Source organism: Capsicum annuum, chromosome 4 (genome assembly GCF_002878395.1).
Source record: "Capsicum annuum cultivar UCD-10X-F1 chromosome 4, UCD10Xv1.1, whole genome shotgun sequence".
NCBI lineage: Eukaryota > Viridiplantae > Streptophyta > Magnoliopsida > Solanales > Solanaceae > Capsicum > Capsicum annuum.
The window spans coordinates 68,503,889-68,575,977 of NC_061114.1; positions in this window are offsets into that span (position 1 = coordinate 68,503,889).

Here is a 72,089-nt window from a genome sequence, read left to right on the forward strand (position 1 = left end):
TTACCAACGATATGTGGATCGTAAAAAACAGACACCCGAATGACGAGTTATGAGCATTCCGATCGAACTGTGAATAGTAGTGAACAATAAAACGTGCAGGAAAAAGTACTGAGGCCTAGTGTATTTTTCTCCAACTTTAAATGATCATAACTCCTTGTACATAATGATCTAGGTGATCTACTATATATCAACAGAAAGATCTGCGAGTCCTCTTTCTAATGAAATTGGTTTCATCCAATTTTTCTCTTGCAGAAAAAAGGTATGGTCTATCTACTTCAGCCTATCAAAATTGAATTTTTAGGTCAACTTCAAACGATCATAACTCCTCGTACACAATGATCTGGGTGAGATACTATATATCAATAGAAATATATGAGAGTTCTCTTTTAAATGAAATTATTCTCATCCAATTTATATATTGGAGTAAGACGTTATGGTTGATCTACTTCAGACTATCAAAACAGTCTACAAGGACAGATTCGAGAATTATTTAATTTTTAGGGGCGTTTTGGTCATTCCCCCTCACCTAAAATTCATCAAAACCCTATATCAAAGCCTGTTAGAACTATTATATGTTATATTTCAACAAATTCCCTCAAAAAGAAAACCCTAAGCTCCTACATCCAACTTCAAGAACCTCCAAAGTTCACCATTAATTCTGGAAATTTATTCTAGATTCCAAGTTCCTAGTTCAAGAACTCCAAGAACCATCATTCAAAGGCAGGATTAATATCTCAAAAGCGAGTATCGATCTAAAGTTCATCATTTAAGGTATGTGGGGTTTTTCAACAAGAACTCTCTTTCGTTCTTGAGCCCAAAATTAATTTTCTTTACAAAGGCATGATTTTTATTTGATTTTTACGAATTTGAAGCATGAACTCATATCTTATGATGATTATTATGAAATCTTGATGTTTATAATTTTGAAAGATGAATTTACACGTGTGGAGATATAAAGCATGAATCTTGAATGATATTTGTCATGATTTTGATATTTGGGTCATGAATCCCCATTGAAAATTGTGTTTTTTTGAGAAAGTGTGTGTTATAAGCACGTTGATGTTGAATATTTGAGATATTTTAAATGATTTGATCTTTTGGTCTTAATGGAGTTGTTTTGAACTCGAGTGTGAAAGAAATCCACAACGTGGTTGATTTTGATAGATGGGAAGCATAATGGCTCCCGATGTATACTTATATATTACTGAAATTGTTTTGTTGTGGATTGTCTTTGAAATGATCTAAGCTAAGTCTGGGAGAAATTTTTAGCACCGAGTGGGAAGTATAAAGCGACCTTACTTCCCTAGAACTATGTGCCCCCATAGGAGCGAGCCTGGGACTGATTTATATAGTGATCACTAGTTTGTGTGGATTTGATATCGATAGTCATACTCCAATGACAAGGATAGGACAGCTCTCCCCAAATTAGGTTGTAGTTGGACTCTATGTAGCTCACATAGTTTGTCAGTTGTAGGATCTCCCAGTGTTTGTGTGTTTGGTAAAGTGATTTGAAAGTGGAATTGTGAAAGTTATTCTTTCGAAAGATTTAAATGATATTTACATTATGAGAATTGATATTCTTGATGAACTGAAAGTGATTGACAAATTATATGATGACTCACATGTGTTATTGTACTTATTTCATCCTCTCATGATTATAATGATTTTTTTCAGGATATGTGAGTCTTTCATACATCCTGCATATTTCTTATAAATATTTATGATGATGATGTTTATACAACTGCATACACCCCCATATATTCGGTTCCTTTCCATGGTACCGACCCACATCCGAAGATGTGGGCTGCATTTTCTCAGAATGTAGGTTCAGGTGCTCATTTCTAGGTTCGACAGTGATTCTTCGGGCACGCTGTTCTTCATCCTCTGTTGGTTTGAGTCCTCACGTTCCGAGGATGTGATGTCTGATGTTGGTTTCATGGAATTGTTTTCATTTGATAACTGAGTATCAGTCAGTTGGGGCATGTCTCAATGGTTTGCTGGTTTTATTGATTTTCTTAGAGGCTTGTCAGACTAGTATAGATGTTGGGAGTTGACTAATAAGTCGTATTTTGTTATCTTTCTTAAATTCTTTTATTCTTGGATGATTATTATTCTGTTGTATTTGAGGGTTATTTATGGAAACCCTATTGATTTGTGTTTAACTAAATGAAAATTGCTCAAAGGGTTAGCTTGGGGCTACTCGTAGCCTCAAGCACTGTGTCACGCTCTGGGACCCATTTTTTTGGGGCGTTACACATACTAAGACTCAATTTATTCTCCAAATCTTTTTGAAATGACTGCCAAAAGAGCGATGACAACTGAGCCCCACTGTCAGATATGATAGAAATAGGAGCCTCATGCAACTCTACAATTTCCTTAATAAACAACTTCGCATAATCCTCTACAAAATATTTGTCCTCACTGGCAAAAAGTGAGTAGACTTAGTGATCCTATCCACGGTGACCCAAATCAAATCAAATTGATTATGAAACTAAGACATAAAAAAATTTGTATTGATCACTTCCCACTTCCGCACAGGCAACTCAATTTCTTGATATAATCTCTTGGGCCTTAAGTGCTCAACTTTCACTTGTTGGCACACCATGCACTTAGCAACAAATCTAGCCAAATCCCACTTCATATTGGTCCACCAATAAATCTCCTTAAGGTCATGATACATTTTTATCGAACCAGGATGAATAGCATAATGCAACTTATGAGCCTCGGCCAGGATCTTGTCTCGCAACTTATCCACATCAGGGACGAATAATCTTCCTTGGTACCGCAAGGTACCATCACCACTAACCTCAAAGGCCATCACTTTCTGCCTACCTACATCACTCTTGAGTTTCACCAAGATAGTATCTAATAGTTGCTTCTCTTTCACCTCAATACAAAGAGATGACTTTTCCACCTCCTAAATAATCACACCACCATCTTCCTAGTCTAAGAGAAAAAATCCAAGGTTAGATAGACGGTGAACATCTCTCACTAATTCTCACTTCTCCTTGTCTGTATGAGCTAGACTCCCTATGGATAACCTGCTAAGAGCATCAGCAACTATGTTAGCTTTACCTATATGGTAGTGAAGACTCATGCCATAATCCTTAAGCAGCTTAAGCAATCTCATTTGCCTAAGGTTAATCTCTTTCTGGCTAAACACATACTTCAGGCTATTATGATTTGAAAAGATATCCACATGCACTCCATATAGATAGTGATGCCAGATTTTCAATGCGAACAGCACAGCTAATAACTCTAAGTTATGAGTTGGATAATTCTTCTCATATACCGTCAACTGTCTAGAGGCATAAGATATCACCTTGCTAGTTGCATCAAAATACAACCAAGCCCTACATGGGATGCATCGAATAGACCATAAAACCATCAGTGCCTTTAGTCAAGGTCAAGATCAAACCCAAATTCATCTTATCCTTCAGCTTCTCAAAACTACCTCACAAGTATCAAACCACAAGAACTTTACCTTCTTCGGAGTTAACTTGGTCAATGGGGCTACTATAGTCGAAAAAATCTTCACAAATCTCCTGTAGTAACCAGTTAACCCCAAGAAGATCTGAATATCGATTGGAGTCATAGGTCTAGGTGACCTCTTAACAACTACAACTATCTATGGATCCACCATAATCCCTTTACTGGATATGACATAACCCAGAAAAGTGACAGCGTTCAACCAAAATTCAGATTTCAAAATTTGCCATTCAACTGTTGATCTTTCAGGGTCTGCAACATAATGCGGATGTAATCAGTGTGATTCACCTCACTCTTTGAGTATACAAAAATATTGTCTATGAATACAATAAAGAACAAATCCAAAAACTGCACAGGACTCTATTCATTAAGTCCATGAATGTCGTCGGGGAATTAGTCAAAACAAAAGACATAACCAAGACCTCAAAATGTCCATATCAGGTATGGAAGACAGTCTTAGGGATATCCTCCTTCCTAATCTTTAACTAATGATACCTGGACTAAAGATCAATCTTGAAGAAGAACTTAGCACCCTGAAGCTGATCAAATAAATCATATATCCTTGGAAGAGGGTATTTATTCTTTATCATTACCTTATTCAATTATCGATAATCAATACACATCTGAAGGGACCCATCCTTTTTACGCACGAACAATATCAGTGCACCCCATAAAGACACTGGGATGGATGAAACCCTTGTCCTAAAGATCCTTTAATTGATCCTTAATCTCCTTTAACTTAGTTATAGCCATTTTGTATGGAGGAATAGAGATAAGAATAGTGCCTGGAATAAGATCAATCCCAAAATCAACCTCCCTATCAGGAGCGACACCAAGAAGTTCATCAGGGAAAACCTCAGGAAATTCTTTCACCACCGGGATAGAATATAAAGAAGGACCCTCTGATTTATAATCTTTAACCCAGACTAGATGGTAGAGACACCCCATGGTGATTAATCTCCAAGCTCTAATATATGATATGAACCTTCTCTTAGGATTTAGGGAACCACATTCCTACTCAATAACTGGATCATTAGGGAAATTAAAGATGACAAGTCTAGAGAAGCATAGCACGAGTGCAACAAATCCATCCCTAATATGACATCAAAATTAACTATATCTAATTTATATAGATTTATCAAAGTCTCCTGACCATCCACAGATACCACACAACTCCTATAGACTCTTATAGAAATAATAGAGTCATCCACCTGGGTAGAAATATAAAATAGGTTTGAAATACACTCGAGACCGAAACTAAAATGCATAGCTATAAATAGGGTCACATAAAAAAAAGTAGACCCCGGATCAAGTAAATAATACACATCATGGGAAAAGAGTTTCAACATACTATAATGACATCAGGTGATTCCTCAAACTCCTGGAGAGTAGTAAGAGGATAGAGTCAATTCCTACCAGTACCGGAGCCAGATGGTGCACCCTTTTATGCCGGAGTTGAAGAAGAGGCAACCAAAATCTTATTTCACTTGGAAGAAACCTTGTCCATACAACAGTTTCTAATAATATACCCTGGATGACAACCATTGAAGAACTTGTCCCTTTCGTCATCTCAAAAACCCTAATATAGTCGACCACAAAATTTGTAGGGAGGATATGATGGAGATGATTAGGCCTCACTAGCCTGAGATTGGGCACTATCTGCCCTATAATTGTTACCACCCTAAAAATGTCTATCACTAGATGGTTTTGGGTAAAGAGTACTAGCCGTTAAGTAGGACTCACAATTTCCCACTTTTTTGGACCACTTTCCACTATCCCTGCCACTCTGTTGTTGACCTCTACCTTATTGTGAATGCCAGAATTTCTTGCTCTGTCTTTCCCCAATTTCAACCTACTTCCTCTTCTCTTCCTCAACCTGTTGCATATATAATCAGCCTAGAGATGTCTATGTCCTTGTACAAGGCATCCTTAAACTCTAAAATCAAGTCTCGAGACAACCCGAAAGCAAACTTCCTTATTCTACCCCTCATGCTAGAAACCAAATCAAAAGCATACCGATATAACTGGTGAAACTTCAAGGCATACTCATTGATTGACATTTGTCCTTGCTTTGGATTAATAAACTCTTCTACCTTCACCTTCCTCGGCTTTTGAGGAAAGATGCGGTCCAGGAAAAATATTAGAAAAATCATTCCACAGGGTTAACTCAATATCGTCACCCCTTGACTGGTCTCATTCCTCATACAACTGATAAGCTACATCTTTAGAATTGGTAGGCAGCAAACTCCACGCCATCCACATTAGTGGCATACATCACACATAAGATATTTTCCATCTCATCAAGGAAACTTTAAGGATACTCTTTGACCTTGACACGAGTAAAGGTTAGAGGGTTTAACCTCATAAATTGTCCAATACTTGAGGCCTCAGAAGATGGAGTGGCAAAAGCACCACATTTAGAATAAGAAGCTACTAACTGAGCCAACTTATAATATATTGACGAAATTCAACATTCATCACATCGACCTGAGGAGCTAGAGAAAGACTGGAGAGGACCGATGGAACTCTAAAAGGGCAATCAAGCATTAGACCTCTAGATCGAGTTTGGACCCCATAATCCATACATGTCTAATCAATGTTGTCCTCATATGGGAGAGAAGGTTTTAAGTGAACTTTAGATCATCTAGGAGTCATGATCTAAAACACGAGCAAGAGGGAATTAGAGAAGATTTTAGGAACTTAGACTCTACAGATCAAAAATAAAACATAAGAAATAGAAATATTCCTAAATTCCTTGTAGCCTCTCCCTAATGAGTGTGTTGCATTACACACCCTTAAAGGAGACCCTACTCGATACAGCTTTATGGATACCCAATTGACCATGAACCTAGGCTCTGGTAATAATCTGACACAACCCAAACCAGGGCTAGTTATGTCTGGTATCTCAAGTCCAACCAGGATGAGAGACCACCCCCAATATCAAAACCATTAGCTTTCCTGCATGCCATATTGGATGAATTTTGAACATATAACAAGATAAGATAATATTAAATTAAAAAAATGATAATAAGTCTAAAATCAAAATCAAAATCCATAACTGATTAACCATTCAATACAAATCCTAATACCAATACTGATACTAATGCTAACACTAATATAGACACTGCCTATAGTAGTCTAACAAAGCCTCTAACTAGAATAAAATAACATCCAGTCCGGACATGCCCCTGGTCATAGCCAAAACTAAAACCAAAGAAATGAAAATGATATAAATAAGTCCATAGCATGAAATGGGGTCTTCTAGAGTATGGAAGCTCACCACTTTAGTTTGACTCAAAAGTTGTCTCTAAATCACCAAGTCATTGAGCAAGAGAAGTGAAAGTATGTCCAGTTCCTACATCGCGTATGGATACAACTCCCAAAGATAGTTAGCAGAGTAAACTCTACCATATAACTCAGGGATAAAGATTAAATAATACCATCAATTTAAAACCAAGTCAAAAAAACATATGTAATCACATATATACATATATATCGTGTCGAGATAGTGAACAAGGTTTAGCATGCATTTAAATCATTAACATAAGTTGTGTAGCTTTACCATCATAAGTCCACCCACAGGCTATATGGGTCCAGTATTACCCCCTAAATGGGCCCTAGTGTGTATAGTCGCACAAACCAGAGATATCATAGAAGGCTAGGGATTCCCATGTACCCTCCGCCCTTTATGATACATGTATACATTTATAGACTTAGGGGATTCCTATGTACCCCAAAGGCATAAGATTACTAATACCAACCCTCATGTCGGCAAACATAAGTTTTTAGTGTCTGTCTTTCGAACTCACACCTTCAAAGCTAGCTATTGCAACCCCTATTCTTGCCTAATTAGAACATTTAGTACATAAACAAACCACCAATTCCCAAAGTTAATTATTAAGGAATTATTAAGAGGTATCATCATAATGACTATAGCTTACAAGCAATACATTAGCCAATACTTAGGGGATTACCATGTACACTGTAGACTCCATAATTAAAATCACTTGGGGGATTCTCGTATACCCTTACAAGGTTTTCACTTTAATAATCACTTGGGGTATTCTCGTGTACCCCATAGGTTCTCAAAACCATCTTTAGCCACTTAAACATTTATACCATGCTTTAGTTTCAAGAAATAAGTCAAACCAAGCACTTTGGGGATTCCATTGTACCCCTAATTAAAATTCCCACTTTTTTCATAACTACTAACCAATTTCACAATATAGGGTTAGGGTCATAACCACTTCAAAAGTCAAAATTTCAGAGAAAGTCATCATTATCAAGTTCAGTGACCATACCTATGCACCGTACATGTTCAAAACCATATTTAAAATAAGAAAAACCATAATTAAACCATGGGAAAACATATATCAATAATAAGTATTAAAAAAATCCAACCTTGATTTCAAAACCATAACAATACCATGAAAGACATACATTAAAACATATCCATTAAGTTAAATAACAATGAGGGAGGAGTAACATGCCTGAAATACAAAGGAATTGGGAAGAGATTGAATTACCCAGATGACCACTTTCTTTAAAACCCTAGCCTATTCTTGAAAAGAGAGTTTGAGAGAGAATATAAGAGTGTTTTATTAGGGAATGATGTGATAATAAAGTCCCAAGCATGGTTTTTTTAGTTGTGGGAGTCCAAAGGACTATAGTGGGGAATGTTTAGAATGCCCTCATCTTAAAAGCTATAATAAAGATGTCCTTGGTTACGAGTCAGCCCACTGACTCATCATAGCATCATATGACTCATAGCCTTGAGTCGTATCCTAGATAATGAGTTGGACACCCATACATTTACCATCATATAAATTCATGATTCCACTCATAATCTGACAATGACTTATAAGGTCTAGTCGTAACCAACATACTACCCAAATAGGTTAGACATTGGACCACCTATAACTTTACCTCATGACTCATAACCTATCCTCACGGCTCCTAGTGAACCACTCGTACTCAGAGCAGAGTCAAGCCACTAAGTTACTGATTTGGTTAAGGATTTTCCTAATTACACATCATTATCCTTAATAACTCGCATCACCAAGTCATAACCAAGACAAAAAACCCAACCAACATCAACTATAAACCTTACAACTAGGGTCACATGACCCATCAATACACTGTATAACTTGTATGGTGAAGTCGTAATCAAGACAGTGAGCTCAAAGCTCAAGAAATTTCCAAGGGCTAAAATTTGAGGTGTTTCATGGTTGGACTGGGAACAATTCTAAAGCATGCAAGTAAAAAATTATCCTGGACTATGTAGCTTAACCATCATAAAAAAACACCTGCAGGCTATATGGGTTCAGCTCCCCCAGCTGAAAGGGTCTTAGTGCGTGTATACCGCATAAACTAAAGGTATCAAGGAAGACCAGGGAATGCCCCTCCAGGATTCAAATAAATATCAATAGTATGAACCATGCATATGGTCATAAAGCCAAACCCTCATGCTAGAAAATACGAGTTTCTAGTATCGGTCTTTCGGGAGCTCCACCTTTACGGCATAGCTGCATAAACCCCATTAAACCCAATTAAAATAAGTTTCACATAACCCATCCATTTAAACAAGGAATTGGCCACTAAGGCATACAATGGGTATTATCATTCCCTTGTATTTACAAGCTAATAATTATGCCATTACAATTCCATTAACTTGGGGGAATGCCTCAACCCCCTTTGTTCATTAACTCAGTGTGGGGGAAGCCATGACCCCTATTGGTCATTAAATCAAATTTTCTTCTTTAGTCTTTATGATATGCAATAGTTCAAAGGTATTTTCAATGTGTATATTCTCATGTTCAAAGAAAGTTTCACAAGACTGGGTTGATGTTATCACTAATTCAATTATCAAAGTCTAAATAATTGGGGGAATCCATGACCCCCTAATTTATTCACCATCCATGCACCCTATATGTTCAAAACCATCATAAAAGCCTGAAAAATTATATATAAACTATGGGATCATTATTTAAGAAAATAATCATTCAAAACCCTCAACTCACATTAGAAACCAACATTCAAAACCCCTTCAATAATAATATAAAGCACATGCTTTGACAAAATAAGATTTAAGGAAGAGTAACATGCCAGATATATCAAGAATTATGGAGAAAAAACAACCCTTGGAAGCTCTAATTGCCAATCTTTTTGAAACCCTAGGTGTTTTTGACTTGAGGAATTTGAGATAGAAAAGAGTGTGTTTGATTTTTGAAAGAATAAAAATAACCCATTTTGGTGTTTTAAGGACGTGGGATTTATTTAGGTAAAGAGGGAAATGCAAAGAAAGTCCCCACTCAAAAGTGCAGAAAAAAATGCCCAGTCATCATGGGTCACCTTACGACTCTTAAGGACACGTCATGAGTGATCACCATAACTTATGGTCAATATAGTAACCCAGGGACTTCTCACTGGGGACTCTCAGAGTCAGACCATATAACTCATAGTTGGACCTTAGGACTCGTAAGGTCCTAATTGTACTCTAGACATAAATATTTGGGCACCGCACTAGTTTGTATATGGAAGGTACTAAGACTCATACACTAACCTTGCAACTAACAGGGTCCTAGTCATAGTCTGAGCAGAAACATCCACCATCCTTTCTGGTCACCCTACGACTCGAGCCCTGTGAGTCGTAAGGAGACCTTATGACTGTGAGGTGAGTCATAGTAGTGAGCTCAAAACTAAGATATTTTATGGCCCAAAAATATAGGGTGTTATATACCAAAACTACTACAAATCCACACAAATGACAGTTGCGGCGAAATCCAAAATCCAAACACCCTGAATTCGAATTTTGAATTACTCATGCTAATAGTACGATTCTAGCTTAGTCCTTATCTAGTTTTTCATATTCAAATGAAATTCAAAAATTTCCCCTAAATTCTTTGTTCCTACATTGACAGAGCGCTTAAAATCAAGCCAAGATCCCTTTCTATAAATAAATACTCTTACTATTTTAGTAAAAGAAAAAAGGGAAAAGAAGGATTTAAGAGCGAAGAACTGCAAAGGTAAGAGTTTTTTCGCTCAAAGAAAAGTAATTTCAATTTCAATAAATTTGATAAAACTTATTTGATCTCAAATTTCTAGATTAAGAATTCTATTTCATTCTGACGATGGTAGAGAAATCGTGATGAAGAGCTCATAAGTTTTTTTGCTACCCCAAAAAGGGTAAACACCTTTCTCTTTTAGTTTTCTTTTGTCGTAATTATTTTTTTTGTTAGTGTCATAGTAGTAATGTTGCTGGGATTATTTGGTGTAGATGGATATGAAGTCCATAGGATTCGGGATGATTGATAGGCAATTGTTCTTGTTGTTTTGGTTTCGTCACCTTAATTTTTTTATTTTTGTAAAGAACCTTCTTGATGTTGTTTGCAAGCTTTAATTCGTTTTCTTTTAATGTGGTTTCATCTCCATTACTTTTCCTAGTCAAATGCCTTCTTTGATCAATTATTTTTTGTATTATTATTCCCTTGTATTGTCATTAACTTGACTGCGCATAGCACACATGTTGGGTTTGCTTTAAAAAAATTCATCTTAAATAGATCAAAAATCTCTCACTCGTGTTTGGTACATGTGGTGATAGCAGTGGTAGTTTAAGCCATAGTTTCCTCATGTTCTTTCTTTTTTAGTGTTGTGGTCAATAACTTGGCATTAGGTTGTGGTTGAAATTATAGTTTTGATTTGAAAATGTAGTGCATTATTAAGGTTGATTGAACTCGGGAATCTTTGAATTAGCTACTTTGTCTCTTTCTTGACATTTCTAGGCCTTGAAAATCCCTCTACCTTTCTCGATTATTCCTATTTGTGTGTCTCTCATCTGTCGGGTTGCTAGAATTGTTAAAAAATGTTTTGAATTCCATTGGGTCATAGTTAATTTTCCAGACATAATAGCATGCTCCCTTCCCTCTCTATAGATTTTATTTGTTTTGTTAAGATATCCAGTTGTTTGCTCCCATTTGATTATCAATCCTCTTATGTGTTTGATATAATCAATTTAATACAATGGAAGAAATATTGACAACCTATTTACAGTTTCCATCTTAGGCTTCATTTGGTCGTCTCATAAAGTTGTAGTTTTCTCATCTTGTGTGGAACATGCATTAATTTTTTTCAGCTTTGTGTTTCAACATGAACATCTAAGTTATAAAGATGTCTTGCTTGTTGTCCTATTTGGCTTTTAATTGAGATAGCTTTTTAAAATTAAGCCTACCTGACCATCCGGCTACCTTTTTCTCTTTAGAATTTAATCGATGATGTTGCTTTTTGGATTGATATTTAAGCTAATTTAAGAAAGCACTATTGTATTGTCTATTAACTTTATATGGTGTTTTGACTCTCAACCTCTTTCACTAATTCTCATATTTTTTGTTGCATGAACCCCTTATGGTTGAGTCCAATGGACTTCCCCCTTGCATTTCCTTCAAGTCCAACTCCATGTCAAAGTCTCTGAAAAGGCTGATATATGGCAGTATACATCGAGTATACAATGGAATACTCATGATATTTGGAGAAAAATAAGTCATATGAAGTTAATATATGGGTGGAGGACAAAAAGGATGTGTACACATGACAGAAAAACAGTCATATACACAATAGATATACAGAAACGCAGAAGAGAAAAGCAGTAATATACAGTCAATATACATTGCTGAAAATGGGCTAAAAGTCCAAGTCCAAAGCCAGATAAATTCAATTGGACCCAACAGCCCATTCTCTCATCCTTTTCTCTTTATTTGTAATATATCTACTACTTATTTGTAATTAATTTTAACTTAAATTTGGTTAAATCTAAATAAACTCTCCTGTCATTTGTTATTTATGTTTTTGTTTGTATTTTTTTCTTTATTATTTGTCACATAGCATATTTTGAAATTTATAAAAAATGAGATTTTTTTTATGTTTCCTCTCAATGAACCTTTGAGAATGAAAAATAGCATTCTATTTTGTTCATGTGTTAAATTAATTTTTTATGTTAAAATAATTCTATCAATTTAAAAATCACCTTTTCTTGTAAAACATAAAATAGCTTCATACCTTGTTCGAATTGATTTTTTTCCTTAAAGATAAAAGCTTTTGTTATCAATAATGATATTCAAATCACTTTCTTTACCTTTTGATTGAAAATAATTTATCCTTTCCTAAATTAATTAAAAAAAATTGGATGTAGTTTAGCGTTCCTTTTGAGGGAGATTTTTTCCTTATTTTAAATAAATAATTTTCTCTTATATAAAATGAAGGCTATATTTTCAAATAAATTTAAATTTCAGGATTTTAAAAAGTTAGCCACATTTTTTAAAATTGGTTAATTTTTTATAAATCAGTCAAAATGTCTTTTAGACAACCGTTTTTTAACAGACGCTCTTGAGTTCCTTAAAAACCTTCTCAAGGTGTTATTTGAATCCTTACCTAGTTTCTTTATTTCTTAAAAAATTAAGTGGTGACTTTGTATTTTTAAAAATAATTTTAATTTTTTCCTTTAAGTTTTTGAAATAGTTTAAAAGGTCAAAAATCAATGTTTTCCATCCCTCCGGGCGAAAAAAGGGTAAAACAAAAATTGTGACTTTGTTGGGGACTTTATTAAGATTCTAACCAAATTGTAGACTATTTTTTTACTTTACTTCATTAAACGTTGTGGTTTGATAATATCTTTTGATTATATATGTTATTCGCATTCATGTCATACTTCCTCATTTGATATATAAACTATTTGGGGTTTTGCAATTGTCGCGACCCCAATTGATTAATTCTAAAGGTAAATGTTGGAAATACGACAGTTTATTAGTACGTTAGGAGTCCAATGACTTTTTCTATTGTCAAACCCAGGTTGTCCACTTGGAATCTTGGTCAAAGCCCACTCTAGATATCCAGGATAGAGCCAAATCAAAACTTTTTTTAAGCATAAGCCTCGGACGACCCAATACCTGAGGGGGTATTGAGCCTATTAAAAAAACCTACCCTGCATCTTAATACCAATGTGGGTTGGATACCACCCTATAGCCTAACCCCTAGAGCACAATAAAAGCAAACAACGGAAGCCAAATAAAATATATATAATAAAGATAGATAAGTCTAATCAAGTTCTAAGAGACATAACACAATGACCAAAACATACTAAAATTGTCCACGAAAGCCTTTAAACCAAAAATACCAAACCAAGTTAGGACTTGCCCTCGACCATGAAAAAAGTGAATTCACAATTTCCAAAATTTGAAAAGAAACCTAATGAAATGGAAGGCTTTACAAAATATGGAGGTCCACCACTTTACAGCAACTCGACCAACGTACCTAGCACAACCTAAACTAGGGCCTAATCGTGACGAGTATCTTAAGACCACCATGGACGGGAGACCACCCTCTTAGCCCAACCTCAAGAGCAAAATAATAGCAATAAAGCAAAATCCAATCAAACAGTAATAAAAAGATAAATATATAACTCAAATAAAGACTAAGATTCAAAACAACAACCAACCCACACTTTTCCATAATAGCCTCTAAAATCAGAATATTATCTAAGTCAGGACATACCCCCGACTATGACTAAAATGAATCCAAAATTACTATGACAATAAAGAATCAATAATGAAAAGGTCTTTCGAAGGACGAAGGCTCGCCACTTCACTACAACTCAACAAACGTGATCAACCACCTAATGTTACATAAAAGTAACAAAAATATCTTTGGACCCTACATCATGACATGATGTAGAGTTCTAGGATGGTCAGTGGGATACGCACTAGTATGTAACTCAGAGAAAGTATTAAAATGATTCCATGTGAAAAATTAGTCAAAACTACCTGAACATATTTATATATACAGATATAGGATGTCGGGATTGGAAAAGGGGTCATGAACATAAGAGATTAAGGATTTAACCTGAACTGTTTTAGTCGATCGGTCCTGAAGGAACTCCTGGGCTATATGGGTTCAGCTCCCCTTGCTAAAACCACCCCAGTCTGTGTTAGCAGTATAAACTAAGGGAAAACTAAAGCCACCATAGGCAATAGCTGTCCTAAAAATATATCTATCAAGTGTGCACCAAGCACACTGTCATATAGACCCCCAATGCCAACAAACGTGGTTTTTAGTATTCGTCTCCCCGAGATTTACACCTTTAAGGTGAGTTATACAATTCCCTTTAATCCTATATTAAAATAATTTTCACATAAATTATCTATTAACTCGGGAGTCATTATTAAGGCATTTACCACTTGGTATCATCATACCAATATGGTTGCAAGCAAAATTAAATATGCCAAACCAATCCACATAACTACATTAACTCCTAAGTTCTATTTAAAATCCAAACCATGGACACCAAGTATATCCAAAACTATTTTTATATCCATTTGTCCATTAATGCAATGCATTGGGTTCAAAAATAAGTTAACCATGCACTTTTCATATTTAAGATCAAGTTTACAAAGTGGGTTGAGGTTAATGTCAATTCCAAATCAAAATTCATCTAATTTGGGGAAACCCATGTCCCCCATTCCAATCATTTAAACAATGCATCAATTCAGTCCCAAAAATATCAATTTAAAGTATGAATAATCAGTTTAAAACATAGGACAAGTAATTCAGTTAGTAATAACCAAATCTCCTCAACCTAATTTCAAAACTCACAATTTAAATCATATGAAAATCCATTCAATTAATGCCACCATGTAAAATTTAAGTTTAGGGAAGAGAAGCATGCCTGAAATACACAAGAAATTGATGTCAATTCAAAGTTTGGAGCTCGGATGGTAAATTCACCATAAAAAAACCTTGAATGTTCTTAGGTTTTGAGTTTGAAAGAGAAAGATAATGATTTGATCTTTGAAACCTAAAGGGAATGAGGTTATTTTATGTTAAGTAATTCAAGCCACAGCTTCTTCCTGAGATTCAAATCCTTCTAGGTAAAGACATGTTGCAGTGTCTTATGGTATGAAAAAATGTCGACATGTACTCTATACAAATAATGGCACTAGATTTTTAATGCAAAGACCACAACTGCCAACTCTGGATCAGGAGTAAGGTAATTTCTCTCATGAACCTTAAACTGCCTGGAAGTATAGGCTACAACCTTACCATGTTGAATCTAAGCACAACCCAGTCCCACATAGGAGGCATCATAATATACACCAAAACCATCAATACCCTTAGATAGGGTCAAAACTGGTGCAAAAGCCAACTTGTCCTTCTATTTCTCAAAACTACCTTCACGGGTATTATATCATAAAAACTTGACCTTTTTCTAAGTTAATTTAGTTAGCATAGCAGCAATAGATAAGAAACTCTCCAAAAATCTCCTATAAGACCAAGATAAGCCCATAAAGCTCTTATTATTTGTTGGAGTCGTGGTTCTAGGCTATTTCTTGACTTCTTCAACTTTCTGTGGATCTACCTAGATCCCTTCACAAGGCACAACATGTCCAAGGAAAGTTACGACACTAAACTAAAATTCACACTTAGAAAATTTTGCATATAAGTTTTGATCCTTAAGGTCTGTAACATAATTCAAAGGTGATTAGCATGATTCTCCTCACTTTTAGATTACACCAAGATGTTATCAATGAAAACTATCACAAATAAGTCCAAAAATTATTTTAACACCTCATTAATAGATCTATGAATAAAAAATAATTTCATCATTTCCCTACACATAAACCTCTATCGCCCTCAATCTGACACCACTATCATCGACATGACTAGACTAGTGGCTAACCTATCCCACAGGATTGGTTAGTAAACCTATTTTATATCAACTATTACCTCACCAGTTAATTTTCTTGAATTATATCACCCATATGCTTCTAAGAATTCTATTTCCCATGCATATACTAATGATTCTAATGTTGGTAACATTCCACAAAGTCTTAAGTTGTCCAAAAAACCTACTGGTTTTCCTGGTGAGAAGATTGAGGAAGTAAATAAAGTAAAGTTTGTTGATCTATCAAAATAAAGTAATCCATCAATACAAGGTAGAAAAATTGATTGTGTGGCTTAGAGATGAAACCTGTAGTGTATAATAATGGAGTTTCACGAGTAACTTGGATAGAAGAGAAAGTACAAAAGAGGAATGCCTTGGAGAATTAACAATTAGCAATTATTGGGAAATTCTCTTATGGACTGCCAGAATTGGAAGATTTGAGAGTGCGAATTTCAAGACAATGTAAAATTAAAGGTGAATGCAAAATTGGACTACTCTAAAATAGACATATTTTGATGCTCCTTAATCTATTGGAGGACTATGTCAATATGCTGTCAAAAATATTTATTATATTATTGCTAAAGATGGGCTAGCATACAGATGTGATCTCTCATATATGTTGCTAAGTTCAAGCCAAAAAAAAAAAAAGAAACAACACCAGCCATGACATGTATTTCTTTTTCTAATCTATTACCTACTTTTTTTGGAAAAGAATCTTTGTTTTCATTAGCATCTGAAATTGGAAAACCAATTCATTTGAACACAGAGACAATTAATAAAACTCACCCTAGTTGTTCAAGAGTTAAAGTCTTGATGGATCTTGTTGTGAAATTTCCAAAGTTTATTGAAATAGAAGTGGTGAACAAGAACTCTAAAGATACAAGAGTTCAAACAATAAAGATTCATTATGGCATGCTTCTTAAATACTGCCATACATGCAAATTACAAGGACATGATGAAGATGATTGAAGAAATTTACATCCGAAAATAAGACCTAAAAGAATGGAGTATGAACCAAAAGAGCTGGAGAATGTCCATAATGATGAGAGAAACAGGACTTCAGTACAAAGAAGATATATTAATGAGAAAGTGGTTTATGTAAAATTGAATCCAACTAAGAGGTTATTCAAAATTGATAAAGGGGTATAGCAAAATATCAAGAGTGTGAGGGATTCAATACTACTAATCCTTTTAGTGTGTTCCATGACAGTGAAAAGAAGAGCAGTGATTTGCAGGAGAATATAGAAAAGGATGTAGCTTTATCTTTATAGCATAAGGAAAATCAAAAGGACAAAATAATAGATACAGGTTATCAAAAACAAATGCAGTAACAAAATCAAATAGAAGGCCACATAATATGAATAAGTAGCAGCAACGACAAAAAATAGCAATATGCAGGGTGTAAGTAATGACAAAGCTAAACCAAATCAGGAAGATGGTTCCACAAATCAAAGAAATATTGGGAATGTTTGTAAAGATGTTGCAAAGAATTATAATTGAAATCAAGAAGAAAAAGTCAAAAGTAGCAGAGCAGAGACAGATGAGATAGGTGCTAAAAAGTTAAATTCTTCTACACAATACAGTGGTTATGCCTAGAAAGATGATGGATTGAGTTTGACTATTACCTGCAAAAATAATGAATTTAGTGAAGGAATTTTGGAGAATATATTACAGATGGAAGAATTTATAGATCATGAGTATAACTAACCAATGCAACATATCATGAGCCATTGAAAGTTGATACCACCTTGGTAGTAGCAAAAAATTTTGAGTCCACTAGAAAATACCCACCTGTAAGTGAAACAAAAATGATAGAATTCACATCAACAAAAGAGATGTAAGATTTGGTTATTTTGTTAATTCCAATTCAAGAAATCAAGAGTTCACCACCTGTTAAGAGGTTACATGACATAATATCCATAAATGTATGAGAAAAGTGAAGAGGAGAATAATTTCAGTATTGAAGAAAGTAGTAAAGAAGATAAAGAGGAAGAGAACATTTCTCAGAATTCTGAAGAAGTTATGAGGATAGCTAAATTATCACCTATAATACAGTCACATGCTAGAAGAATCAAAGGAAAATTAGAGGCACCATAAGCTAAGAAAGTATGGCCTAAAAGAGGAGCCAAATCATCTGATAAATGACTATGAAAATGTTATTTTTGAACATAAGGTCTGTGAGGACTAATCAAGCTTTTCATAGGGTTCAAATGCTTTATAGGCATCACAAATTCAGTTTTATATCCTTAATGTAACCATTTTAGGAGGTTAGTAAACTATAAAAGTATAAAAGAAAACTACAGATGGAATAGGCTAATTGTAATATAAACGAGAAGATTTGGATTTTTGTTCAAAACAATATCCAAGTAGAGATTTTGGTGGATTTTGAATAGCAAATCACTATTAAATTGAAGATCATGGATGATAGTTAGGAAATGATGATCACCTATGTATATGCAAAATATGATTCTAAACAAAAAATGAACTTGTGGGGTGATATATATATTGTCTATAATAACTAGACATTGTCTTGGCTTATGAGAGGGGATTTTAATGCTATCCTTGATTTTGAAGAGAAAATTGGAGGGCTTCTAGTATATCCACAATAATATGTAGATTTTGCCTTTTGTATCAATTCTTTTGGATTATTAGATATAAAATTGAAAGGTAGTCTCTCCACATAGTGAAATGGAAGAGCTGATGCGGAATGTATATTCAAGAGACTTGATAGACTGCTTATTAATCATGACTTTTATAGTATTATTGGTATGGTTGAGTTAGAACATCTAGAAAGGACTCGATTAGATCATACTCTTCTTTTATTAATTTGTGGAGGTCTAGAAGAGAAAACTAATAGACCTTTCTAATATTTGAAGATTTGGGTAGATACTAAAGGCTTCAAGGAAGTATTTCAAAATGATTGGGAATTTGTTAATGATGAGGATGTTTTCATAAATTTGAAATTAAAAATAACTATGTCAAAATTAGCCTTGACTGAATGGAGTAAAAAGAAGTTGGGGGACATTTTTTAGTAGTTAGCGATTAGGGAAGACATTGAGAAGATAAAAGAAGAGTTATTTGAATAATTCTCTATTGGTGCTAATAGGGCTATTTTGAGACAAGCACAAGCTGAGTTGATCAGATATTTGAAGATGGAGGAAGATTATTGGAGGCAAAAGTCTAGTATATAATGGTTTTCTAAAGGAGATCATAATACTAAGTTTTTTCATAGTCTTTTCAAAGGTATGAGAAATAGCTTGAATATTTAGAGGATTAAAAAAGCTAGTGGAGCATGGGCAGAAGGAAGAGACCGGGTTGTAACTGAAGCAATAATTTTTTTCAAGGAGCAATTTACTTCTTCTTTATATGAAGGTGAATTTTCTTTACTAGAAGAAATCCCTCAAATAGTGACTAAGGAAAAAAACAAATGCTTAAATGATATCTGCTCTGAAGAAGAGATAAAAGGTGTTGTTTTTCAGTTAAATGGTAATAGTTCTTGTGGTCTTGATGGTTTCAATGGCTTATTCTTTCAAAGGTGTTGGGAATTCATAGGAAAAGATATGTGTTCAATGATTAATGCATTTTTTTCAAGGTAAGACTCTTCTTAAATCAATTACCCATACAAATTTGGTCCTTATTCCTAAAAAAGAAGTGATACAATCATTTTTAGATTTAATACCTAAAAGTCTTAGTAATTTAATCAAAAAGATTATTTCAAGAATATTGCATAATGGGTTGGATAATTTACTACGAAGACTTATTTTTCAAAATCAGTATGGTTTTATGGAAGGAAGGAATATTTCTGAAAATGTTCTATTGGCACAAGAAATCATTATTGATATCAGAAAAAAAGGTAAGACAACTAATGTGGTTATTAAACTTGATATGGCTAAGGCTACTGACAGAGTTGATTGGTGTTTCTTAATTAAGGTTTTAGAAAAAATAGTTTTTGATAAAGGAGTAGTTGATAAAATAAGGATATTGCTTTCTAATAATTGGTATTCTATCTTAATTAATGGAAAAGATCATAGTTTATTTCATTCTACAAGAGGGGTGAAGTAGCACGATCGTTTATCACCTGGACTTTTTATTCTGGCTGCTGAAGTGTTATCTAAAAACTTAAATAAATTGTTTAATAATAAGGAATTTAAGGGCTTTGGAATGCCTAAATGGAGTGAGCAAATTAATCATCTATCATATGAAAATGATACCATTATTTTCATCTCTGCAGATAAAATTTTTTTGCAACTAGGTATGCATACTCTTTGTGATTATGAATTACAATTGGAACAAAATATTAACAAAGCAAAGAGCTTCTTCTATGTTCATAATAAGATTTGTAGAAGTATAGTTCAAGAGATTAAAGGTGTTACTGGGCTTAATAAAGGTAAGTTTCCTTTTACTTACCTTGGTTAACCTTTTGGCTATACTAGGAAAAGGAAAGTTCATTTTTCAGAATTGATTAAGAAAGTTCAAAATAAGTTGCAGGCTTGGAAAGGTAAACTTCTATATTTTGGAGGTAAATATGTTTTTATAAGGAATGTGTTGCAGAGCATTCCTATTTACCTTCTATCTATTATTTCTCCTCCAGAGTGTGTCATACATGATCTACATTGAGTTTTTTGCTAGATTTATATGAAATTACAAGGAAGTAGGTAGGAGTAAGCACTGGGTTGCATGGAATGATATATGTCTGCTAAAAGAGGAAGTAGTTCTGGGGTTTAGATCTCTATTTAATGTATCAAAGGCTCTATTTTTCAAGTTATGGTGGATTTTTAGAACCAATAAATCCATATGGACTAATTTCTTATGGAATAAGTATTATAAAAGGCATAGATCTCAATTGGTAGAATGGAGAAGGGGTCCCAGACATAGAAATTCATATTGGAAGCTAGATATTCCATTGATTAAGAAATTCGCTAGGAACCTAGATGTGGACACTCTAGTATTTAGTTTGATAATTGGACTAAATTGGGTGAAGTTTATTTCTTTCTTCCTAGAAATCATTTTTTAATTACAAGGTGAAGGATATGAATCAATTATGGCAATTGTGGCAGGATGGGGGTTGGAATAAGGATTTGATGGCTCAACTGTTTCCTAGAAAGATTTGTCAGCATAGTCAGGACAGAAATGTTTGGGTAACACACTTGTCACTCTATGATTGGTACCTTATGAGTCATGTAGAGTCATTACAACTCATTGAGTCTAGTTGTGATCAAGGCAAAAACAAAGGCAACCTTCTCTGGTCAGGCTACAGTTTGAGTCAGATGACTTGTAATGTTATTTTATGACTCATTAAGAGAGTCGTCGTCTAAGTAGTAAGCTCAAAGGTCAAAAATTTTTAAAGAACAAAATATAGAGTGTTACAACTATGGTCAGCAGCGATAGCAACATTATGTCCACCAACCATCTACCTTGAGTATAGGTACATGAAGAAATCCAACACGCCAATAAATAAACTCAGGTGAAGATTTTCTTCAAAATGCTAGGAGAGTTATTTCATCCCATTACATTCCATTTCATTTCATTACCGAGAGGACCATTTCATTGTTGAGAGGGATATGCCAAGAGTTCTATTTCATCCCATAGTATTTCATTGTTGGGAGGGCCATTTTATTCCATCGCTAAGAGGGCTATGTCATTTTATTCCATCGTTAAGAAGGCCATGGCAAGAGGGCCATTTTATTCTATTTGTTTCCAAGAGAGCCATTATATCATTTCAAATAATTCTTAATAATCTCTCACCATGCAAGACAATAATATCTATCTTTGGAATACCTATATCCATTGATCACACAAAGATAGCATAATCTGGCATTGAGGATATCTCGTTATTTTAAATTTGTTGACCATGAAAAAGGTGATATTGCTCAGTGTTAAGGATATTTTAGCATTTTATGAATCAACATCTGAATACATCAACATATCAAGTTGAAAAAGCACATGATTCAAAGGGATGTCTTTAAGTCGCGTCTTTAAAGCAGATGACAGATCAGATTTTCCAAAACTTAACAATTCGAGGGTTATCTATAAATCAAATTATTAGAAATAGATAGTGTGCGAGATTAGCTACTAGTTGATAATCCATAGGTCATCCGTAAGACACAACAACATGCTCATAGGATAGTATGCAAAGTTATCTGAAGATCGATGGTTCGAAGGTTATCTATAAATCATAACTAAATCCTTACTAATAAATATGCGAGATTACCAAATTGAAAAGTGAAATGGTTCTCTATAAGCCGCACCATATCCAAGATTGATTATGTGTAGGATTACTTGAAGACTAGAAATTTGAGTGATATCTATAAGTCATATTGTATCTAAGGTCGGATGATGTGCAGGAATACCTGACGGCTATTTATTCGAGGGATATCTTTAAATCATCTTTTATCCAAGGTCGGATAATGTTCAAGATTACCCAAAAGCTAGCAACCCAAAGGATATATATATGTCGCGTTATATCTAACATAAAAAAATGCACAAGATTACTTGAAGATTGATAATTCAAGGGATAATTCAAGATTGCTCCTCCTCCTAAACAGGTACATAAGAGGATAACATCGTGTTCGGATAGAAACTCATGCGAAGATATGGTAAAAGACTACATATCCCTTCGTGAATTATGTTTATCACTAATAGTTTTTGTTTGAGATATTGTCAAGAGCATCTGAGAAGTTGAAAAACTTAAACCAAAACCACAAGTGTGGACGACTATAAAAAGGACATAGTACAACGTGAAACTTTTTCTTAGCAGTAAATTGGGATGTTGTCCAAAGAGTGATATAAAATTCTTTAGACACAAACAAAAGGACGATTGCCACCACCATCCAACCACACCCCTTTCGAAAGGAATATGGGTACTTTGGTATATTTTGGTTTTAGTTTCACTTCCAGGCTATTTCTAAACTCATATTGGAGGTAACATTCTCTTTTCTTGAAATTCAAGTGACAACACACCTAGAGGTTTAAAAATTGTGTTCGGGTATATTCTTACCTATGGATGTGAAGAGATCCGCATTCATGGTTAAGAATTTACAAGCCTCTTTTTTATAATTGAATTGATTTGTCACTCATCTTAAGCCAAAGATCATTTAAAATAAAAGACTATATTTTCTACCGATCAAGTCAAACTACAAGCAGTCTAATTTCTTGAATCTCGAGGATATATAGGTTGAACTTTTTTTTGAAAACTCGACTGCATTCCAACCTCCCCGCAATCTACTTTCCCAAGCTTTCTAATTTCACCAAAATTTAAAATTGAGATAGCTCATGAATTCTTTAAAAATCATGCTTCAAGCTTTATGAACAAAAGTTGTTTGAATTGTCATGCAAATTGAGATAGGTATGAAACCCAATACCGGGGTCCAGCTATGATTTCCTGATACTCAGGAAAAAAATAGCTCTTTTCGAGAGACAAATTTATTGTCAGACAAAACTAGAAATGTCAACTCCCCTTGCCTAGGTTACTTGCATTCACCCTACCCAAAGGGAGGGGGAAGTTATTGACACCTAATTTTTTTCCTCCACAACTAATTTAATTCTGAGTTTCTTTGGTTTTTCAATAAAATTACAATATTTATTTTATTCAGAAAAACTTTTCAAAATATTTATCTACATAATTTTGTTATTTTAGTAGCGATTATATATTTTCATATATATGAAATCATATAATTTTATTACTTAAATTATTATTTATAGAAAATCAGATTTTAATCAAGGGTTGTCTTGAAAAGTAACTAAATGGGCAAAGTCTTAATATAAATGTAAATTGTTCACCAAACTAAATTATTTCAACAATATATATTTGAGTTTATCAAACCATGAAACTCGGAATTAAATTAGGTATTAATTCATACCAAATTTCACTTTAATTTAGTCATTTTATTAGATTGACCACGATTGAAATCAAATCTACCATAAGTGCAATGTAATTTGCCAATTGATTTTCAGTTTTGACTAGAATTCAAATAAAACTGACCAAGTACCAATCTATGGGCTATTTAATATATGTCTATTCTTAATTTTTAATAATTCCCCTTAAATATGCTCAGCTACCCTAGACCAAACAACCTTACCAAATCGGGATCAATACCCAGCCCACTCCAGACAACAAACTGGCCCACCACCCTATAATTCTCCTATTTCACCTTCACCGAAATACAAACAATAACAACAGCGTACAACCTTATCATCAAGTAGCAAAACAATGAAAATAACAACATCAGCCACAAAATCCAAATACAAACACAAACCAACCTGAACCATCTGCAGCACAGCACCCAAACTGTTAGCCTCCTAAGTTTATATTTTAATAATGACAAAATAATGAGTGGATCTTTGCAGGATATTAGAGGACTACTAATGATGGAAGGATGAATGAAGTAAATAAGAAAGCCAACTCCAAAAATAGAAGGACATCAAATCATGATCCACAACATCCAAGAAAATCATTCAAAGCGAAAACAATCAAAAGGAATATCTCAGTCCTGGTAACGCAGTAGATCAGATCAATCATAATAAAGTAAAAGGAAGAAAATATAACAAACAAACTTGAAAGATGATCAATCACTATAAGAAAAAAGGAAGAAAAGATCACGGGCATATGTAATATGGATGTGAGTAAAAGTTGCATATGGATATATCATATAGCTACATTCCTCCATCAATGAACCAATTCAAACCCTTGATTGAGAAGAAATCTCTTGGGTTTCCTTACAAAGAGTAGTAGCCAAAGAGTAGGATAAAGTCAACTTTGTAATACAAAATTTAGCTGTGTTAAAAGATCTGAAGAACAAAATAAGTCTTCAAAACTTATTTCCCATCATTGTACTTAAGCCCGACATTGAACGATCTAAGGAAACATTGAAATCCAAAGAGATTGGAAGTAGGCACCATATTGGTGTTCCATATCAGGATAAACCCCTGTATCTTTACTTTACATTTGATTAGTTATTTGCTAGATTACTTTAATCCTAATCTATTTTGTGAAGTATACTATTCTGCAGGAGAGTCGACTGTGAGGAGCCAATAGTCAAGTCACAGAAAATTTTCAATTCACCTTCTTTTTGAATTTCAGTTGGTATCAGAGCAGATCTCACCAATAGTGTTGCTTAACAGCAAGTGAGCAAAGATCATATGGAAAATTATCAAATTCCCAGTGTTTTTCTTCAAGATGGTCACTCGTCCACAAGACCACCATACTTTGATACACAATACTACTCTTACTGGAAGAATATATTCAGAATCTTTGTCCAATCAAATGACTTCCAAGCTTAGGTTGTCATCAAGAAGGGTCCAAATCCGATTCTAGGACTCAAAGAGAGAAAAAGGACAAAGACAAAGAATCTAGTATTACTGACATAGAATAATTTAAAAGTTTCAAGGTCAGCAAAGAACAACAAGAGGTAATCCAAACTAATGCATGTGCTATAAGTTTACTTCTTTGTGCAGTTAGTGGAGAAGAATACGACAAGATATCAACTTGCAAGACTACAAAAGGAATATGGGACAAATTGGAGGTAACCTATGAAGGAACCACCAAAGTGAAGAAGTCAAAGATTGTTGCCCTGGTCAATGATAACGAGTTATTAAAAAGGGAGGAGAATGAGAACACTAAAACTATGTTTCCTAAATTTAGCAAGATCGTATGCAAACTTAAATCACTGGGGATGATTTATCCACATAGCTTGCAAGTCTAGAAGCTAGTCCGAAGTCTCCTACAAATTTGGAAAACCAAGGCTACTATTTTGGAAGACGGGGATATTCAAAATGTGACATATGATGAACTACGAGGTAACCTTATTGTATATAAATGAAATTATATCAACAGGTACCATAAGGAGGAAAAGAAGAAACCGATAGCCTTTAAGGCTGCTCCAACTGAAGAAAAGGACATTTTGGAAGATGCCAATAGTAATGAAATGACCCTCATTCATCATGGATTAAGGCAGATCATGAGACTAAGACAACAAAGATCCCAAGAAGCAAACAATAATGACTCTTCTGGAAATGATGATCCTTGTTATCACTATAGAAGGTCTGGCTACTTCAAATAAAATTATCCAAAATTAAGAAGAAGAACAACCAGAAAGAATCAAAATTTTAGATCCTAGAGTGATAAAGATGAAACCAAAGAAGAAATAGAAGCAGCCAATATGTGCTTCATAGCAACAGGTGAATCTAGCGAGGTAAGACTACACAATTTTCATAATTTAAATACTCTTGAATCTAATTTAGATATGATAACTGACGAGCTTCAAAAAGTTATAGATGAATATAACAAACTCGTTCAAGAGAAACAATATTATGAATCTTGATTTAAACAAAACCTCGAAGAGAAACAAAGAAGTTATCAAATGAAAATCAAAGCATGTCAAATTAAAGTTAACTTACTTCATGAAGAGCTTGATGATGTAAAAAAAAATCAAAAAGTATTAAGAGATCACCAAGTCATGATTTTTTGAGACCAAACTCTATTAAAAGCAATTCAAGATCCTCATTAGAATCGTTTAAATTAGCCAAGACCTTCTTCTCCTCTCGAGGACCTGTCTATTTTATCTGTGGACAGAGAGGGCACAAATCTTACAGCTCCAGGCATAAGCTCAAAATTGTGTGGGTTTGAAATCCCAAAGGAAGCACATCTAACATGCAAGGACCCAAAACCACTTAGGCACCTAAACAAAATTAATTTTCTTATTTTGCAAGAATAGGTCCGCAAGAGCTAGAAAAAAGAAATATGGGTCATTGATAGTGGATGTTCCAGACACATGATCAAAAAGAATGGAATTTTTCTACTCTAAAGAAAATAGATAAGGGATCAATAAGATTTGGTGACAATGCTAGAGGCAACGTCATTGGAGTCGGGTCTGTAAAACTCATCTGATCATGTGAATTCACTAAAGTATATCTAGTAGATAGCCTTAAACACAATATGCTTAGCATCAGTCCACTGTGTGATGCTGGATTTGAAGTCTTCTTCAAAGATAAAAACTGCTCTATCAAACATGATAAAAGAAATATCTCTCTCATCGGTGAATGTGTTGATAATATTTATGTCTTAAATAGTCTTGACTTTTCTACCTTAACTTTTGTTACTGTGCAAACCAATGATAATTGGTTGTGGAACAGAAATCTTGGGCATGCTAGTATGCATATAATTGAGAAGTTGTCGAGACTGGAATTGGTGAAGGGTCTACCAAAACTCAAATTTGAAAAGGATCATATTTCTGATGCCTAGTAATTAGGTAAATAGACCTGGACATCATTTAAAGTCAAAGACATTATCTCTACTACCAAACCTCTTCAAATAATCCACAGATCTATTTGGCCCCACCAAGACCACAAGCATTGGTGGAAAGAGATATGTTTTCATTATAGTTGATGATTACTCACATTTTACTAGGGTAATGTTTCTTGCTCTTATATATGAGGCTTTCATAATCATTGAGATTTTTTGTAGAAAGGTACAGAGAGAAACTAGATATCTCATCACTTATGTTCATAGTGATCATGAAGGAGAATTCAAAAATAAGGTGTTTGAGAAGTATTATGCTCAGAACAAATACTTTCAAAACTTCTTTTCACATCTGTATCCTTAACAAAATAGTGTAGTGAAGCGAAAGAATCAGTATCTCTAAGAAACTGCTAGGACCATGTTGTTAGAACATAATCTCCTAGATCACTTCAAGCAGGAGCAGTGAGCAGAGCATGTCACATCATCATTAGATGCCTGATCACACCTATTCTAAATAAAATGCCTTATGAACTCTAGAGAGGAAATAAACACAACATTTGTTATTTCTATCCTTTTGGCTACAAATGTTTTATTCACAATAATGGTATGAATAACTTGGAAAATTTGATCCATAAAGTGACAAAGGTATTTTTCTTGGGCACTCTCCCACTAGTCGTGCTTACAGGGCCATTAATTAAGGAACTTTATGTGTTGAGGAACATATTAATATTGTATTTGATGAATCTAATCACCCCCTATGAGTTTAAGTATTGATGAAGAATAGGTAAGAAATATACAATCTAAAGAAAATAACAGAACAACTTCTGAGCTATCACAAAACAAGTCAACTACACCTCCTCAAGAGTCGACTCCTACAAAAAAAATAGTGAAACCAAGTGTTCCAAGAGAATGGAAACACAATTCTAGCTATCCAAAAAACCTCATCATTGGAAATCCAAAAGATAGAGTGCAAATAAAAGTATTATTGAGAAGACAAGCATTTGTTGCCCTTATGTCTCAAATTGGACCAAAGAAAACTAAGGAGGCCCTCAAAGATGAATCATGGGTCATAGCTATGAAGGAAAAATTGGACCAATTTGAACAAAATCAAGTTTGTACCTAGGTTTAAAGACCAAGAAACTACTTGGTAAACTAAACTAGATGGGTCTACAGAAACAAATTCAATGGAGAAGGTAAGGTTATCAAATATAAATCAAAACTTGTAGCTCAAGGCTATTCCCAACAAGAAGGTATTGATTATGATGAGACCTTTGCACCAGTGGCAAGGTTAGAGTCAATTCAGATTTTTTTAGCTTATGCTGCCATCAAATATTTTAAGCTATTTTAAATGGACGTAAAAAGTGCCTTCTTAAATAGTTTTATTCATGAAGAAGTTTTTGTAAAACAACCCTCGGGGTTTGAAAATCCATCATATTCAAACCATGTTTTTGAATTATCAAAAGCACTCTACGACTTCAAACAAGCTCCAAAGGTTTGGTATGAGGAATTGAGTACTTTCTTACTAAATAACAATTTTCAAAGGGGTAAAATTGATACAACCCTGTTCATATAGAAGCTTGATTCAAATCTTCTTATTGTATAAATTTATGTGGATGATATCATTTTTGGTAGTTTTAATATCTCTCTACGTGGGAATTTTTCTAACTTGATGAAAGGGGAATTCAAAATGAGTCTTATAGGTGAGCTCACATTCTTCTTGGGATTACAAATCAAAAAAACTCCCAAAGGCTCTTTCATCGGTCAAGCCAAGTACACGAAGGAACTCATCAAAAAATTTTGTATAGGAAGAAAAAGGCATATGGAACTCAAATGAGTCCATCCACAAGCCTTAATTTGGACTTATCTGGTAATGATGTTTACGAGAAAATGTACAAGGTAATGATAGGATCACTACTCTACATGACTATCAGCCGGTCAGATATCATGTTTAGTATATATAAGTGTGTCGGGTTCTAGTCAACTCCCAAAAAGTCTCATCTGACAGCAGTCAAAAGGATCATCTGATAACTTATAGAAACTCAAGACATTGGACTATGGTAACCTTCTCTTCTCATTTTGACTTAATTAGATATCCAAAAGATGACTTTGCAGGTGATAAAAGTGATAGAAAAACCACCAGTGGAACTTTTCAACTTCTTGGTGATTCCCTGATTTTATGGCATAGAAAGAAGCATACTGCAGTTACACTTTCAACAACTAAAGCCAAGTACATAGCTGTTAGAAGTTTTGGTACTCAAATTTTATGGACTATGCATCAACTACTTGATTTTAATTTGTATTTTGAATCGGTTCCCATTATGTGCAATAACACCGGCGCTATTAGTCTATCTAAATATATTGTGCATCATTCTAGGGCAAAATATATTGACATCAAGCATCATTTTATTTGTGATCGTATAGAAAATGGTGATTTTTTGTTAACATCTGTTGATTTAAAAAATGAACTGATAGATATTTTTATAAAACCCCTGTTAGAAGAAAGATTTTGTTACCTTAGAGAAAGACTAGGTATTCTTAGTATTAAGGGCTTATGAACTTTATTTTTGGAAATTATTTTTTGCTCTAATTGTATGGTTATTTAAAAAAAATCAAAAGGGAAGTCATCATTACCCTCGCTGCTTTTTATGCCTCTTTTTTTGCCTCTGCACCCCTTTACCTTCCCAACACTTCTTCGACGGCCACCCTTTCACTTCCATCAGTCACCCTTTCCCTTACGCCTCTTTGGCTTTCCCCGATCTATTTTTTTTCAATATTCTCATACTTTCTCCCACTCCTTTTATAGTTTTGTTAACCGTCCTCTCCTCTCTATATCTACCCACTTTAAAATTCACCTTCTTCTCTCTCCCATGACCAAAACCCATTTAATGGCAACCATATCTAAATCTCTACCAAAATTTCTCCCTGATAGCCCTGTTCATCTTTCAGAGTCATCTAATGAGTCCTCAATGGACTCTCAGTAAACTCTCATTAAGAGATGTTGTCCTAATCGCTGTCTAGTCCCCTTCATCAAGAAACTTTTTCCAAACCCTCTCCTCTCTCTCTCTCTAAAGGATATGCACAAGTTCTAGACATGCTCTCACAAAGACAAATTCTTTGCCTTTAAGGGTCACTCCATTGTACCCGGTCACATAATCAATCTCTATCAATTAGAAGGCTTTTTTTGTCATATCAATCACTTATTTAAGTTTCAAGATTTGTCCCTAGTCTTTAGTCTCTATGGAGTTCTGGTCTATGAAGATCTAGTTCACATGTTATATATGAATCTTCGCCTCTCCCCTAATAGTGGTGAACTCAAGACTCTTTGCTTGGAACGAGAATCTTTGTGAGTGATTTTTTTAAAAATGCCTTTGATACTAAGTTCTCTGGTAACATTTTTTTATGAATGGTAATTGGCCCGATGATTTTGAGGTTAGCTTTGAAGAATCCAAGAAATTTCTGTCAGACACTGACTCTACTTTGACCAATTTTGGTCCCTTGTCCCTTTGTTTCAAGTTTCACATTATGGCTCATATAATTGATACTACACTGATTCCCCGAAAAAGATCTCTGAGCAATATCACCGGTCTAGACATTTTTGTACTGTACTATTTGATTAAGAAAATCAAAATTAACTGGGCAACATGGGTCCATGATTACATGCTTGAAAGTGCATCCGATGCTCATACCTCTGCCTGTTTGCCATATGGCCTGCTCATTACTCGAATTCTTCAGTATTACTCTATTAATTTATCTGTTTACACCTCATGGAGGTTATTGCCACTTATGATTCCAAGACATTTTCAAGTATATTAAATAGGAATGGTCCAAGAAGGATTCTACTCGAGCAAGGTCAGAACTTCCCAAGGTAAGAAAATTTATCTCTAACCTTATGATGCCTGTTTGGAAGGACCTGAAGGAGATTAAGGATAAGTTCAAGACCATCGAGGATAGTGTTGTGCTGTTGAAGGAGTCAACTTCTAAAATTCTGGACCTCAGGCAATGTACCATCATAGACATAGGCGTGGTTATGTTGGCTCTTGATGGGTTCAACAAGAAGGTATAAAATTGTTTACTCGGGTGTTCACCCGAATGGATTCCCTCAATCCCCTAGCCCACTTCTCCAATGATAATCTAGTTATTCCACGTAGAATTCTTATTAGTCCACTTAGATTTTTCAAAAATGTTGAAAAATTGCAATACAACTTCAATCATAGCATGAATAATACACTGACCTACTTTCTCAAGAACCAGTGAACAATGATGACTATTTTTTCTTTTTATTCAAAAGGGGGTACTATCCCTTGTGTTGATGGGTTGTAAGATGATTTGTTACACACTATCTACTCCATGGTTTTTCTCTGCCTAGTTAATAGATTATATGTATTTGTTTCTTGTCTATTGTTTCATTTTTTTCTTACTATGCCAAAATAGGGATAAAAATATGTCAGCAACTCAAGAACTGCCTACCAGTCAGGGGGAGGAAGTCGACTGACGATAAATGAAAGTCAACCAATACTCAATATATATGTACAAGTTAGGGCGAGCAAGTTGACAGACAAGAAAGTTAACTGATGTTTACACTCCTTTGTCATTATCAAAAAGAGGGAGATTATTAGCCTTCTAAGTTTACTCTTAATAATGACAAACTAATGAGTGGATCTTTGCATGATATTGGAGGACTACTAATGATGGAAGGATGAATAAATCAAACAAGGAATCTAGCTCCAGGAATAGAAGGACATCAAATCATGATTCGCGACATCCAAGAGAATTAATCAAAATAAAAACAATCGAAATAAAAATCTCAGTCCCATAAACACAACATATCAGATCAATCACAATAAAATAAAAGAAAAAAAGATTACAAACAAACTTAGAAGATCCTTAATCACTACAAGAAAAAAAGGAAAAAAATCACGGACATATTTGATATGCACATGAGTAAAAGATGTATATGGACATATCATATGGCTACATTCCTTAATTAAGGAATCAATTCAAATACTTGATTAAAAAGAAATCTCTTGGGTTTCCTTACAAAGAGTAGCAGCCAAAGAATCTAAAAGAAGAAGACTAAATATAGACAAAGGTTACACAACTTCAACAAAAGTCTCAAAGTGTCTCAAACTTAGTCTCATGAAGCTTTGTAACTCTTAGTTTACAAGTATTGTACAAAGAATAAGATCGAGTCAACTTTGTAACACTAAATTAAGTTGTGTCACAAGATTCAAAGAATAAAATAAGTCTTCAGAGCTCGTTTTCCATCATTGCACTTGAGCCCGATATTAAATGATCTAAGGAAATATTGAAACCCAAGGGCACTAGAAGTAGGCACCACATTGGTGTTCTAAACCAGGATAAATCTCTGTGTCCTTACTTGACATTTGATTATTTATTTTCTTGATTACTTCGAACCTAATCTGTTTTGTGAAGTGCAGTAATTTGCAGGAGAGTCGACTGTGAGGAGCCAATAGATGACTCACAAAAATTTTCAATTCACCCCGTTTCCAAACTCCAAACACCACAAATTTAAATTTCTAATTTCTTGTACTAATAGTATGATTTCATCTCATTCCTTATCCTCTTTATCTAATTCAAATAAAATTCTAAAATTGCATCCAAATTCCTTGTTCCCACACGGACAAAGAAATCAAACAAATCTCTTTATATAAATACTTCCATTGTTTTAGTAGAAGAAAAAGGGGTAGGAGAGGATTCACAATTGAAGAATGCCAAAGGTAAGGGATTTTCACTCAAAAGAAAGTGATTTCGATGTCAAAAAATTTGATAAGACTTATTTGAGCTTAAATTTGTAGATTAAGAATTCGATTTCATTCCGGTAATGTAGAGTAATTTTGATGAAGAGCTCATAATTTAGTTTGTCGCCCCAGAGAAAGTAAACACCTTTCTCTTTAAGTTTGTTTTATCGTAATTATTTCTTTATTAGTGTCATAGAAATGCTGTTGTAGGGATTATTTATTGTAGATTTTCGGATGATTAATAAGAAGATGTTCTTATTGTTTTGGTTTCATTACCTAATTTTTTTCATTTTAGTAAAGAACCTACTTGATATCGTTTGCTAGCTTTAATTCATCGTCTTTCAATGTGGTTTTAACTTGATTACTTTTTCTAGTCGAATGCCTTGATTTATTGATTATTGTTGTCATTTTTAGTCCCCTATCTTGGTATTAACTTGAAAGAACATTGCATGTATTTTGGGTCAATTTCTAAAAAAATTCATCTAAAATAGATCAAAATTTGCTCACTGGTGTTTGGTTCATGTGGTGAGAACACTGGTGGTTTAAGCCATAATTTCCTCTTGTTATTTCTTTTTAAGTGTTGTGGTCAGAAAATTGACTTTAGGTTGTGGTTACAATGACAATTTCTATTTGAGAAGGTAGTGGATCATTGAGGTCGGTCGAACTCAGGGAGCTTTGAATCAACTGGTTTGGCTCTTTCTCGATATTCCTAAGCATTGAAAATCCCTATACCTTTCTCAATTCTCCCTATTTGTCCATCGCTAATCTTTTATGTTGCTAGAATTGTTAAAAGATGTGTTGAATCCAATTGGTTCATAATTAATTTCCCAGAAGTAATAGCATGCTACCTTCCCTCTTTGTAGATTTTATTTGTTTTGGTAAGATATCTAGTTGTTTGCTCCCATTTTATCATAAATACTCTTATGTATTTGATATAATAAAGCTAATACGATAGAATTAATATCAGCAACCTATTTACAGTTTCCATCTTAGGCTTCATTTGGTCTTTCTCACAAAGATGTGATTTTCTCATCTTGTGTGGAACATGCATTAATTTATTCCACCTTTGTAATTAAACATGAACATGTCCTATTTGGCTTTTTGATAACGCTCAACTTACACATCAAATTAAGTGCAAGGAAATCATTGTGAAAATAATAACCCAATAAGAGTTGGGGTCGAATCCATGAGGAACAATGTGAGTGGCGAATGGGTAAGTTCGAAATGTAAGTACTTACTAAATTCAAACTTAAGATTCAAATATGTAAAAATGGGGCTTTGAGCGAGTGTCAAAAATAGTATGTATAGATGGACTTTTAAAGGACTAATTTTGGGGCTATGAATATTAGAGTATAATCAATTAAAATGGATTTTGGGACTATGCTTTCCTTGGGGAAAGTTATGGATAAAAATATGATGATTCGGTGCAAATTCCAATCATTGATGATGTGGTGGGCTAGGTTTAGAGTCCTTGAGGCTAGTTCTTCAATAAAACCTCAAAGATACCACTCATTGGCTCTTTCGAGTACCTAATAAGTGTTTCAATTAAAGCCACCCAATACTTAAATTAGGCACCCCTATTTCTAGGATGGTACCCAAGGGATAGTCAACCTCATAATCACCCTTATGTCTAAGAGAGTGAAAATTAGCAAACTAAACCCAATAATTGTCTACTATTGCCTTGGTTCCCACATCCCTCTTTCAAGGATGATGAGGATTCCTAAAGTTCACCCAAACCCTCTTTCAAGGATGGTTTGGGATTTCAAGAGCTTGGGGTTTTCACCCACAAACCCATTTTGGGTATTTAGTGCTTTCACCCATAAATCTCAATCAATTTACTCAAGAAATAGTAGAACCCAACACCAATACATTTGCATATACACAAATGAATCACAACCCACACATAAATGCACCCTATTCTAACTTAATCCCAAGAGAAAGAACTAGCTACTTATAAAAGTAATAAACAAGATATACCCAATTATATCCATTGATTAGATTTATGAAAGACTAATTGAATGTTACTTTAGATTTTGAACTTCAAAAATCTTCAATGGGAGTTAACTAATCATCCACTTGGAAGCTACTCTAATGTATTCTTCACCCAAAATTAATACAATAAATATCCTCCGAAAATGGAAACTAAGGAGTAGACAAAGTTCCAATAATTGGGAATGGATTCAATAATCCTACAAGAGATAGGGAATGAGTCTATATAAGGACATTTGGGATCAGCATTGGACTGCATTTTCTGCTAGGTCGTGATCACGGAAGCTTATCTGCATTTATAGCTACTGCGACTATAGTCAGGGCCATGCGATCGCAATATGTTTGACTTTCTTGACTGACTGCGATCGCAGTCTGAGGACCATGATGTCGATAACTGAGGCTATGTCTGCTCCAATTCTTCAAACAGCACTTCTGTCCTTCTTTTGTACTTTTTTAGCTCATATCCACATCTTTCCATCTCATAACATGTATGCTTGTAAAGTGTGGATATTAGTGCACTTAATCACAATTATATCCCACTTATTCATTTAAAAAATGACAATGTGCATAAATGTCATGTGAAAATGAGTGGTAAATTCACTGCTCATCAACACCCCCAACTTAAAGAGTTGCTTTTCCTTAAGCAAAAATACCTCTTACCATGAGAAAATGCATATTTATGCCCAAAATAGATGACCCAATGATCACAATGACATCAAGCTTAGTTACTACCTCAAGTAGCTCTTCAAACTTGGGCAAAGTTATTCTTCCGACACCCCTCAACATAAAACATAATAAGCAAGGATGAAAAAAACTTCAAAGATCAACAATGTAACAATCACCGATACTCTAGGAGTAACTCACTTTTTGACCTCAACCACACTATACTTCTTTTTTTTCCTCTTTTCTCGGAATATGACAAAATCAACCGCCTTAACTTGTTCACATGCCTTCTCACAAGAAGGAAAATTTCACACACCAAGCTACCAAATATGCAACAAGGAATTTAAGTGAAAAACTTTCTCCCTCACAAGAACACTCTATGCTAACAAGTGTCATACCATAGGCTTGCCCCTATTTTCAATTGCCATTACAATGAATGTAAATGGTTGGAGATCTCAAAGGACTTTTTGAGCTTGTAACGTAGGTTCGGGGTAGGGTAGGATATCATTAGGTACAATCATGGTTTATACCCTCCTTGAACGTCTACATCACACTTATTTAATCTAACTTTCACTATAGGCCGCTTCTTTTCTTTTACAAATGTGCCTACTTTAATTTCCTTGGTTCACTTATTTTCTTCCATTTCTTTTTTGTGAAAATTTCATTTAATTCTTTCCTTTATTGGGTCCTTTCTTCTTCTATTCATTTTTTTCAATGCTCAAGCACGTAAGCACTCACTATCAACTTCGTGGCCCAAAGTTAATTCCTTCAATCTTCACCACCCCAACTTAGGTTTTTAGCCTTTAGTTGCATTTTTTACTTCAAGGCGGTTATGAATCAAAAGAGGGATAAAAGTTTAATGGCTCACGGCTGGTAATGTGTTTGCCAAAGAAAGGTTCAAAGGCTCAAAGTGGGTGACTAGGGATAAAAACTATGCATGGGTAGGCTTTTAGGCTAAGTGGGCTTCTAATGCCACAAATATGGCCTAAGAATATCTCACCAACAAAATAAAATAAAAATTTAGCTTTGAGAGACTAATGGGAAAAGTTCTAAATAACACAAGTACATATGAGATTGATAAAAATAAACTTACCACTCAAGGCATGGAAATTCACAAAGGAGGCTCAATTGCCCCTCATGTTAGATACAAAACTGGAGTATCTATCGATATTTACAAGCCAAAAATTTTGGAGTCACAAAAAGAAAAAAAGTTTTGTTAAAAGGCTAATCATGTCCATGTCCTTGATTTTTGAAAAATTTTGAATGGAGGAGGGTGTTTGTTTTGCATTTGTACCATGCACAATTTGCTAACCGTGGCAACAACCCAAGCCTTTGGCACACATTTTGGATTTATATGGGAAAACCAACCATATGGCTACTCAAACTTCGCCAATGGAATAAATGCAATCCCAAATCCACAATACCACAGGTACTCAGACTTCCCTTGCATCCATGGCTCAAAACCCAAGTGCGACGCTTTTTCCATAAGAATGTAATCACTCAATCTATCATAAGGAAAAGCTCATCCAATATTATTACAACTAAAATAAAGATAAAGTAAAACAAAATCTAAAAATAAACCAAATAACTAATCCATGAACTGTGGGCACCATAAGAGTGCCCAAAAATCACAATCCAAAAGAAAATAAATTATATCAAAGTCGACCTAAAGAATCCACAAAAAATACATAAAACATCTAAGAATGTATCAAACCAATAATGTAAAATGCAAACACGGGTAAAACAAACCCCAACCCATAGCTTGCAGTGCCCTCACTGATGATCATATAATCAATAGAAAGGGGGAAAAAGTGCTCCCTGTGTCTACATGCACTGTAATTTCCTATAAAATTAGCGTCATCATCTCCAGCATCAGCATTAGACCACTCAGAAGGTGCCTCGTCATTTCTCTCGACTCTGGCAGAAGGTACCTTGTTATGAGGTTTCAAAACCTTCTACAAGACTTGAACCCTTTCCACATTTTGCTGAAGAAATTGTCTCTCTCCTTCTCCCTTTTCTTTATCTTCTCATGGGAGACCCCTAAAGCTCTCTATGAGACTCTGCCAGTGCTGAGTATGCCCTCTCAAGCCTAGTAAACTAGCTTTCTACTTCTTCTACTCCTGTTGATACTTTTCATAGTCTAAGCGGGACACACAAGAATGACGCCTGATGGAGGGATCTCCTGACCCCTGAGGTAATCCTAATACCAGCTCCTTGATGACCTTGATATCCATACCAATGTCCTCCAGTGGCTCTATAGTAGATGGTCAACATGACTCTGACTCCTTAGCTGCCGACTAACCTAAGTCAATTTTTCTCTTTTTACTTTGGATGGGGTCACCCTCACCCCAAATCTTTAGTGGGAAGATGTAGGGAAATGGGTGCACCCAGGAATCCTTGGTATACTCCTCCACTTCTGCCCTCCTACATAGCTCAATAATATGTAAAGGAAAAAAAGAAGTGTACCCCCTATTTCTTGAAGCGCCTCTACTTTGAGATCAAAATTTGGCCCACGTCTAGAGTAATGTCAAACAGTATACAAGCCACCATCATAGCACGTAAGTCTTTGATGATAGTCATGTGTGTTCACGGTGATACCCTATTGCAAATGATAGTCAACCAAAGTAGGGCATGTAATACCCCGAGACTCTAACCAATAGTGCAACCATGACTCAAGATCATGAGAATTAAGTTATAGTGCTTTTGTTTTTTTTTCTAATCAAGGGTGATGTGCATTAATGCCTTAAAGATGTCCTAGCGATTGGGTGAATCAAAACATTCCTTATCGATTAAATTCTTGGGAAGGATATTGCCATATTTAACTTTAAATAAGCATATATCTCATTATACTATGAATTATTGACCTCATTACTTACCGAAAGATATATAATTGAATTATCTTTCCAACAATACCAATTTCACCGAAATCCAGTATCGGAGCAAAGAGTTATGCCCATTTTACTCCAGCGTGTCAGCCTAGAAATTTTGTGACGACATTTTGTGATGACTTGTCACAAGCTTGATGGATTGTCACAAAATTTCGTCAACCTTAAGCCGAAAATCATAAAATCCATCCTTTTGTGATGAAATTTCGTGATGACTTGTCACGAATGTCGTCAGCTATTTTTTTTAGCAATTAAGGGACGTTTTTGCAAGGGTATTTTGGGTTTCAATCCAAACCCTAATTTCTTCATTCTCTCTTTCAATTTTCTTAAGAATATATATTAGGGTTTCAATCAAAAAAATTTAATCTTCTAAAAATCATTCATAAATCTTCAAGATTTCTTCAAGAATCAAGTTCCTCATAGTGTGGGCTTCGAGAATCATTTATTACAAGTGCGGATAGAGTCTCAAGACTATAATTCATCCAATTTCAAAGATCAAGGTATGTGGGGTTTTTAACAAGAGCAATTCTTTTGTTCTTGTGCTGAAAACTTTGATTTCTATGATGGATTTATATGATTTTGCAATTGGGTTTATACCTAAAGTTGTTACAATGAGTCTTGATATTTTCTTAAATTTATTGATGTTTTCATGATTTAATGAATTGATATATTTTGATATTGAGAAAAATTGATTTGATTCGAGTCGAGTTAGGAATCCACAAATTGATTATGATTTAATAAATGAGAAAGTGAATTGATTTTATCTTTATGATAGACCCTTGTGATATTTGTGGTAGATTTCCTAACGCATTCTGAGCTTATATGCAGGAGTAGTATTTAGCATCGAGCGAGAAATATGGTATTTCCCCCAAAACTACGTGCCGTCGTAGGATTGATACTGATAATTGTAGGCCATAGGACGAGTATGAGATTGTGATCACTAAATTTAGGTTGTACTCCCTGGAAAGAGTACGATGCTCCCGCTAATGTGGGGTTCTCTCCTTAGAAGGGCAAAATATTGAACTTCATGTAGCTCACATGGTTTATGTTGGTTATAACAACCTCCCATGTCCATAAGAGTTTAGTTTCTTGAATTATCGAGTCACTCCGAGTCTTGAATTTAAGATTTGAGTTATTTATCATGATTTATAAGGTTTTTGTCATATGATTTATTTACTATGAGATCATGAAAACTATGTTTTAACCTAACTCAAGCCAAGTGAGCCATCATTGTACATATGCATATTTTTATGAAATTGATGATGATATTTGAATTTTTGCATGCACCCCCACATACTCAGTACATTCCAAAGTGCTGACCCACATATTTTCCTATGGGCTACATTTTCTTGTAATATAGGTTCAGGTACTCAGCCGCAGTCGTGTTAGCGATATTCGAGTGCCTCAACTACGTTACTTCAGTGGTGAGTCCTCATGGTTCAAGGACTGTGTCTATATTTTTGGTGATATCATTCTGTTGTTATGGCTTTCAGTACTTTCTGAGTCAGTTGGGGGTTTGTGCCAATAGCTCTTTGATTTTGATGTATGGAAGTTTTGTCAGACTAGAGGGTGGGTATGTACAAACATTCAATATATTTTGGTTGTACAGTCTAGTATTCTCCAGTATTTCTCTTGAACCTGATGTGGTATATCTCTTCGTTGTGCATGACTATTGTTGAATTGAATTCCTTAAGGTAGTGCCTGGCTTCGAGGGTTATCTTGGGGCTATATGTAGCCCTAAGCACCGTGTGGCATCTTGGGATGGAAATTTTAGGGTGTTACAAAGCTTGGTATCATATCCTAAGGTTTAAGGAGTCTGACAAGCTGCGTTATGTAGAGTCTTGATCATTGGTATGTAGTGCACCACATCTATGAGCAAGAGGCTATGAAACGTTTTAGGAAAAGTCATTGTTTTCTTTCTAAAGTTTATCATACATACAACTGTCTCTTTATCTGCGATTAACTCATGATCTCTTATAATATAAAATGCCTCCTCATTGAGCTCATAGAAATAATAAGCAACCTCGACCCGTTGATCCCTTGAATGAGCATGTGTCTTATACAGAATTTCAGGCAGCTTTTCAGGCACTAGCCCAGGCAGTTACCGCCAATGCTCAAGCTAACACCCAGGCTACTGTTCCATCTCCATAAGAGAATAATTTTGATGTAGCTTGAGTTCATGACTTTTTCCGGATGAATCCACTTGAGTTCTATAGGTCAAAGGTAGGTGAAGACCTATAAATGTACTTGGATAAATTTAGAAAGATCACCCAGATTATCATGTGACTGAGGAGGAGAGTGTTGAATTGGTTGCCTATCAAATGAAAGATGTTACATATGATTGGGTAGAGTGTAGAGGATGAGTAGAGGAGAGGATACCACTCCCATGACTTGGCAGTTATTCCAAAATACATTCTTAGATAGATTCTTTCCTCCTGAGATGAGGAAAGAAAAGATAGAGGAAATCCTGAATTTGAGACAAGGCTCCATGACTATTAAGAAGTATTGTCTTAGATTCAATCAGTTATCCAAATATCTCCTAGTATGATGGCTGACTCCAGGACCATCATGAGCAAGTTCGTGACCGGCGTGTCAAGTTACATTATAAAAGAGTGTAGATCTGCTATGCTTAATAGAGATATGGACCTTTCTTGGTTGATAATACATACCCAATAGATTGAAGTTGATAAGGTGAAATAGAGGGAGAGAGTAAGAGGGAATAAAAGAGCTAGATCAGAGCAGCAAGGATTCAGTCAGTCCAGATTCCATGGAGTGAACCGCCCTTGATTTGAAGGACATCCATTTATGCCCGCACCTTTCTCAGTTAGTGCTCCCACACCTAGAAGCAGGCAAGAGTAGGGGAACAGTCCTATCCCATCCAGGTCTCTGAAAAGTATAATTAACAGACCTCGTCCTCCTTCATGTGCCAAGTTTGGTAGAGAATATTTTGGTGAGTGTTTTATTGATTAGAGGGGTTACTTTGGTTGTGGCAAGTTGGGCCACTAACTTATAGATTGTCCATATACTATACAGGGGAGTTAAGATGCTCATCCCTAGAGTCAGGCTACTATTGTCCCCACTCCCGTAGTCTGCCTAGTTCCTCCTCAGGGTGCCTCTTCTAGTACTGCTGGCGTTTTGCACCAGAATCATTTCTATGCTATACCACCTCGCCAGGATCAGAAGGACTCTCCAGATGTTGTCACTAGTATGCTCTGTGTCTTTCATTTTAATGTGTATATATTGATGGACCCCGGTTTGAGTTTTTCTTATGTGACACCTCTAGTTACTATAAATTTTGAGATCGACCCTGAACGAATTCCTGAGGCTATTCTGGTTTCTACCCCGATAGGAGAATCTATTATTGCTAAGTGAGTGTATAAGAAGTGTCATGTCACTATCCTTCATCAGGCCATATGTGCGGAATTGATTAAGCTAGATATGGTTAATTTTGATGTCATTCTGGGTATAGATTGGCTTCACTCATGCTATACGTCTATAGATTGTCGTACCCGAGTGGTCAAGTTTTAGTTTCCTGATGAGCCTGTTTTTAAGTGGTCCAGGAGTTCTGTAACTCCGAAGAGCCATTTCATGTCTTACCTCAAAGCTAGAAAGTTGATTTCCAAGGGTTGCATCTATCACCTAGTTCAAGTTAAAGACCTCAATTCTGAGACCCCGACTATTCAGTTAGTTAGCATTCTTAATGAGTTTCCCAATGTTTTCCTGGAAGATCTCCTAGGGATCCCACCTGATTGAGAAATAGAATTTGAGATTGATTTCCTTCCCGACACTTAGCCTATTTCCATTTCTCTGTACCATATGGCTCCCGTAGAACTAAAAGAGTTGAAGGAACAACTCAAGGATCTCTTAGACAAAGGCTTTATCAGACCCAGTGCTTCCCCGTAGGATGCACATATTTTATTTATGCGTAAGAAAGATAGTATATTGCGTATGTGCATTGATTACCATCAACTCAACAAGGTAACTATCAAGAACAAGTACCATCTTCCTCTTATTGATGACTTATTTGATCATTTACAAGGTGGGAGCTACTTCTTAAAAATAGACCTTAGATCTGGCTATCATCAGCTTAAGTGAGAGAGTGTGATATTCCAAAGATAGCCTTCCAAACCTGTTATGGTCACTTTGAGTTTATTGTCATATCCTTTGGGTTAACCAATGCGCCAATAGCCTTTATAGACCTCATGAATCGAGTATTAAAGCAATATCTTGATCTTTTTGTCATTGTATTCATAGACGATATTCTTGTGTATTCCCAAAGAGAGGATGATCATGCCGACCATCTTAGAATTATCTGGCAAACTCTTGGAGATCATCAATTATTCACTAAATTTAGAAAGTGTGAATTTTGTCTAAGGTCAGTTGCTTTTTTGGGTCACATTGTTTTTGCTGAAGGCATTAGAGTCGATCCCCAAAAGACAAAAGCTGTAAATAATATGCCTAGACCTACCTCCTCATCTGATATTAGGAGTTTCTCGGGTCAAGCTGGTTACTACCATCATTTATTGAGGGATTCTCTTCCATTGTGTATCCCATGACCCAGTTGACCTAAAAGAAAGTTAAATTCCAGTAGACAGTTGCCTGTGAGAAGAGTTTTTAGGAGTTGAAGACTCGACTCACTTCAACCCCAGTGTTAGATTTATCTGTTGGTACTGATGGTTTTGTAGTGTATTGTAATACTTCTAGAGTTGGTTTGGGTTAAGTGTTGATGCATAGGGGTAGAGTTATAGGTTATGCCTCTAGACAGTTGAAGCCTCATAAGAAGAATTACCCAACCCATGATCTTGAATTAGAAGCTGTAGTTTTTGCTTTAAAAATCTGAAGACATTATCTATATGGTTTCCATGTTGATATCTTTATAGATAATAAAAGCTTGCAGTATGTGTTCACCCAGAAGGAGTTGAACCTTAGGAAGAGACGGTGGTTGAAGTTGTTAAAAGATTATGATATGAGTGTGTTGTATCACCCGGGCAAGGGTAATATTCTGGCAGATGCTCTTACCATGTTGTTTATGGGTAGTGTAGCTCATGTAGAGAATAATAAGAAAGAATTGACTTATGATGTGCATAGTTTGGCTAGGTTGGGTGTTAGATTACTTGATTCCGCTGAAAGAAATCTGTTAGTTCAGAGTAGTTTCGATTCCTCTTTGGTCTCGGAGGTAAAGGAGAAGATAGGGATCCTAGTTTGGTCAGACTGAAGGAGTCAATTAAGGACCAAAAGGTAGAGGTTTTCTCCCAAGGGGGAGATGGTGTGTTGAGATTGCAGGGTAGATTGTGTGTTCCCAATGTTGATGATATAAGGCAGAGAATTATGGCTGAAGTGCATGGCGTACGATATTCTACTCATCCCGGTGCTACCAAGATGTACCGCTATTTACGGGGAATCTATTGGTGGAATAGTATGAAGTAAGACATAGCAGGATTTATGGTAAAGTGTTCTACTTGTTAACAGGTTACAGTAGAGCACCAAAGGCCCGGTGGTGTAATGCAAGAGTTTAAGATTCCTACTTGGAAGTGGGAAGAAGTAAATATGGATTTCATAATGAGTTTGCCTCCTTCTCGTCATCATCATGATTCGATTTGGGTTGTTATAGACCGGTTGACTAAATCAGCTCATTTCTTGCCAGCGCATTCATCTTATACAGCTGAGGATTATGCTAGATTGTATATTCTTGAATTTATTAGACTTCATGGAGTTCCTTTGGCTATTATCTCTAATAGGGGTACTTAGTTTACTTACCAGTTTTGGAGGGCTTTTCAGAAGGGTCTTCGTACCTAAGTTCGTCTAAGTTCTGCTTTCCATCTGCAAATAGATAGTCAGGTTGAGCGAACCATTCATACTTTAGAAGATATGTTGAGTTCATTTGCGCTTGATTTTAAAGGTGGTTAGGATGAGCACTTGTCATTGATTGAATTTGCGTATAACAATAGTTTCCATACAGGTATTCAGATGGCCCCATTCAAAGCTTTGTATCAGAGAAAATATAGATCACCTATAGGTTGTTTTGAAGTAGGAGAAGTAGCTGTGATTAGGCCTGATGTTGTGTTCGAGGCTATGGAAAAAGTTAAGTTGATCCGAGAAGGATTGAAGACCGCTCAAAGTCGCCAGAAGTCGTATGCAGATGTGAGAAAAAAGGATCTTGAGTTTAATGTTGATGATTTAGTGTACTTAAAGGTTTCACCCATGAAAGGGGTGAAGAGATTTGGGAAGAAGGGAAAGCTTAGTCCCTGTTATGTTGGTTCGTATAGGATTCTGAGCCGTGTTGGGAAAGTAGCATATAAGGTGGAGTTACCTGCAGAGTTGTCTAGTGTTCATCCGGTATTTCATGCTTCTATGATTAAGAAGTATATTGGTGATTCTATCATGGTTGATCCTTATGAAAGCTTAGATATTTAGGATAGCCTTTCATTTGAGGAGTTTTCGGTTGATATTTTGGATTTTCAAATCTGTAGGCTAAGGAATAAAGAAGTTCCTTTGGCTAAAGTGCTTTGGCAAAATCAATCTGTTGAGAGTGATACTTGGGAAGCCAAAGTTAATATGTGATCCAAGTACCCTCACCTCTTTTCTGTGAGTTCAAAGCGAGCAAAAGGTACCATTCTTTCTTAATTCCACCCTCTTCTTATTAAAGATTCAGCTGTGTGTCTACTTCCATCATGAATTCGTGCATTTTGTAGGGTATCCGAAGGTATAGAGTGAAGTAAGCCCTTTGAGTGAGTCATTCTTGCTATACGTCCTTATTTTCTCTTGTTCTTGGCCTATTTGGCAATATTCAAGGACGAATGTTTCCAAAAAGGAGATATTGTAATACCCCGAGACTCTAACCAATAGTGCAACCATGACTCAAGCTCATGAGATGTAAATTATAGTGCTTTGGTTGTTTTCTGATCAAGGGTGATGTGTATTAATGTAATACCCCACAAAGTTCTCTCATAGTCTGAGCCTTAGAGCATTTTTTAAAAAAAATGAAAATCTGAGTCTAAAAATTTTAGAAAATATCGTCCCAAGTATGAAACACTTTGAATCGTGTTGTATTTCATCAAAATCCGACATCAGATGAGGGAGTTATGGCCGATTTACTAAACGGTATCAGAATCGCCCAGGTTTGATGGTCGACCTGGCGGACCGTTAAGTGTCCCGTCAGGCCAAGATAGAACATCTCGTTTTTGGCCCCCGAGTGACGGCCAAAGTGGTGGACCGTCAAAAAGTTGATAGACTATCAAGGGGTTCATCAGGAATAAATAGAATGGCCCATTCCTAACCCTCGAGTGACAGACGATCTGGTGGACCGTCAGATTCCTGACGGACCGTCACTTCGACCATCACGTCGAGAAATAATGCCCCAGTTTCGGTACTCGAGTGAAGGACGACTTGGTGGACCGTCAATCCCTCTGACGGACCATCACTTCTACCATCACAGACCCTGATCAGCAGTTTTCAACTCTTTTTCTTTAAAGGGCATTTTGATCTTTTCCACTCTTTCCCCAACTTTTATAAATACCCCTCCCCCCCCCCCTTTCTTAAGGGTTAAGGGCCTTATTTTCTCTCTTCTTCTACTCCAAAAATAAAAAAAATAGGATTTCTAAATCAAGATCCCCTTTTTCTTTTTTCAAGCAAATTAAGAGAGAATCAAGAGCAAAAATCAAGAATTCTTCCTAAGGCTTTCAAGAAAGAGTTTCCCCAAGGTATGTAGATGTTGATTCTTGGGTCCCTTTTATCCAAGAAGCTCAAGTACCTTTTTCTAAATCTCTAAGATTTATGTTTATGAATTTTTAATGATTCTTGTGAGTTGAAATTGATGTTCTTGCTATGATTAAGTCATGGTTCATGTTTGTCTATAAGATTATCAAGCCTTGGCCTTAGTATGTGGTATTTGTGTGGTAAATGGATTATGAACTTGTTATTGATGTTGAATGACTTCTAAGATACGATTATGTGTTACGATTGTTGATGTGTTCATGTCTTTTGGTTGTAGAATTGGTTGATTAAGCAGAGTATGTCTCCCATAGGTTGATAAAAGCTTAGAAGAAGAATATGGGCCATTATAGCATGTTGAATAGGAAGCCCCAAATTGTGAGCTAGTCTATGCATGCCTAGTGTTTGATAAAATGACCAAGTGAATGAATTATTCCATGCTAGTAAGAAATCCCTAGATAAGTGTGAACCTATGCATGTCTAGTGTTTGTTGAAGGACCTTAGTGAATGAGTGAAGATGTGATGGTTGTCAATTCCCCATTATGTGCCCTTTGATATATGCTAAGTTTTCAATATATTCTAAGTGATTAGCAAGTAAGCTATGACATGATAGTATGAAGTTTTCTAAGTGGTGTGAAATCCAAATAAATGTTAAGACCGATATAGGTATGAAATAGTTGAGGTAAAACCTTGCCAAATGGAGTACGATCTAATAGCATGTTTCCTCTATGTTATTATATGATTAATATTCCGTGATGCTTAAAGCGAACCTTTGGTAATTGTGATAATGCATTAATGATGGTGATGATTAAGGTGTGATTACGATAATACATGAATGATTGTGATAATACATGAATGATTATGATGATGATTGAATGCTTGTGTTGATGTATGATAATTATGATGGTGAATGGATGATCGTGATGATGTGAGAATGATTATGTTTTACTTTTATGTTATCGAGTCCTGGGGGTATTTATACCCGATAATAGAGTTGTTGTCTAGAGCCCATGTCAATTTTTCGATAATTCCAATCGAGCCACGATTCTCAGACCTCAGTGAACTATAGAACTATGTATCTTCAGACAAGTGCGGAGCTTAATCAGGCTCTGTAATCTCAGTTATCTCTATAATCTATGTATCGTTAGTAATTTAGCCTCCGTCCTATAATCAGCTCAAATCTAATAGTATTCAAGTGATTCAATTCTAATCTTAGAAGTGGTTTGAATAACCTATTCAAGCTCTACATCGTCAGTCAGATGCTATGATTCGATACCTTTCCATCAGATACAGAACTAAGTAATCTCAGCGTAACTTAGTCAGGTCTCTTGAGAAATATAATCAGTATTAGATTCAGCTCAGTCTATGTTCAGCTAAGAATCAAATCAGTCTCTTTCAGTTGGGAGTAGAAACTAGCACCGAGCTAGCTCAACGATAGGGACTCACCTACTAGTGGAGGGTGTGATCCTTAGATGCGATCCTTGTGCTCTAGAACAACGTAGATAGCATAGGTTAAGACATCACACCTTCTAGATGAGGGTGGATGACAAACATCATACCTACTAGATAAGGGTAGATGAGGTGGCTTGACCTATTAAATGAGGGCTCCACCGTTCTCGTATGAGGACCTGATAGATGAGGGTCATATAGAGATAATGTCTTTACCCGTGGCACGGTATTGACACCCTTTCAACTGAGGATAGAGGTTGGACCCCTAAGATATAGTAGGGGCATGTCGGTTAAGTAACTACTTCCCATAGTCTCAATTTCAGAATCAGTCTCGGACTTCAAGAAAGAGCTCAATTCAGTGTACAGAATGCAAGGCTATTAGATACAGGCCATCTTGTATAATTATCTACAAATTTGAAGATCCGCTGCTAGATAGTCCAATCTCAAAATCGGTTATCAAGTAGTATTGTTATCCACAGACTCAAATATGACCTGTTAGATAGGGTTGCTATCCGTTTCAAAAGCTTCAGATACTCGTAATCTCAGTATGGTCAGAGATTTCAGAACTCACTCCTTGATAAAAGTGCATCCATATTTCCTAATTGTCAATATTAGATGAGTCAGTAATTCAGTATCTTAGTACCAATAGTGAGTTCAGTTTGTAGGAAAGTGGTATCTGAGTTCCAGTCTCTAGAGTTGTGATATTGTGATTATGACTTGTGCATTCATGTATGTATTCTCGTGCGACGTTTTCATGACTATTCAGTTTACATATTGTGCATGCATGAGCCCTTGCATTTAGCCTTACCTCGTCTACATACTCGGTACATTTTTGAACTGACGCATTTGTGCTATGGTATTTTATTTGACACCATAGTTTTAGAGGCACAGGATTTAGAGTTTCCTTAGCAGTTTAGTCCCAGTTAGCAGCAGTAGCAGTGAGTCCTCTTTCTTCGAGGATGAATCTCAGTTTACTATTATTGCATCATATTTTTTTTATATCCTTAGTTGACTGAGTTAGTTGGGGACATGCCCCATCAACTCCATAGTTCAGATAGTTTAGAGACTTTTTAGATGGATGTTGATGTATTAGTATTTAGTTTTTAGTTTGAGTATGTATAGATATGTTGAACCTTATGGCCAGTTTTCGTATTTATTTCAGATATTATGCAGTGTACAGATACAGATATTAGTAAAGGGTTATCTTATGGTCCTTCGGGTCCATAAGCACCATGTAAAGTCATGATATGGGATCTCAAGGTGTTACAATTAAGGCCTCAAAGATGTCCTAGCGATTAGGTGAATCAAAACATTCCTTACCGATTAAATTCTTGGGAAGGATATTGCCATATTCAACTTCAAATGGGAATATATCTCGTTATACTACTAATTATTAAGCTCATAACTTACTAAAAGATAGATAATTTAATTATCTTTCCAACGATACTAATTTCACCGAAATTTGATATCGGAGGAAAGAGTTATGCCCATTTTACTCCAGCATGTCAGCCTGGAAATTTGTGACGATATTTTGTGACGACTTGTCACAAATCTGACGGCTTGTCACGAAATGTCGTCAACTTTAAGACAAAAATCATAAAATCCACCCTTTTGTGACGACATTTCATGATGACTTATCACAAATGTTGTCAGCTATTTTTTTCAGCAATTAAGGGAAGTTTTTGCAAGGGTACTTTGATCTTTTCCCATCTTTTGGAGGCCTATATAAAAATGAGAATCCCCATCCAAACCCTAATTTCTTCATTCTCTCTTCTAATTTTCTTAAGAATATATATTAGGATTTCAATCAAGAAAATTTAATCTTTCAAAAATCGTCCATAAATCTTCAAGATTTCTTCAAGAATCAATTTTCTCATAGTGTGGGCTTCGAGAATCATTTATTACAAGTGCAGATAGAGTCTCAAGCACTAGAATTCATCCAATTTCAAATATTAAGGTATGTGGGGTTTTGAACAAGAGCAATTCTTTTGTTCTTGTGCCGAAAGTGTTGATTTCTATCATGGATTTATATGATTTTGCAAGTGGATTTATACCCAAATTACTTCATCATGAGATTATGAGAATATAAATTGCTCAAGCTTTGTAATACATGATTATTTTGCTATTCCCAAGTTACAACTTGATATTTAATATTGTGAATTTTATATTTCTACCATGAGTTGATATTTCAAGTGCTTTCAAGATATGTGTCAAGATTTAAACTTCCTTATGACAAACTAGATTATTGTGTATTGATTCATGAGATTGAGTTGTTACAATGAGTCTTGATATTTCCTCAAAGTTATTGATGTTGTCATGATTTAATGAATTGATACATTTTGATATTGAGAAATATTGATTTAATTCGAGTCGAGTTAGGAATCCACAAATTGATTATGATTTGATAAATGAGAAAGAGATTTGATTTGATCTTCATGATAGACCCTTGTGATATTTGTGGTGGATTTCCTAATGTGTTCTGAGCTTGTTTCTGGGAGTAGTATTTTGCACCGAGCGGAAAATATGATATTTCCCACGAAACTATGTGCCACCGTAGGATTGATATTGATAATTGTGGGCTAGAGGCCGAGTATGAGATTGTGATCACTAAATTTAGGTTGTACTCCCTGGCAAGAGTAGGAAGCCCCCCTTAATGTGGGGTTCTCTCCTTAGGATGGAAAAACATTGGACTCCATGTAGCTCACATGGTTTATGTCGGTTATAAGAACCTTCCATATCCATAAGAGTCGAGTTTCTTGAATTACCGAATCACTCCGAGTCTTGAGTTGAAGAGTTGAGTTATTTATGGTGATTTATCAGTTTTTTATCATACGATTTATTTACTATGAGATCATGAAAAGTATGTTTTAACCTAACTCAAGCCAGGTGAGCCATCATTGTACATATGCATATTTTTATAAAATTGATGATGATATTTGCATTGTTGCATGCACACCCACATACTCAGTACATTCCAAAGTGCTGACCCACATATTTTCCTATGGGCTATATTTTCTCGTAATGTAGATTTAGGTACTCAACCGCAGCCGCGTTAGTGATATTCGAGTACCTCAACTACGTTCCCTCAGTGGAGAGTCTTCATGGTTCGAGGGCCGTGTCTATATTTTTGGTGATTTCATTCTATTGTTATGGCTTTCAATACTGTCTAAGTTAGTTGGGGGTTTGTCCCAATGGATCCTTGATTTTGATGTATAGAGGCTTTGTCAGACTAGAGGGTGGGTATGTACAGACATTCGATATATTTTGGTTGTACAGTCTAGTAATATCTAGTATTTCTCTTGAACTCGATATGGTATATCTCTTCGTTGTGCATGACTATTATTGAATTGAATTCCTTGAAGTAGTGTCTGGCTCCAAGGGTTAGCTTGGGGATACGTGTAGCCCTAAGCGCCATGTGGCATCTCGGGATGGAAATTTTGGGGCATTAAAGGGCCTCTGTTGTGAAGTCGTTGATAGAGACCTTTTCATGGAAGCCCAGGGAACTTCTCTGCCATGGTATAATATTTTTTCCATCCAGGTCCCTGGCTCACACCCTTTTTTCCTGGAATTGAGCCATGTCTGCATCCGAGAGCCCATATATTTCATTGATCTGCTCTGCTCCAAAATGCACTTCACTTCTCAAATTATATCTTCACTGGTTTTGTGAGAAAGACTACACTAAGGTTAGCATAGAACTCACGCACCCAGTGTTCATTTGCATAGTAAGGGTTTGAAGCAAAGTACATTTGCCCAATAGTAGTAAGTCTGGCATGGAATCCCAAGAGTTTCTCCTCCACTTTGTCTAAGCAAATACCCCTTTTCGGGAGTAGTTTGGTTCTTTGGAGGTCACTGTAGTAGAGGCTGTGACTTTCTAGAACCGTGAAACGAATGTGGTCGAAGTCTCCCATTTTGTGCGGTTGAGTACCTGTAAGCAACACAATCCAAACCATCATTAGCATTCACACACCAACACCATGATAGATTAATTAGATAGACCCGTGTGGCAATGTCCTAGTAAGTTCTGAGGTGAGAATTGGGCATGCAAAATTTTAGGTCTAAGAAGAAAACCGGTCTCCATGATGGAGATCACAGATTTTTTACCACTATTGCGGCCTCGATGACCCCGATAGTAGTAACTTATACCATTTTTGACAATTTCTACAACACCACCAAAAAAATCATATTTTAACCACATGATGAGTTCCAACTAAACAATATATCATTATGCTCATGAAACTTAAACCCTGAACGTTAAATTATACCCTCAAAATATAAGGAAAGCAACATAAAATCCATTGGGTCATTAAATCAAACATATGGTGTACACGTTAATTCTATCTATTTTAGGCCTAAATCTGGGTACTCAAGGCTTCCCTATAGATAGGTACAACAACTACAATAACCTACCACACTAATTAGTCCATTCCAATGCAGATTAAGCATTGAAAATACCAACTCAGGCCTAATCAAAAGGCACAAGTTTTAGTCTACTAAAACATTTAATTTGAGGGAATTAGCATATATACATTAAAGGAGGATTCACGGGGATGCAATGATCAGATCGAGTATACAAAAAAAATTTACTTTTTTGTGCAATATTGAGAGAAAATAAGAACGGGGCATAGGGAGGACTGGTCAGTTAGATGACATTTTAAACTTAATTGACCCTGATCGTGGTAAAAACTCCATGATTGTGGACACTCGGCTAACGTGATCGTGGTGACACAGGCCGCGATTGCAATAACTGAGGACATTTTTTAGGTCTACTGCATTCCTCTACTCAGTCCAAAGCACAATAATTCCTACTTTCCTTTTTCTCAATTTCAGTCAACACTCCTCATGGCACAACATATTTATGGATTATGCATAAACAAAAATAAAATCTACTCTACCATTCATAAATAAAAGAATATATGCCACTTTCATGGCGTCATGGGTTGTTTCCATCTTTTGTGGCAAGACATCACCTTGACTATCATTGTGTTTACACTTAGAAGATTTGAATCTTCGTCTTAACTTTTGTTCTCTATGATTTGAGCGGCAGAGGTACAGAAGATTCAGATTTTCCAAGATGAAAATTAGAGAAAGAGTGACATGGTGATGCGGTTTCTATCCCTCCACTTTAAAGATTTGAACCTTTTATCCAATTTCACATCAAATTTCTAATTCATATCTTTGGTTAGTGGTTAAAACATCGATAGTCCATTAGTTGATCATCAGCTATGTCTGCTCCAAGTCTTCAAACTACACTTCTTTTCTTTTTTTGTACTTTTTCAACTCATATCCAAATCTTTCCATCTCATAACATGTATGCCTGCAAAGTATGGATATTAGTGAACTTAATCACAATTATGTGCCACTTATTAATTCAAAATATCCCAATGTGCATGAATGTCAAGTGCAAATGAGTGCAAAATTCACTGCTCATCAATATTAACTAAAATAGCTTTTTAAAATTAAGCCTAACTGATCATCAGGCTCCCTTTTTCTCTTTAAAATTTAGTTGATGATGTTTCTTTTTGGACTTATATTTAAGCCAATTTAAGAAAGCACTATTGTTTTGTATATTAACTTTAAATGGTGTTTTCACTCTCAACCTCTTTTACTAATTCTCATTTTTTTATTGCATGAACCCCTTATGTTTGAGTCCAATGGACTCCCCTCTTGCATTTTCTTCGAGTCTAAGTCTATCTCAAAGTCTCCAAAAGACTGATTTGCAGTAGCATACAATCATGAACCGAGGCTACCCCCTAGTCGTAACAAGGTGCCTAGAGTCATAGGTGACCCCAAGCTAGCCCATGGTCTGGTACCTACTATAAGTACTGAAGAAAAATAGCAAAGTAATATGCGAAAGCTAAACTAAAAATTTGAATAACAAAAAATACTCAAGGTGATACTAATATGTCTGAACATCTGATAAAAATTAAAAATATGTCTGCCTATCTGACAGCCTCTAACATAAGGAGTTGATGGGACAAACCCTTTATTATTCCAACTGACTGTGAAATAAAAATAAGTACCGGAAGAAATTATAATAACTTATCCTCGAAGGATGAGGACTCACCAAGACTGTTGCTGAGTGGCACACGAACTGTCTAAGTACGATCGGGGAGCTGAGCATCCAAACTTATATTATGAGACAATATAGCATAAAAGAGTCTAAGATCAGTAATTGGAATGTACTGAGTATGTGGAATGGGAAGGCTAACTGATATAACTGAGCATAAATGTATGAACATATAACTAAATGCTAAACCATGTATGTACCTATACTGAATGAACTGAATAACTGAATAGTTGAATACAAGGTCATGCATAACTAACTAAAAACATAATCTGAGTATAAAATGAATCTGAAACTGAACTGAAGACGGTGGGAGATAACTACAACTGACATACCCCAATTTGAGAATAATTGGGGGTCTAACTAGTAACCCCAGTTGGATGGGGGTTAGTACTTTGCCAAGGGTACCAAAACTGGTTAGCGTGGATCCACTAATCTGATATCCTGAAGAACTTATGTGCTATGCCTCTACTGATGAGGGACCCCTCATAAAGTACGGTGATGACGTAGTTTTGGAACTCAGGGACTTCTACTAATGGGCTCATGCCTAACTTCGAGGGAGCCATCATCCCTGCATTCACTCGGTGTTAAGTATTACTCCCAACTGAATGACATGTGTACTGATATTTATTCAATATAATTTGATACTGATAAATGCTCATCATGATAATGTTCTAAAATTTAACGATACAAGCATAATCTAAATGAGTTGTAACCTAAAAACTGTAAAATTCATGATTACCTAGGTATTGGGTGTTCATAACCAGCCAACATATACTAATGCAATTGATAATGGTGATGATAAAGAAATCATGAGATGGAAAATCATAAATAGTACTCAACATAGCACCAAATGAATATGGTATGGGTGACTGTGATTATCAAATGTATGGAAACATAATTCACATGGGGAAACATATTCTCATGGTTCGTATTCAAGCAGTTGAGAGAGAATTAAGTAACTTTATGTTTTACTTGAAACTCCATAAAGAAAAAGAGAAAAGGGGTTTATACTTGTAAAAAGACAAATAGGAAATTCTTTGGACTCAATGGGTGGATAGGACCTATTGATTAAATCCCACATACCTGAGAGTGGAATCCTTGGCGAATTTCTTTGATTTGACCTTGCCCTTGTGAAACCCACGTTTTCTTGAGAAAGATGAGAAAATCACCTATTTTGATCTCTCTTGGGTAATGTTCATGATTATATCGTGAATTAGGGAATTTGGGTCTTTTCTACCACCCCTTGGGAAGCCAAAACAATGTGTGTTTGGCTTTTATGGGAGTGGGAATAACATAAAAGTCCCCAGAAAAATATGTAGGGAAATCCACTCCCAGTCGTTACGATTCACCTCACAACTTGTTACAACTGGTTATGAGTCATGGTCTGAGTTATAAATTGGGACCTGGGATCCTAGGTACATTCTGTTATTACAATGACTCGCCACCTAACGACTGACTACGAATTGGTGGGTGAAGTTGTAGTCTGAGGCTTGGTCCTTGGATCATTCACTGATTAAGTGACAAGTCCACACAACGACTCATAGGTTTGATAACAAGCCGTGTGCTGGACTCATGACCACTAGACTGTGCTCTTGGACATATACTCTTGTGGTGACGAGTCCCTTTTTATGCCTCGTAACATCTTGTAACGAGTTGTAGGGTTGAGTTGTCATCACTTGGCTAGTTGCTGAGGATATCATTATTGTGACTACGACTACTCGTAATGACTCGTAAGGTTAGGTCACGGGTTATAAAGTGCATCTTGATTACTGGAAGCTGACAGACTCCTGGGGAGAAATTTTTTCCATAACTTTTTGCCACGACATCGAATAGGGAAGACTTGTGTCGTTGGAGAGCTAACTAAATAGCCAAGTTTTTAAGAGGTTTAGAACATGAAAACTTAGGGTATTACAATATCTCCCCCTTTGTACCAATTGTCATCAAATGAGACTATCTAAGATGGAATACTACGAAAAAGCTGTGATTATGCACTGAACACTTATGAGATAAATCATGACTTAACATCTGAATCTGTAGTTGATGCATGGACTGAATTGGACTTATGAATGGATGCTATGACATGAGGATAACTGGATAGCCGATATGGAAATAGAAGAACTTATTAATTAAGAAATTTATTACATCGAGCTAAATCTAGGCTTGAAGAGAAAAGGTAATGGTACTTGGCTTGCATATCAGCCTCTTCTTCCCAAGTAGCTCCCTCAACTGACTAATTCCTCCGTAAAACCTTTACTAAGGCAACCTCTTTATTACTTAACCTACAAACTTAATGATCAAGGATCTCAACTGGTAGTTCTTCATAAGAGAGGCTATCTTCTATGCCTGCACTTTATAAAGGTACTACTGATGTTGGGTTACCAGTGTACTTTTTCAACAAAGATACATGGAAAATCGGGTGCACCAATGATAAATCTACAGGCAAGTCCAACTCATATGCTACCTTACAAAAATGGCTCAAAAACCTATATGGTCCAACATAGCGGGAAATAAGCTACCCTTTCTTACCAAACCTCTTCACCCCCTTCATGGGTAAAATTTTTAGTTAAACAAAATCACAATGTCAAATTCAAGCTCCCTCATCCTCATGTTTACATAGGATTTCTGACAAGTCTGGGCTATTTTTGATCTTTGTCTGATCTACTGAACTTTCTCCATTGCCTCATGCACTGAATCTGGTCCTAACAAAGTAGCCTCACCAATATCTAACCAACCAATAAGAGATCTGTACCACCTACCATATAAATCCTCAAACAGGGTAATCTGAATACTAGAGTGATAACTATTATTGTAAGCAAACTCAATCAACGACAAATGGTCATCCCAATGACCCTTTAAATCAAGCACACATGCCCTCAACATATCCTTTAAGGTATGAATGGTTATTTTTTCCTAACCATCTGTCCTCGGGTGAAAAGTTGTGCTGAGATGAACTTTGGTGCCTAGACATTTCTAAAGAGCCTTCCAAAAAAGAATGGTGAACAGGGTACCTCTATCTGAAATAATCATCAAAGGGACCCCATGCAACCTCACCAACTCCCTGAGATAGGCTCTGGCATAATCCTCAACCGAATATGAAGTGTAGACTAATAGAAAATGGGCTGACTTGGCCATTAGATCTACAATAACCCATATAGAATCATCCTGACGATGCATACGAGGCAACCCAATAATAAAGTCTATATTCACAACTTCCCACTTCTAAGTGGGGATACTGAATTCCTAAAGCATATCACTGGGTGTATGGTGCTCAACCTTAACCTGGTGACAATTTGAGCACTTAGCCATGAATCTTACAATATTTTTCTTCATACCATTCCATCAAAAGACTTCCCACAAGTTATGGTACATATTAATGGCTCCTGGGTGAATAGAATATCAGGAACCATGAGCCTCGGCTATTATCCTCTGTCTCAAATCATCCATATTTGGAACACACAATTTACCCTAACAGTGAAGAACATCATCTCTCATGTAAGAGAAAACTTCCACTTTTTATCCCGAACTACCTCCTTCAACTTAAGCACAATAGGATCTCTATCTTGTTTTTCCTTCACTTTAGCAATCAAAGGGGATTCTTAACCCTTATAATACCTTCAGTCAAAACAACCAACCAAATCCTAACCTAGCAAGCTGGTGAACCTCACAAACTAACTCCTTCTTTCCTTTTTCAATATGGACAATGCTCCCTATAGACAATCTGCTAAGGGCATCTTCCCAGGACACTCATATCATAATCTTTCAATAATTCCAACCACCTTCTTTGACGAAGATTTAGGTATTTTTGAGTGAACACCTACTAAAGGCTCTTGTGATCAGTAAACACATCCATATGAACCCTATATAGATAATGTCTCCATATCTTTAAGGGAAAAACAATTGCTGCCAACACAAAATCATGAGTCAGGTGATTCTTCTCATGAGGTTTAAGCTGTCTCGAGGCATAGGCTATAACCTTGCCATAATTCATCAACACACAACTAAGACCAACTCTAAAAGCATTACAATATACCACAAAACTATTTAAACCCTCTGGTAGAGCTAAAACTGGAGCAAAAGCGAGTCGTGTATTCAACTCCTGAAAACTCTACTTACAAGAATTGAACCATTGAAATTTGACTTTCTTCTTAATCATTATGTACATGGGAGAGTCAATAGAAGAAAATCCTTTAACAAACCATTTATAGTAATCGGCTAAACCTAGGAAACTCCTAATATCTGATAGAGAGATAGGTCTAGGCCAGTTCCTTACTGCTTCTGTCTTTTGGGGATCAACCCGAATGCCATCACCAAAAATAATATAATCGAGGAAAGGTACTGACCTCAACCAAAATTCACACTTGCTGAACTTAGCAAATAAACGGTAGTTCTTAAGGGTCTGTAAAATAATTCTCAAATTGTCTATATGTTCACTTCACTACGGGAATAAATAAGGATGTCATCGATGAAGACTATGAAGAACATGTATAGGTACTGCTTTAACACGCTGTTCATCAAGTGCATAAAATTTTTAGAAGCATTCGTTAGTCCAAAAGACATAACTACAAATTTGAAGTAACCATACTGAGTTCTGATGGTTGTCTTCGGAATGTCACTTTCTCTAACTCTGAGTTGATGATAGCCGGATCTGAGATCTATCTTAGAGAAACAATTGGCATCCTAAAATTGGTCAAACAATTCATCAATCCTAGGGAGAGAATACTTATTAATGATTGTGACTTCATTCAACTAACAGTCGTCGATGCATATTCTGAGAGAACCATTCTTCTTGTGCACAAAGAAAATTGGGCAACCCGCGAGGAAATAGTAGGTCTGACGAAACCCTTATCTAAGAGATCTTTCAACTATTCTTTCAATTCCTTAAGATCAGCTGGAGCTATTCTATACGGTGGATTGAAATAGGTTAGGTAACTTGAAGGAGATCTATTCCAATGTCGATTGCCCGCTCGGGAGGAACTCCAGGAAGATATTCAAGAAATACTTCTGAGAATTCATTTACTACTAGAATTGACTTAAGACTTGGGATTTTGAAACTTGAGTCCTTGAATCAAATGAGATGATAGATACACCCCTTATAAATTATTTTTCTTGCCTTGAGAAAAGAGACAAACCAACCTATAGGTACTGAGGTGCTACCCTTCTATTCTAGGACTGTCTCACTGGGAAAGTGAAACTAAAGTATCCTGTTTCTACAGTCAACTTAGGCGTAGAAAGAGTAGATCCAAGCCATGCCAAGTATGACATCGAAATCAGTCATCTCTAACTCTACGAGATTAACTAAAGTGACCTTTTTAATATACTATGACCAGGCGATTTCTCTACACATAACTGGATTTGATAGAACTACCGAACAGGGTGGACACTGAGAAGGTTTCTTCAAGGATTTTAGGATTGACGTCAAAATCTACTGCTATAAAAGTAGTCAAAAATAAAAATGCATCTCCGGGAACTAACAAGGCATACACATGAAGATGAAAGACTTATAATGTACTAGTTACCACATCAGGAGAACTCTGTTGATCCTGTTGAGTCTAAAGAGCATAAAGTTGATACTGGCACTGGACACTAGTTGCACTAGAAGTGGCACCCTACTGAGTTGGGCGACCTGCTTGTGCTGCTGGAGAATTTGTCTTGACTTTCTGACAATCTGTTACGACCTAAACCAGGGCCTGGCCATGATGAGTATCTCAAGTCCGCCATGGATCGGAGACCACCCACTTTGCCTCATCAAACAGAGCATACACACTAATCGGGACTGATTTCTGAACATATAACAAGGGAAAAAGAAAAAAAAGTAAACTCAGAGACATCTATGATATGCTAAAAGAACAAATAACTAATACCCAAGTCCATAGTAATATCCACAAAGCCTCTAACCAACCGAGTATCAATAAGAGTCGGTACATGCCCCCGACAATATCCAAAAATAAGTCCAAAGGAAAGAGTAAATAATATAAAGCCACCCAAAATATGAAATGAGGTCTTCCGAAGTATGGAAGCTCACCACTTCAATCTGAATCATGAGCTATCCCACGATCACCTAGTCATTGTATTAGAAAGTAGAAGTATTCCCATTGCCTGCATTGTGTGGGGATACAGCATCCGGATATGGTTAGCATATTGAGTGCTAGCATGTAACTTAGAAATAAGGGATAAAATAATGCCATGATTAATAATCCAAAATCCAAATGTGCACAAGTATATGTATATACATATAAATAGATAACGTACCAGGGTAGGGAATAAGGTTTAGTATGCAATTAAAAAACACTATCTTAGATTATGTATCTCAACCATCACAAATAGGCACCCACAGGCTATATGGGTTCAGCTTTCCCTGTTGAAAGGGCCCAGTATGTGTTATCCACACGAATAGGAAATATTACGGAAGGACGGGGAATTCATCATACCCTACGCCATCCATGATACAAATGTACAAAGTGTGACATAAGTACACGATCATCTAGACCAACCTTCATGTCAGTAAATATGAGTTTACAGTATCAGTCCTTCGGAACTCACACCTTCATGGTTAGCTAACACAACCCCCTTTAAGCCTAATTAAAATATTTAACACACTTAACCCAACTATTACATTAAAGAGTCAATCATAAAGGCATTATTAAGTGGTATCCTAATACCGACTATAGCTTGGAAGCAATGTCATTAAGCAGACACTTTTGGGGAATCCTTGTACGCCACACTCCATTATTAAAATCAACTTGGGCGATTCCTTTGTACCTCACAAGGTTTTTAAGAAAATTATTCACTTGGGGGAGTCTATTGTACCCCACAAGGTTTACAATACAGTCATTCACTTGGGTGAGTCCATTATAACCCACAAGGTTTTTAAGATCATTCTTATTTGTTAGTTATTTATGCAATGCATTAATTTTAAAGAAGTAGGCCAAACCAATTGATTAACCACATTCCAAAACCATAAGCAAATCGGATAGGGTTCTTATTAATTTCAATACCAAAATCTATTTATTTGGGTAATCCTTGTACACCTAATTACACTCACCATTCCCATGCACCCTAATAAGGGTACAAACCAACAATTCAATGTGTAATAAAGCAATATTATTCATGGGAAAAACATTCAAACAATTTATATCCAAAACCCTCAACCCATAATTCAATACCCAACATTAAAACCATGTGAATAATACACCAATTTCATGCCATTAAGAAAATCCTCGTGTAAGGAGAGAGATACATTCCCTAGACACAAAAAAATTTGTAAGAAATTTTGGAGCTTGGAACCTAGAAGATAAATGTACGATGAAACCCCTAAGATTTTTGTGGGTTTTATGTTTAAGAGTGAAATAATAGCTTTTGCTCTTTGAAAACTGATGGAAATAGGCTCATATAATGTTTAAAGGTCGTACATAGGTGAAAAAAACTCATTACCCCTCATCCTAAGGGAAATAAAATAAGAAAACATGACTTTTACATAGTAGCATGGTACGACCTTATCGAGGCTAACCTCTGCTCCATGCTACTTGTTGCGAAGATTATCCTCTATGACATAGCGTTATCATAGAGGCACACTATTTTCGTGCCACATCAAAATCATGGAGGCTAACCTCTAAGGCCTGCCAAAAATATGGAGGCTCACTGCCTCAGAATTCCAAAATAACCCTGACCTCTTCTGAAAATTACAAATCACACCCAAATTAACCTTTAGCATCCCTAAGAACATCTCAGGTCAAAAATTTATATTTCTAACATGGGAAGGTAAAAAATAAAATGGATAAAATTTTAAGGGTGTTAGATTACCCACCTTAGGATCATTCTTCCCTGAATGATGACCTAAGATACTTATAGCATGAGAAATAACAAGAATACACAAGAATCAAATGACGAAATTGGAAAGTCACAAGAGGAAAAAAAAATGTCATACCTTAAGAACTATTATTCGGAATGGGGAACAAGAGCGAATACTTAGACTCCATGTCCTATTCGTCTTCCCAATTAGCTTCCCCAAACCTTTGGTTCATCAATATAACCTTCATCGTAGCCATATTGTTAGTCCTCAAATGATGGACTTGCCTGTCCAAGATCTCAACTGGGACTTCCTCATAAGGCAAGGAGTGTGAGATACCCACATTTTCCAAAGGAATAATCAAGGAAGGATCGCTTACACACTACATCAACATTAAAATATGGAAGACCAGATGAATGGAACCCATATTAGAAGGCAAATCCAATTCATAAGACACACTACCTAGACTCTTCAAAACCAAATATGGACCCACATAACGGGGGATGATCTTTCCCCTCTTCCCTTCATGGGAGACACCTTCAAGAACACCCAATCATTAATATCGCACTTCAACCCTCTTTGCCTCAATCCTCATTGGACTTTTGGGAAATTTGGGCAATCTTAAGCCTATCCCAAATCACATTTACCTTCTCCATAGCTTGATGAACCAAGTAAGGGCCAAACAATCCAGCCTCACAAACTTTGAACCACCCAATAGGAGATCTACACCTCCTACCATACAAAAACTCAAATGGAGCCATGCTAATACTAAAGTGATAGTTGTTGTTATAAACAAATTCGATGAGAGGAAAATGATCAACCCAACTACCACCAAAGTCAATCACACAAGCCCAAAGCATATCTTCCCATATTTGAGTGGTCCTGTCCGTTTATCCATCTATCTGAGATGGAAAGTAGTACTAGGGTTTACCTTAGTGCCCAAACATCTCTGAAACGAATGCTAAAAATATGTTGAGAACTTAGTATCATGATCAGAAATGATAGAAACTCGAGCACCATGAATTTTTACGATCTCCTAAATGAAAAGTGTAGCGTAATCATCAGCCAAATAATTAGTCCTCACAAGCAAGAAAAGAGCGGGCTTAGTAATCCTATCCATAATGACGCAAATCGAATCAAAATGACTGTAAGACTGCAAAAGACTAGTAACAAAATCCATATTAATCATTTCTCATTTCCACATGGGTAACTCAGTTTCTTGGGATAGCCCATCGGGCCTCAAGTGCTCCACCTTTACTTGTTTACAAACCATGCACTTAGCTATAGAATTGGGCATATCTTACTTCATATTACCCCACCAATAAATCTCTTTCAAGTTATGAAACATCTTCATCCACCAGGATGAACTGTATACCATAACTCATGAGCTTCAGCCATAATTCTTCCTCGCAACCCATCCACATCGGGAACACACAACCTCCCTCGGTACCTCAATATACCATCACTATTAACCTTGAAATCCATAACTTTTTGTTGGACCACATCATCCTTGATCTACAACAAGACAAGATCCAAAACCTATTTCTATTTTACCTCAGAACCAAAAGAGGACTTCACCACCTCTTGAACAAACACACCTCCATCTTTGGAATCCAAAAAATAAACTCCAAGGTTAACCAAATGATGAATATCCTTCACTAATCCACGTTTCTCTTCATCCACATTAGATAGACTCCCCATAGATGACATGCTAAGAGCATCAGCAACCACATTAGTCTTACCTGGATGATAATAGAAACTCGTGTCATAGTGTTTGCGCAACTCAAGCTATGTGTTTGAGCAACTCAAGCTATCTCCTTTGCCTTAGATTCAACTCCTTCTAAGTGAACACATACTGCAGGCTCTTATGATCAACATAAATGTCTACATGAACCCTATATAAGTAATGTTGCCAAATCTTCAATGCGAACACCACATCCAACAGCTCCAAGTCATGAGTCAGATAATTCTTCTCATAAACTTTTAAGTACCTAGAAGCATAGGATACCACCTTACCATGTTTCATTAACACACAAATGATCCCCACAAGGAATGTATCACATAAATTACAGATCCATCAGTACCCTTGGGTAGGGTCAAGACTAGAGCAGAAGTTAATTTATCTTTCAACTACTCATAGCTTTATATAGCCTAATATATATAGGTATATATATATACATATAAATATGAGGTCATCTCAAAACATAACCTATATCATCATGTTCTCATTTTAAGAACTCATTACAACACTATAAGGATTTAAATACTATCATACTCGTGGTTTCTAATCCACATGGCTAGACATGGAAAAATTATTCATAATAGTGCAATCATAAGATAGAAGAGGCTGAAGACATACCTTAAATCCTGATACCGAATCAATGACCAATCTATCATAGGCTAGCCATAATAATAATCATAACAATGATAACAACAATATTAATAACAGCGTGAATAATCGTCTACTCTGTATACCCAAATACCTAGCCAGGCCTATGCATACACCAATCGTCTAAGACACGGAAGGATCAATCAATATACAACAACACAAGACATATCCTTCACCCATATCTATGTAACTATCCTATACCGGCTGATAAATATAGGTGTAAACTGGTGATAGGTGGTGCGCATGTAGGAATGAATGGAAAGTATACCATCAATATCATAACTCATCATAATTGTCCTCATCAGGACCATCATTATCATAATCAACCTCTGGCCTCCCCAGGTATCAATATCATCTCAATAGTATCCTTCGGACTTGAACCAGGTATCAATATCCTCTGGCATTATTAGGTACCAATATCATCTCAATAGTATCCTCCAGACTCGAACCAGGTATCAATATCATCATAATATCCTCCGGCCTTGTTGGTATCAATATCATCTCAATAGTATCCTCCAGACTCAAACTGGGTATCAATATTATCATAATATCCTCTACCCTTGTCAGTTATCAATTTGTCATCACAATATCCTTTTGCCTTGCCGAGTATCAATATATCATCCTAACTATCAGCACATAAATATAAGCATATAATAGGTGCACAGACGCAAGCTGATATACTCATAATCGTAAAGATATCTATCTTGTCATTACAGCACAACTATTCATTATTAGTTAACCAACATTTATTATAATAGAATCAATAGTTCACTAGTCATCACATAACCTCTAATTATTTAGCCTAAACATTATCCTTACTCAAGGGATAGCAACTAACCACTATTTATTAAATATCCAACATCTAACATCTAGTCAAGGTTTATCACTAGACCAAACCGCCATTTATCCACCATGCATTATTATCAACTAATTGTACTATATTCGTTAATTATTAATAGTCCACAATTTACCATTTATCATCTAACCATTATTTATTAACTAACATCGTTCATTAACTAACAATTGCTTACCAACTAATCCTTGTTTATCAACTATTCAACATCATTATTATCCATGTATCAATCATCACTAGTAACAATATATCAACTAAGCAAGGTTCATTAACTAGTACTTTAGATTTCTAGCCATCAAGTACTATAGCCAACTAAAAGACAGCTAGCTACCACTTAGCTTAACCCTTAATTTGGAAGAACAGTCATAAGATCGTATTTTAACTAGAATGATATCAATTACTGATATAATAATCTTGAATGTACCAAATCTATGCATACCATTATCGGTATTCAATTAGTGGAATAATAAGCATCATACTGCATCTTCCTTCATCCCATACCGGAGAGATGTAATCACATCACTTATAATGACAAACACTTCTCGGATATTCAATAAATATCGTAACACGGACCTTGGCCCATTAATTTATCTAAAATAATCTAAACATCATAATCACGACCTTAAGCCCATATTTATATTCGAAACTCATATCAATAATCATATTTACAATCCATAGCATATCTCTAAGCAACTCACATATAAGAGGCATCTCACATATAGGAGGCATACTATCAATAAGCATATAATCAATTCTAGGATATCATATATCAATAGGTCATGCATCATGACTACGAGGAATATCACTTTTTTAGGCCAATTTCTATATATCCAAGAGGAAAATCGCCTTTATAGGTCCAACAATCATGACTAAAGAAAATATCAACTCTATAGGGCAATCATCAAGTCTAAGAAGAAAGAGCATCTCTATGGGCCACATAATGTATCTAGGAGAAATATCATCACTAAATGTCAATACCACTTCCACAAGACGTATCATAACCATAACTCAAAAGCCACAATCCGGGAACATCAATAAAAGTTACCAAGTTAATAAGTAACCCTATACTAAGGTTTACTACCCTCATTTATGTCTAACAACCACAACCAAGTCCACCAGGTTTAATGCAAGTTTAGGCCTAAGTGGGCCGAATAATCCCACTTCTAATCCTCAAATCCCATATTTAGGCAAACTATGCCCCAAACTAGTCTAATTATCTAGTCCAACTTCTAAATGTCAATTAAGCCACATTCAAGCCTAAGATAGCAACTTCGACTAGAAACAAGGGTACTCTAGTCAACTCTACCTAACTTATGATTTGAAGACTACCACACTAGCCCAATAAGGCTAAATATACAATCATCCTTCAAAATCTAAAATAATATTCCCAATATAGCATTATATCATATCCCTGCTATAACTAATCTAAACTATAGAGAAAAGGCAATAAGATACATCTAATCTCCAAACATCAACTATCAAGGTTAAGACATCCTACGCATAATAAAGCCTAACATCCATATTCACACGCAACACATATCACACGTCATCTATGAAGAAAAGTAGATCAAAGCCTACCTCAAATCCAAACTGCAAAATCCTAAATCATGCACCATATGCGTAAATTTTTTTCAAAATCCCCAAAGTGACATTACACTAACAAAACCATAATCTACTCATCAATACGAGTCTAACGATACCCATATTGCACTATTGTGCTTCGGGTCCAAAAACAACACCAAAACCCCAAGTGGGTCCCACATACGAAAAATGAGTTTCTGAGGCCAACCTAATGTTCACACATGAACAAGGAATCATAACCCTCAAGAAATAGGTGAAAATTAAGCATACTTTGGGCTAAACTTAAGTCCTAAGCTAAATTGGGGTTTGGATCCAAACTAGGAAATTTAAGCATGAATTCAAGGAATTTTTACCTTAAATTTGAATATAATCATTATAAAAGATGATAATTAGGCTCCCAAGTCACCCCCCACCCGCCCCCCATGACTAATTTTTAGTTATTACACTCATTTTGGGGTTTCTAGGCTAAATAGTGAAGGGGAAATGCCCCAAATAAGTCTTGGGACCTTTATATAGCCCCTATAGTTTTTAGGTGCTGTTGTCGTGATCACACAGGCCGTGATCGCGCTCCCGCGGTCACACATTATTGGCCGCGATCGCTGTTGAACTAGATGACAGTAAACTGAAAATAAGTTTTTAACCCTCTAAACTCATCCGAAATCCAAATAAAATGATCCAATAGTGAATTTTGAGTGTAAAGCATATTTCAAATCAATTGGAATCATCAAAACTTTCAAAGGAGATCGTTTAGGCAAAAAATTTGGCCCACTCCTAAATTTTCATCATTTTTCATAAAATTCACTCAATAGCCCAAAATAAGTTTGGGAGCCTTGGGACCTGAACCAAGGGAATCCATAGCCTAAATTCGATGTTACGAAAATGATGGCAAAGTCAGATTTTCCATCCGAGGCTGTTTCGACCAAATGTGGGTCCCACACCTATTCTTTTCAATTTTCAACTTTCTGACCAATAGGTCAAAATGAGCTCGGGTGCATTAGGACCCGATCCAAAGGACTACCTAGACTAAAACCAATATTCTGGATCTACTAGAGAAGTTGGAATTTGCATCTGAGATTGTTTCACTGAATTTTTTGTCTGGTGGCTGTTTGGAACCACCAAAGACTTCAAAACAGGGAATTGGATCTAAATCAGATGAACTGCCTAGTAATTAAATTGTCGATCCTAGAAAGTGATAAATAAATTAGGGAAGCTATAGAGAAGCTCAAAGGGTGAAGATAAGCATAAATATGGAAAATGACATGAAGGGTCATTACAATATCCACTACGAAAAGGACTTTCATCCCCGAAAGTCAATGGACTAAAAAACTCTCAAAAGCTTGAAAGGATGAGATACTAGGCCCGCATGCTCTAAGCATGACTTCCTAGATAACCTCAGCAGAGAGAAATCACTTGCAAGGGATTTTGCCACAGGTATCCCTTTTTCAACCAGCACTCTCATACTACTTCCAAAATACCCAACTCAACTCACCTGCCAACTATCCTCCAACTGAAATGAAAAGGTTGAAGCATGCACATCTTCAAGAACACCCAATCACCAATATGGAAGACACCTTACCCTTCTTCCCTTCATGAGAGACACCATTAATAAAACCCAATAACCAATATTAAATTTCAACTCTCTTTTCCTCAATCCTCATAGGACTTTTGGCATATTTGGGCAGTCTTAAACCTATCCCGAATTACCTTTACCTTCTCCATAGCTTGATAAACCAAGTAAAGGACAACCAATCCAGCCTCACAAACTTCAAACCACCCAATAGGAGATCTACACCTTCTACCATAAAAAAACCTTAAATAGAGCCATGTTAATACTAGAGTGATAGTTTTTGTTATAAGCAAATTCGATGAGAGGCAAATAATCTACCCAACTACCACCAAAGTTAATCACACAAGCTCAAAGCATATCTTTCCATGTTTTAGTGGTCATATCCACTTGTCCATTTGTCTGTGAATGGAAAGTGGTACTAGGGTTTTCCTTAGTGCCCAAACCTCTCTAAAACGAATGCTAAAAATATGTTGAGAACTTCGTATCACAATCAGAAATGATAGAAACTGGAGCACCATGCAATTTTACGATCTCCTAACTAAAAAGCTTAGAATAACCATCAGCCAAATAATTAGTCCTCACAGGCAAGAAAAGAGAGAAAATAGTCATCTTATCCGCAATGACCTAAATTGAATCAAACTGACTATGAGACTGTAAAAGACTGGTAACAAAATCCATATTAATCATTTCTCATTTCAACACGGGCAACTCAGTCTCTTGGGATAGCCCATCAGGCCTTAAGTGCTCCACCTTCACTTGTTTAAACACTATGTACTTAGCTATAAAATTGGGCATATCTTACTTCATATCACCCCACTAATAAATTTCTTTCAAGTCATGATACATCTTTGTCAAACCAGGATGAACCATATACCACAACTTATGAGCTTCATCCATAATTCTTCCTCGCAACCTATCCACATCGAGAACACACAACCTCTTTTGGTACCTCAAGATACCATCACCATCAACCTTGACAGCCATAACTTTTAGTTGGCCTACATCATCCTTGATCTACAACAAGACAAGATCCAAAATGTATTTCTCTTTTACTTCAGAACCAAGAGAGAACTTCACCGCCTTTTGAACAAATACGTCTCCATCTTTTGAATCCAAAAAATGAACTCCAAGATTAACCAAACGATGAATATCCTTTACTAATCCGCGCTTCTCTTCATCCACATGAGATAGACTCCCCATAGATGACATGCTAAGAGCATCGGGAACCACGTTAGTTTTACCTGGATGATAATGGAGACTCATGTCGTAGTCCTTGAGCATATTAAAAAATCACCTTTGCCTTAGATTCAACTCCTTCTGAGTGAATACATACTACAGGCTCTTATGATCAACTTAAATGTCTATATGAACCCCATATAAGTAATGTTGCCAAATCTTCAATGCGAACACCACAGCCAACAGCTCCAAGTCATGAGTCGGATAATTCGTCTCATGAACTTTTGACTACCTAGAAGCATAGCCACCAACTTACCATGTTTTATTAACACATAAATGATTCCCATAAGGGATGCATTATATAAACCACTAATCCATAAGTACCCTCGGGCAGGGTCAAAACTAGAGCAGAAGTTAATTTATCTTTCAACTACTCAAAGCTACCCTCGCAAGCATCGAAACACAGGAAGTTCACCTTCTTTTGAGTTAACTTTGCCAATGGAGCAGTAATTGAAGAGAAGTTCTTCACAAACCTCCTACAATACTCGGCCAAAACCAAGAAGCTCCAAATATCAATTGGAGTCATGGATCTAGGCCACTTTTTTACCACCTCAACCTTCTGTATATCCATCATGATCCCTTCACTAGAAACAACATTACCTGGAAAAGTCAATGTATTCAAATAGAACTCATACTTAGAAAACTTTGTATACAATCGTTGATCCTTAAGGGTCTGCCATACTAAACGAATGGGATTGGCATGATCTGCCTCACTCTTAGAATATGCCAGAATATCATCTATAAACAGAATGATGAATAAATGCAAATATTAAAAGAATACCTAGTACTTAAGATCCATAAATGTCATCGAGCCATTGGTAAACCCAAAAGACATAACCAAGAACTCAAACTATCCATACCGGGTATGGAAAGAATCTTAGGGATATCCACCTCTCTAATTTTCTACGGATGCTAACCCAATCAAAGATCAATCTTAGAAAAGAACTTATCACTCTAAAGCTGGTCGAATAAATCATCAATTCTAGAAGAGGGTACTTATTTTTCATAGTCACCTTATTTAACTGGCGGTAATTTATACAAAATCGAAGGGAACCATTCTTTTTACACATGAAAAAAAATAAGAGCACCCCATAGATAAACACAGGGGCGGATAAAACCCTTATTAAGAAGATCTTTCAATTGCTCCTAAAGCTCTTTCAACTAGGGATAGAGATAGGATGAGTGTCTAGGAGAAGATCGATCCCTATAACAATTTCATAACGGGGGGGGGGGGGGGGGGACACCAGGAAGATGATCAAGGATGATCAAGGAAGACCTCACAAAATTTTTTAACCATGTGACTTGATTGTAACGACAGACCCTCCGAGTTAGAATCTTTAATTCAAACCAAATGATAAAGACAACCCTTAGAAATTAACTTTCACACTCTAAGATAAGATATGAACCTTCCCTTAGTAACTTGGGAACTTCCATCCCACTCAATAACTGGCTTATTAGGGAACTTGAAAATGACTTATGGGTCCGATAATATAAAGTGGCATAGCATGAATAGATCCAATCCACCCATAATATAACATCAAAATCAACCATATCCAACTCTATCAAGTTATCACGACCCAGTTTCCTCAGGTCATGCTGGTGCCTACCATAATCCACCAGTAGGCAAGCCACCTCGTAGTCCAGAACGGCTAGTAATGGACTACTCAATTATATAAGGAAAAAAAGCAAAATATATCAAATAAAGATTAATACATAGAAGAATACTAAAACCTTGTGGTATTAGTACAAGAGCGTCTAATATATAAAAGAGTACAAAAGTAAATTATCAAGAGAAATACATTGATACAACTTATTTCCTAGTACAACTTAGAGATTAGTCTGATACATAAGAGAGAGATAAGTACACTCTAATTATTAGGAGCTCACTCTAAGTTTCTAAACCAGGCCTGCTCCGCACACGATGCCCACATCAATGGTGATAACTCATACTATGATCTGTAGGCTGTAGAAATATAGTATGAGTAATAAATGAATGGTACTCAATAGGCTACTGCCAACTAAGCTCCAAAGATAAAGAAGATATATACAGCATATAAACAGAATAAAAACTACACCCAAGAGTCAAGAAATCATATGACAAGTCGATGAGATAATAAGGAACAACTATCCCGTTCATGTCCAAGAGTCTAACATAATAAAACTAAGCAAGTATCACGATAAACTAGCTTATTCCAGCTACATACAATATACTTCAATGTTATACCGTATATCCCATGTTAATATATGAATAAAGAGCGAAATAAAAATATATAGTAATATACAAGGCAAAGAAACGGCTATACAATATAAACAATGAAGGAAGGGATATACGATAGTATCATAGCTTTATATAGCTAGATATATATAGGTATATATATACATATAAATATAAGGTCCTCTCAAATCATAACCTAATCATCATGTTCTCATTGTAAGACCTCATTACAACACTATAAGAATTTAAATACTATCATACTCATGGTTTCTAATCCACATGGATAGACATGAAATAATCCTACATAGTAGTGCAACCATAAGTTAGGAGAGGCTGAGAATATACCTCAAATCCCGATACCAGATCAATGACCAATCTGTCATAAGCTATACATAATAATAATCATAACAATGATAACAATAATATCAATAACAACGTTAATAACAGGCTACTCCGTATAACCAAATACCAATCCAAGCCAATGCGTACCCCAATCATCCCAGGCT